General features: G+C 39.2%; 2 non-coding genes across 2 annotated transcripts; both read right to left on the bottom strand.

The window, feature by feature from the left end:
• Positions 1–41743: 41743 nt before the first annotated feature.
• Positions 41744–41816, bottom strand: TRNAK-UUU (transfer RNA lysine (anticodon UUU)). Its single transcript has one exon. It is a non-coding gene; the product is annotated as a tRNA-Lys (tRNA).
• Positions 41817–42659: 843 nt separating this feature from the next.
• TRNAK-UUU (transfer RNA lysine (anticodon UUU)) lies at positions 42660–42732 on the bottom strand. Its single transcript has one exon. It is a non-coding gene; the product is annotated as a tRNA-Lys (tRNA).
• Positions 42733–72089: the final 29357 nt, after the last annotated feature.

Genomic DNA, 72089 nt, shown 5'->3' on the forward strand with positions numbered 1-72089 from the left:
AAGCAAATTTCTAGAAATGTGACCTAGATTCTCTGCACAGACTTGACTTCAACAATCATAAAGGCCTGACCTTAGTTGATGAAATCTGTTTAAACCCTGCAAACAAGAACATATACAAAGGAGGAGAAATACGAAGGAGGCGTCACATAACTTGTCCAGTTACCAGATTTATGTTTGCAGTAGCTCAAAATGATTTATTCCCAGACATCTACAAATATTTCTAATCGCCTAGCCTGATTTTATTTTATTAGAAAAACAATATTTATGTCCCATAAGTTTACAAATTTTGTAGGCTCTCATCCCCAATAGCAAGAAGTCAACAAGCACCGGGCCTCATGACTATCCTGATTGTAGTTCATATGACCTCAAACCAGGTAGATCCTTTAGGGAAACCACAAATGGTCCCCAACTCAAAACACCAACTCTTTCCTGAGCAGTACTTGGTTCTCATAAGAGTTTATGTTGTTACTTTTTTTTAAAAAATACCAGCCAAATTATTTGCAGCTTCAGAAAAAATGAAGGTAATCTAGAACGTTTTATTGCTGTCTATTGCACCCAATGAGACCAGAAGAAAGCAAGAAACTCAAAGGATATTTGATTTTTTAAGGTGCTTTTCTTGCAACCAGTATCTTTGTGTCCATGGATCAATGTAGGCTAGATGTTGGCTTTCAATATGACCACATTTCCATTCAGCAGTTGTTTTAAGAAATTTAATTAAAAGGAATCTTCTGTCATTTTTTCCCTTGCCATATTAATCTATGAATTATCAAAAAATAACACAAGTATATGGTTTCACTTGTTGGCTTTAAAGCAAAGTTTGATTGAATTTTTGAGATTCATTATAATAGAAGAGAGTCTTCAAATACAATGGATTTCCATTAAGATGTTGGCCATTATCATTGTAATGTGTCAATTCTGAAAGCTAATTCACAACTCTGCAGGATATTCACATAAGGAAAATTGAATGTTTAGGCAATTGGGTTCTAAAACATTAGCTCATGTATACTTGTGCAGTGTGTATCTTTGGAAGGATCTGTTCTGAAAAGCTGTGATTCACCTATTTAATGTGGCAAAAGTTGAACAATGAACCATAAAAACTTACCATGTTGTGTTTCTATACAATGGCAGAATTCCCGATATGTATGAATGTTGGCAAATCATTTTGGAAAGCTTGAATGTTTTGGTAAATATTGACACTAAGCTTGGTTAATAAATCAAGTGAATGTCTTGTCTACAGAAGTGTGATAAGTGTGAAGGTCTGTACAAACTTTGGGGACTTTTTAGACCCACAGTAAGCCACAGGGATGTGATGTGTGCTCAACCACCGTCCCATCCAGAAAGGAAACCATTTTTTGCACATGGCTGCAGCAGATCGCCAAGTCGATTTTGGTTATGTTGAAGATTCACACCACTGGCAGCAGCCACATGTAAATCTGGTTACCTGTGGTGTGGTGTGGAAAAAGTAATTATTATATATACTGACTTGTTTGGTAAATCTTTGCCTACTGATGTTTCCTTTTTTGTAGAGAAAAGGGCAAGGGCAAATAGGAGAAGCTGTTTTTTTTTTAGGCAGTGAGTAGTTATATTGTTGTTAAAGTGATTAATATAGCAATACCCATTGGTGAAAGGTACTGTACATACAGTAGTTAAGAAATTTAATTTCCATTTCATTTTTAATGGGGTAGAGGACCAATCAACTGCTGGGGAAGTGGTCAAGTGAAGGTGGCAGCAAAAGACTTTTTAACAAGACAAGTCTTTTTCTGCCACCTTCACTAAGTCTTTTGCTGCCACCTTTATTTGACTACTTCCCCAGTAGCAGTTGTCCTAATCAAACCACCTTTGAATACCTGGGATCCCACCATCGTTTTAAAGAATTTTGTTCATGTAAGGACATAACCTGTATGGTTACTAATGTTCTCAGCAAATCCCCTGAGGAAGCCGTATGGTGAAACGCGTCGGTACATGGGATAGTAATCTGAATACTATCTGTTGAACAACTAGGGATTAGATTTGTTGATTGGTCCTCTACCCTATAAAATATTAATGGGGAAGACCATTTCCTAACTATTGTATGTACCTATCACCGATTGTGTTTGCTATATTTATCACTTTAACAACATCCTACTAATCTAATTGGGGTGGCAGTACTCATAACTAATTAGGAGAAAAACGACAAACCTTTCACATCTCGTGCACAGCTGTTTATCAGCAATACCAGATATAGTACCCTATACTCCAGGTTTGCAAGTATGGATGGGAAAATGACTGATCTTGGGGAACAATCTACATATTTAGGGCCCCCATTAGAGAAATATAACACATACAATATGCTGAGAAGAAGACGTGACCCTTGAGCCATGTGTTACAAAAACCCAGCGACTTGGGAGTTTTGGGCTGCAGTTCAGCAGCTGCTTGTCCTCAGATCAAGGTGTTATATGAGAACCTGGGAAGAGACTTCCAAAAACCGTGCTTCATTGTCAGGCAAGGAATGATTATATACAGATGTGACAGTCGTGTGCAGGAGGGGGTAGGACCTGGAACAAGGCCCTGTTGTCACGTTTACTCTCATCTGACTCCAGTTTAATAGTTGCCACGTCTGATAAGAATCTCTCCATGACATTCCAACCATTGCATCATGCCTCGATTCTCGATTTCCGATCCAAAAATGCATTTGCCATGGAATCAGCTGTGTGCAAGCCAAGATGGGGCTCTCTGATTTATCTAAACCTTAATTGCCTTCTAATTACCGAAAGTCATTTGTAGAAAACAACATGGCCTCTGTGGCTAGGCTCTGAGAATATCAGACATCTGGTTGGCTAATTGCAGAGGGGGAAAACTTGATAACCCTAAAGTTTTAGAAGTGTATCTGTAACCATTTAGGATGAAATATTGTTCCCTGCTCAGGAAGCATCTGCTGAACACATGAAGAGGGGCAATGCTGTGTATGTGCTGTGGCCTGCTTTGCCCTTTTGCAATTTATGTCCAGTAGTTAAAAAAAATTAGGAAAAGACCCATAAACATAAAACCGTATTTACAGGGTCAGGCCACACCTGAATAATATTTCATATTTTGGTGGATGTCAATGGGTTTTATCTCTCTGGAAATCCAGGGATGTGACATTACTGAATGTTCTTTTTATTTTCCATGGCCATTATCATGGTATTTCAGTCTTTTTTATGGCAGTTTGTAAAAAATATTTCATTGACTCACAATGGGTAGGGAACATAGACAGGGATTTCTAAATTGAGATCTCTTTACCAAGAGGGGTTGGTGCCCAGAAAAGACAGAGGGTGAGCCAACCAAAGGTGAGCTATTATTTCCCTTGCCGGGAATCCCCCTTACTGCTGTTTGGGTTTAGCACTCATTTTCTAGGGTTAAATTATTATTATTATTATTACACAGTATTTATATAGCACCATCATATTATGCAGCGCTGTACAAAGTCCTTAGTTGTGTCACTAACTGTCCTTCAAGGGGCTCACAATCTAATGTCCCTACCTTGTTCATACGTAATTTATAAGTCCAATTATAGAGGGAAGCCAATTAACCTCACTGCATGTTTTTGGGATGTGGGAGGAAACCGGAGTACCTGGAGGTAACCCACGCAGACACGGGGAGAACCTGCAAAAAGTTTAGCAAAAAATCAAACATATCTTGCCCTTTGCTCCCTCATCAGTCCCACAGCCCCCTAATAAAGCTGCGTACTCACGTCCAAATTTTATCGTTGGAAATGAACGACGAACGAACGACGAACGACCGATTGGCCAAAAATCGTTTGTAAAAAAAGTAACCAACGACGCCGACGAATGAGGATAGTCGTTGGAAATGAACGACCGGACCGGCGGATCGGATTGGACGACGATCGTTGACCATCTATCGTGTGTACGGTCGTTCAGTGATCATGCATGTTCTGAGCATGCGCGATGAACAAACGTTTGATCGATACAGGCTGTATTGTGTATGTGAGTGTGTCTGTATATATATATATATATATATATATATATATATATATATATATATATATATATATATATATATAAATATAATATATATATATATATATATATATCTAAATAAATATATATATATATACTGTGTATATATACGTGTGTCCAATATCTTTAAACGATCGTGTCGTTATCTGTATGTACAGGATCGGTGCTATACGATCGTTCGCAGATATCGTGCAGGATCGTTCGTTTACAAACGATAATAATTGGAAATGTGTACGCAGCTTTAGTCTAACTGTGCCACTGATCTGACTGTTGACATCATCACTTTCAAGTGAGGTCTCTTATCCAAGCCTTGAATGGGATAACGCCAAGGATCTGGACACAATTAGGAGCTTTCGGCAGTGCAGAACCACTTACTGTGAGAGTAGGAATGGATATGTTTTGTTTCTAATGGGCCTGATTTATTAATGCTCTCTAAGGCTGTAGAGGATACACTTTTATCAGTGAACCTGGGTGATCAAGCTCTCCAAGGCTGTAGAGGATACACTTTTATCAGTGAACCTGGGTGATCCATAAACTCTGTAATGGATCTGGTCCAAGATTGAAAACATTTGCTAACAAACAGCAAATGATTTTAACATTCCATGTTTGCTGGATCACCCTGGTTCACTGATGAAAGTGTGTCCTCTCCAGCCTTGGAGAGCTTTAATAAATCAGACCCAATGAATCTACCCCTAAACAAAATAAGGACTTAAAGCAGAATTAAACTCACCTCTTCCATTGCAGGCACTGATAGCTTCACCTGGTGTTTTTCTAGATTCAAGTCTTTGGCCTTTTTGATTGGTTGGAATGGCATAACACCTGTGTGCATTCAAATGATACCTGGGTATGCTGGGATTGTACAACTGAACTGTCCATGAAGTGTAAAGCCTACAGTCTACAAGCTGAAATTTTTCATAAAAATTTTGGAAAGCAAAATATTTGTGATAAAGAAATGTTTTTGAGGGGATGTGTCTTCCATTCACAATTCAGGTGGAAACATGGAATGGCATGCAAGTCAGTCTATGATAAAATGTTTGAGATTTTGTTGCTTGATAGGTAAGACCAAAGTTTTAAGAAAAATGAGACGGAATTATAACTTGCACAGTGGCTGCACCTGTGTATTTGAACATTGATTGTTCCATGTAGGGATGAGTGAATAATTTCACCCAACTTGTTTTTACAGTGAATACATCACTTTTGACCTTCTGAAATATTCCAATGCATCATACAATCATTGTGCGCAAAACAGATAATCACTGCAGGTTGGAAAACTGTTGTACACTATATAGGGAGTCCCCAGCAAACTTTTGACTAGACAGAAAAAAATTGGTGATGTGTATTTGCAAATATCTGCACTGCCACATCAAGGTACCTATATACCAACCCACATCAAAGAACTGGCCCACGTGGAGACAGTCCTCCCCTGCTGAAAAGTATAGCAAAACACTTTAGATGCCAAGACAGCTAAACGCTTCCAGTTTGTGTCTACACCAGCTGATCTGATCTGTTTGAACCCAGCTAATAGGTAAAGATATCCATTAGCAGACTAATATACAAATAAATTCAGAGGGGACCTTAGGGACCGCGCATATTAGATTTTTTTTAAGTAGTTAAACAGACTAGATTTTTTGTCTTTTGCAGACTAGTTTTGAAACTGATGTATTGTTCTGTTTTACTCATGTGCACCTTTCCTTTTTGCTATAATCAAACAAATCACAACTTTTCATTTTTGACTGCCATTGTTACCTGTTGATTGGAGCTCATCTGATGAAGTAGGTGACAAAGTAACTTTTATTTTGTTATTTTTATTCAATTAATAAGTTTAGATCTATATATAAAAAGCCAAAATATTTTCCTTTCCTTTCCATTTCTGTTTTGTTGACAAGACGAAAATTTGGATCTCCTATCGCTCCTTGACAATAGTCACAAGGATACATTGAAATGATAAATTTCCCCCGGGGGAGCAGAGAAAGGAACAACAACATGGGAGATTTGCTAACCCTTTGCTTTCCTATTCGATCCAAAACTACGAAAAAACAAAAAAACTTTGCCTTTAGATATTCTTTGTTTTCTGTTGTAAGTAATAATAGTTGCAAAGCAATCAAATAAACTATATACTGATTACAAAGTAATTTAGCTAAGTTGATATCAACCTTGCTGCAGCAAATAGGTGAATAATAATAATATATTGATCTGGGTTCTTTTATGTTCAGATTGGCGGTCAGGTTACCACCTCCTTATACCCCTGGACCCCTCCTTCCACGCATTTAGAATCTTACCTGTGGCAGCTGATACAGAATGTATCAGGAGCAATGAGAGGTTCAGTACTGCCCACTGTTGCCCACTGTACAATGTTCTTAAAGAACCAGCAGAGTGGAGCGAGGCCAGTCGGAAGCCACACGGGAATGTTCCCACCATGGTTGTAAATGAAGCCTTAGCGCCACTCACATGTAAAATGATAGAAATTGAAGGCCAAGCCACTTGGTCACATTATTCCTTTTGAAGGGGAAGATCAGCCCATGTGAACAAAGTACCCAGGCCTTCAAATATTCTCCCAGCAGGGAAAGAAAGGTGAGTTTATTGGACTTTTATTACTCACTAGCTGAATCCCCGGCGTTGCCTGGGTATTTATTATTGCAATCTTATACAGGAAAAGGAATGAAAAAAAAGCTAAAGTGTTAGGCAAAAGGCACACTGTCACTGAGCAATAGATACACACATACACACATACAAACATACATACATGCAAAATAGCTCTGACATATACCACAGCGCTGTACAAAGATCAGCGGTGCACTCACATGAGTCTGAGTGATATGTCTAGCAATTTTGGTTTAATGTGTCGATGTGTTTCCTAGTGATGATGGAACATGACAAGTTGGGTTGAAATGTCTCCATGCGTTTCCTAGTGATGACATACATACATACAAAATATAGCTCTGACATATAGCACAGCGTTGTATAAAGATGACTGGTGCACTCAGTCATATGTATAGCAAAATTTGGTTGAAATATCTCCATGCGTTCTCGAGTGATGGTGGAACATGCATACATATATACACACATACATCCAGTTTTATATATATAGATTACACATCGCAGCAATAGTGTTCATGAAAATTGTTTATGTTATCATCTGATTGTGTGTTACCAATTAAAAAATCCTACCAAATGCAAAAATTAAAAGCAGACCTTCTAAATAAATGAAAACTCTGCTTACAATTTAGCATTATACTTACCTTCCCCCTTCCACATCGCCGGTGGTGACGTCACTGCCCTTCCAGGAAGATGTCTTGGGGAACTCTCTGTAATATTTTTTGAGGAGAAACTCTTGTCCTGCTTTTCTCAGCTATTTTAAACTTGAGGAAGTTTTGTAATAATTTCAGGTCTTGATAAACCACCACTAAGACCATTTTTTTCTGGGGGGGGGGGGGGGGCAATGGGAAAAAAGCCTCTTATATTAGTGAGCAGTTGAAAGAATATTCCCTTACAGAAGTGGCTGGAATACCAACTCTATAGTCACCTAAAGACATCATTAGAGTCATGCAGCTGGCTCTACCAAGTGGTGTGGCCTTGGAACTATGAAGATATCATCAAATGGGAGGTCAAGCAGACACAGTTCCAGGAACCCCTAGCAATCTTTGGAGGAACCTTTGGTTTCCACAGAACCCTGGTTGAGAATGGCTGCCTTAGTTCATTCAAAGAGTGAGATTTGGGCTGTTCTGTGTTCCACAGGAATCATTCTGGAAAGACAGGGACATCACGCCCTCCGATGTAGAAGAGAAAGCTGCATATACACGTGCAAATATAATCGTTGGAAAGGATCTTTCATGATCCTTTCCAACCTTTCCAACGACTAAGGACTGCACGAGTGTACATACGACACCGTTCTGCTCTATGGGGGGGGGGGGGGGCGACAGAGCGCCACCCCGCTGTGCACTCTTCCCCTTCCCTTGCATTAGGATCGTTCGTAGACCATCGTCTGTGGATCCGCCAGGACGGTCGTTCAGACGATGGACCGCGTGCGCTATACACATGCCAGATTCTCTTCTGATATCAGCCCTGAGCTGAAATATCGGGCAAGAACCATTGGACTTGTGTACGTAGCTTAAGTAAACCTACATGAGTTGCACAGTTATAAACTTTGTTATCGTTTTTTTTTTTTGTATACTTCTCTAAACATCCATGACACCATCCAAAATAGCTGTGTGCTCTCAGCCAAATGGAATTGAATTTAGAGTTGGCTGCAGATCCTGGCCCTGGGCTAAGCCAATGCATGTTTTGGGCTGTCTGGTCTCATCAGGGACAAGGTCTATGATCGATGACTGGTACAAAATGGGCGGCTGGATGAGGGAGAAACTAAAGAACAGAAAAAACAGAGAGTGCAAACAATATCCATTGTGTGTGGATATAGGGAAGATATGAGAAGAAGCAGATGTTAATGAAACTGAGTGCAGAAGCTGAACAGATCCTTCTGGGATGACTGGAAGTTGTTTTTCGCTGACAGCTCTTGGGGAATAGGAGGGGGCAAAGTTTTGGCATTCACCCAAAACAATTTCCTCTGAACTGTGTGACTTCTCCAGGCAGGAGAATTTTACAATGCAGGGGCTCCTGGCTGTCTGTACGTAAACATAGAGAGTTCACAGATTAAAAAATCCTGCCGTGTATTGTGCTGCTTCTTTAAGATTCATTCAATCTTGTGATCATTAGTAAAGATAATATTAATAAAAAAGTATATTACAAAATATAAAAATCCCCCACCTTTGTAAGCCTGACTCACACAAGGAACACCAATTTATTTAAACAATAGGATATTGTTTTTATATATATTGGTGAATTATTTTGTTTTAAAAAGGAGAAACAAGAGTTATCTGTTTGTGTCTTACTGGGGAAATTTATTCTTTAGGTTTGTCCTGGTGATCATTGTCACTGAACAAAAAGTTATGGGAAATCCAAAATTTTACAGTGGTCAATGGACCAGACAGTGAGGTTAAATCATGCTCTGATGACAATGATCAAAGAATAGGTTTTTTTATCTCTCTTCGGAGAGATTTATTCTTTCTTCTTTACTCCGCTGGACAGGATTTCCAATTCTCTAACAAAACCCAATGCTCAAAGGCATATCCAGTAGTACTCCTTGGTGAAGGGCCGTGTACGTGTACCAGCTTCCACACATGAATAGATTTTCACCACCTACAGTCTCCTCATACACACACCGAACACCATCCCGTTCCACCCAAAATTTCAACTCAAATCTGCAAACATTCTCCCATGAAACCGGGCATGAGCTCGTCAGTTGACCACTTAATAGCCAGGCAATGCATTAGAAGGATGCAGCCCAGAGTATTTCTCATGGTTATTGGAGAAGGTCAAAGTGATGGGGAACAACTAGTTAAAAAGTAAATACATGATTTTAAAGATCCCCACTGTAAAGTAAATATTTTATATTGCCCAATATGGGTAAAGTACAGGTTCTTTTTTCAGGTTTCACCATGAACTAAGCAGAAAAATTAGTATAGGGGGCACCAATGACTCTAGACCGCTTCCTAAGGATGGATTGCTATCTGGCAAAGCAGATAGTGAATGATAGTCTTATAAGTTGTTTTTCATCATAATCATAATCTCTTTATACAGTTCAATTGTTTGTGTATGTTTCTATGCACAACCAAAAGAGACGAGTGCTGAGGATTCTATGAACAGGATGAGATGTGGTGAAAATTATCTTAACATGTATCAAAGTCAGCAGAGTTTAATGAAAGTAAAGACCAAGAAGAAGCACTTTGGTCAGATGAGAAGGCTGATGAAACTGTTGTAAGCACATTTCAGTTCTTAAAATATACTTATTTTTAGTGACTTTTGAAGAAAAGAGGAAGTTTGAAAGGATTATTTTAAATGATATTTAGCAGTTAAATCATGTTTCTAATATTTTGTCAGTAGAGAACACAGAGAGAATAAAAAACTAAGAACAAATTTAAGACAACAGTTGCCTGGTCTAGCCATTTTCTGCAGGAGATGGTGACATTCTCATGTCTTCCCACCAGCTTCAGTATGGGGAACAAGGGTCCAGTAAACCATTTGGTACTGGATATATTGTCATTCTTATGTCTTTCATTAGCTACTGTAAGGGGAACAAGGATCCAGTCGAGCCATTTAGTACTGGATATGTTGTCATTCTTATGACTTTCCACCAGCTTCAGTATGGGGAACAAGGATCCAGTCCAACCATTTAGTACTGGATATGGTGACAGTCTTATATCTTTCCACCATCTTCTGTAGAGGGAACAAGAATATAGTCCAGCCATTTTCTGTTGGATATGGTGACAATCTCCTGTTTTCCCATCAGCTTCTGTATGGGAATAAGGAACCCATGCAACCATTTTCCACTGGATATGGTGACATTCTCATATCTTCCCACCAGTTTATGTATGGGAACAAAAAAAACATTCCAGACAATTTCTACTTGATATAGTGACAATCTCATGTCTTCCCACTAGTTTCTGTACAGAGAATTAGGATCCAGTACAGCCACTTTCTAGCTTCCATCTTGAACTGTTGTCACCAGAACTGTCTCCATTAAGAAGATTATCATACCGCTTTATTTGGTGACATCTGATAAGGGTTTTATTCCTGTCTAGCCTACGAGAAACTAAAGAAAAAAAGTTTTGGCTTTACAAACATGCATATGATCATAATGTACTGCGCATAGCTAAGATTAGAACTGCTGCACTAAAAATGTTTTTTGCTGTTGAGCTGTCGTGATTAAGATGTGTGAAAAGGACATACAGTCATCTGATTTATGTTCACATTTTTTTTCTAACTTTTGTATAGTGTGATCATTCGTGTAACATGGGTGAGAAGAATAATTGGGCAATGTGTGTGGTCTGTACAAGTATCTACTTGTGGTAATGAATCATGCCATGCAACTTAATTAGTGTGTGCCAACCAGTTTAAGAATATCATGAACATAAGATATGAGAGAATAGGTCATTTAGGCAAAACATTTAGGCTTAATACTACACTCTTTAGAATCATGAAATTATTTTCACATATTTCCATTTGAGTATTCTCTATACCACTGATTGATCCATAAATGTTCTGTATAATCTGTGCAAGTGACAATTCTGAGCTACCATGTTTATATATCATCAGACTGAATCATTCCTCTCTACTTTTGAAGTCTCATGAGATATCACACATAGAGAAAGATTTTTGACCTGATGTTTTACATGCCGGGCAAACTAGGAAGTTTATGTGGAGTTAAGATCAGAGCTGGACTGGAAAAAAATATACTTTTAGAAAGGTCTGCTAGGATCCACCTAGAGTTATCTGATTGAGCTGGCCATTCTAGATTTCATGTTTGAGGTAACTGATTCTTTTACGGATGGAGGAGCTTCAGGCCTGTTGGGGGATTTACTACTAGCAGAGTCATTTGCAGGTCCACTTCTTCTTATTCATAAAAGTCAATGAAGTCAACTAGCACTGCTAAGGGAATAAATATGTTGCTGTCAAGTGAACCTATGCCAGGTTTACTCTACAGATTCGGCAAAATTCCTTTGGTTTTCTATCCAACCTTTTAGCCATTGGAACAGAGAAACTATACCTGATAGTATATGGATATGGGTATAGGAAGCCCATGATTTTTGACCTTCCTCCTGTCTAACACAGTAAATTCTTGGTGATGACCATTTGGGTACCCAACACTATACTTTGTGTCTTTGAGCCAACTCCAAGTAGATACTTGCATAGAGTATTCTCTCTTAACTCCCAATGTACAAATAGAGCTATGGGAAAGTTATGAGAATGTAAGTATTATCAGCTGGTTATGGCCATTATGGCAGGTTTCACACCCGTGTAGCACATTGCACACATGGTAATGTGCATTATGTCATGTGTTAACATGAACTGCACTAAGGCAGTCAAATTATTTTGTATGGGCTGCCAATCGACCCTATTATGGCCGCAGCTGACCCAGTCTTTGTACTTTAATATGCAGAAGTGTATCACCATGAGTTGTGCAGGTGGATTGTGTAGCTCTACTACACATGCCACGCAATGCACTAATGGTGGTGCACCATGAAATCTCACATTGCCCAGATGTAATCCTGTAATACAAGGAGTCTGTATTAAGCCTTGCAAGGAAAAAATAATTTGTTGTTTGTTAAAAGCAAAATTAAAAACTTTGTAGAATTGTCTAACATCACAGCAGTGGTGCTTGTTGATTGGCTGCTCAGGCACTCATCAATGTCACGTAGGAATGGCGGAGGCAAGAGTGTACCCTGAGTAAGATCCATGGCTTGCCTTGCAGCTTACATATAGTATAATAACTCTCTGCATCCAAACAGAACAGCAGAGGAGCACAGGGCTAAGTATTCTGTAAGTTTTTAGCAGGACGACTTTTATAATGAACCTAATTTTTTTGCAATGCCAACTGATTCACTTTGTACTTTTACCAAGACTTGCTGACTACCATCATTTCCATAGCCTAATAATGTTCTACTTCCTCTAAATTGAAAAAAAATGGAAAGATAAGCTCAAAGTTAAAAATGAAAATCAAACTAAACAAGTTTAGCTCCAGCTTAATGTTATTTTGTGGTTTCTCATTAATTTACTTAGGATGATGTTTTGTTCTTTGATCTGCTACTGTGCCTAGCAACAGCCGCAAATTATGTTTTTCCGTTTTTTAATCATTTCCCTAAGGCAGAAATCGTTCATTGATCTGATGACTCTACCCAGAGTTCTCTTTGCCTGGAACAACTTTTTCTGGAAGCAGAGCTGGATGAAATTTTCATTACTGGAAGAATAGTTGAATCTGATTATTAGAATTTACACCCAAAGGGGCCAGTCAACCAGAAGTATCTGGAAACTTAATTAAAATAATTGTATACCTATAGGAATTCCTGTTTTTTATGTACATTTATTTATATCTCCCCTCCTATTGTGTGTTAATTCCCCCACCTCCTAGATTGTAAGCTCTTCTGGGCAGGGTCCTCTCCTCCTCCTGTGTCACTGTCTGTATTCATCTGTCATTTGCAACCCCTATCTAATGTACAGCGCTGCGTAATATGTTGGCCCTATATAAATCCTGTTTATTAATAAGAATAATAATAATAAACCATGACAATATCTCATTACAGTGGCCCTGTCATTAAATACAAATCATCAAAGAAGTATATCTGTAAAGGAATACTGTAAATACTTACATTTCCTACTACCAGAAAGTCATAGGAAGTCATGAGTGTTAATCCCCCGTGTCTCCTGCTCTGGTTCCTGCTTCTGACCCACACACATTACAAGATATTATTGCCATGGAGGTCAATTGGAAATACCTCTAAGCATGGTTCCTTGTGCTGTGTGGCTCCCTCCAGCAGCTACACAAAAGGTTATGTAATAGGGTGATATCAAAGACAGTAATTATTCACTCCAAAAAAACAAAAAAAAATAAGGAACTATGGCTACTTACACATGTGCTGATATCGGACGAGAATCTTGCGTGTGTACAGAGTTCATTGTCCGCGTCGTCCCTGCCATGCACCGTCCTGGAGGATCCACAGATGATGGACAATGAACGATCGTAATGCAAGTGAAGGGGAGAGAGCGTTGTTCTCCCCTCTCCATACAGCAGAACGGCACTGTATGTACAACGCTCATTCATGCACCTTTAGTCTTTTGTTGTTGGAATGGATTGTGAAAGATCCTTTCCAATGACAATTATTGCATGTGTGTACGCAGCCTAAGCAAGGTATCTGAACATTGTGCAGGACTGTCCAGAATAAGGCCAACCTGTCCTACCTCTGTGTGTGTATCGCAATGGGTTGGTGCAGGAACACCCTTGAAATTATGTTATATACACAGCCCTTGGTGAGTTAGGGAAATAAGTTATTAATTTCATTTTAAATGCTTTTACATTATTCTGCTAATGCTCTAAATATAGTGATTTGCAGAGTACAGACTAAAGACAGAAAGACGAGTTGTGACTAAAATTAATAACTACAGTACAATTAGCTATTCATCAGCTGTTAAGATTAGATATTGTCATACAGGCTTGTGGGTCATGAGGGTTTATTGTTTTAGTTAGGCGAGTCATGGACTTGCATTGTGAAAAGAAGCAGTAAAGTATAACCATTGTGCAGCACTGCAAAAGCAGGAAGCAGAACCTGTGTGTGTAATAGGCAAAGATAGCTGGCTATAATTCTCATTATCGGCATTTATTCTGTATCTATGGACTCTGAACAGTAGCACTTTACTGGTTCTGTATGCTGGGTGTAGTTCTTAGTTTCTTCCCCAGTTTTGTATTGGAAACTCTGCACAGTACTATTCTCTTGTTCTTTGTGATGGGTGATTTTTTAGCATCTCTTCCTATTCCATATGTATAAATGGAGTATAGTGCCACTGCTTTGAATCTGTATTCTGGTTATAATTCTCAGTATAAGCTCTTATTCTGTAAAACTAATGCTCAGCAACAGTTCTTTTATCCTATATTCTATATGTATGTTAGTAGTCATGCTCAGTATTTTAGTATCTCCGTATACAAGGACTCTGTATAATACCCAGTACTTCCATTGTTCTGTATGTTAGGTGTATTTTCCAGTACTTGTTTTAATTCTGTAAATAGGCACACTATACAGAACCACTTCTCTTGTTTGTATGCTGGGTGTAAGGTCCAGTAGTTGTCCCCATTATATATAGATACCGTACAGTGATTATTCTTTTTTTTTTTGCAAGTGGGGTGTAGTTCTCAGAATATGTTCTTGCTTCATAGTTATGAACATTGGTATCACTTCTCTTGTAGTGTTCACTGGGTTCAAATTCTCAGTTTTTATTCCCTTAGGCTCATCAGCCACTTTATTTTTTATATACTCCTCTTAAACTGCCTGATAACCCAATACATGCCAATCACATGGCAGCAACTCAATGCATTTAGGTATGTAGACATTGCCAAGATGATCTGCTGAAGTTCAAATCAGGCATCAGAATGAGGAAGAATGGTTATTTATGTAAACATGGTATGGTTGTTAGTGCTAGGTGGACTGCTCTGGAATTTGGAGTATTGAAGATTCTGCTGATCTGCTGGGATTTTCATACACAACTATCTTCAGGGTTTACAGAAAAATATCTAGTGAGTTGCAGTTCTCTGGATAAAATTGCCTTATTTATGTCCAAAGTCAGCACGTTGGCTCAGGGGTTAGCACTCTGACCTTTGCAGTGCTAGGACCCAGGTTCGATTCCCAGCCAGGACATTAGCTGCATGCAGTTTGCAGGTTCTCCTTGTGTCTGCATGGGTTTCCTCCCAAAAACATGCAGTGAGGTTAATTGGCTTCTCCCTAAAAATTCACATTGGCCTACATTGTTGGCATATGACTATGTTAGGGACATTAGATTGTGAGCTCCTTTGAGGGACAGTTAGTGACATGACTATGGACCTTGTAATATGATGGTGCTATATAAATACTGTGTAATGATAAGGTTGGAAGAGAATGGCCAGATGGGTTCAAGCTAGTAAAAAGGAAACAATAACTCAAATAACCTATTGTTGGAACCAAGGTAGGCAGAAGTGCATCACTCAACACATCCAGCATTGAAGGCTACAGGAGCAAGAGACCACTCCTGTCAACACAGAACAAGCACATCAGGCTATAATTTTTACAGGCTCACCAAAATTGGACAACAAAAGATGTAACCTGGATTGATGATTCTGCATTTTGGATGCTGGGGTCATAATTTGGTCAACAAAATAAAAGCAAAGATCTTTCCTGCCTTACAGTATAATATGGTGGATTAGGTGTGGGCATAGGGAGGTGAATATTGTGCCACACAAGAGGCCTGGACCATTCTCAGTCAACAGGGAGCCAACTTATCCAACTGATAAATCTGCAGCAAACATATGATGCTATCATGTCAGTATGGACCAAAATCCCTGAGAAGTGTTTCCAGCACCTTGCTGAATGCATACTGTGAAGAATTACAGCACTGATGAAGGCAAAGGAGATTTAACCTGGTACAAGTAAAGTGTACCTAATAAAGTGGCGGGCATGGTGGCTTAGTTTAGCCATCTGGCCCTTGCAGTAGTAGCTTCCAGGTTTGACTCTCGGCCAGAGCACTATCTGCATGAAATTTGCAGGTTCTCCCCATGTTTGTATGGGTTTCTCCTCATGTCTGAATGACATATGACTATGGTTGGAGATTAGAGTGAGCTCCTTTGAGGGACAGCTAGTGGCATGACTATGGATTTTGTGAAGTGCTGCGTAATAGGTCAGCTGTATATAAATTTTAGTAATAATATTAAAGTGGCTGATGTGTATGTATACAATGTTATGTTTGAACACCCCACAGTACGTTTTCCTGGTGTTGTATGTTTTATATATATAAATTTGTTTAAAGTATATGTATAAACCTTGGTTAAACCTTTTAAAAAACTTTTTTTACTTACGTTTTGGAATTTATGTGAGCTGCTCCTTGTAAACCAAGTGGTGGCAATTATGTAATCTTACATCTGCGTCTGATGGGGGGGCCAACATTGTCCCATGATTGCGTGCCTCATACTTATATATTCCAAAATCTTAACACATCTTAAAAACTGGGTATCCCCACGCTTGAAATGAGCTCATTTCCACATTAGGTCATTGGCAGTAGGTAGGTGTTGTCTCTTGTCTCCCGCAGTGTGGCCACTATACGGAAGTCATGACAACTGTAAGGAAATCCATTGTGAATTACAAATCATAAAATAGCCGTTTTTTTTTCTTCTAATGTAGTGAACGCCCAGTCTCACATTTCCCCACACATCCTTTATTTCTAGAATACTTAATTTTGTACATTTTTGTTTGTAGAAAAGGGAGACATATAGTCATTTGTATATTGTCTTACGTAAGAAGATTAAAAAATCAACTGAAGTATATTATGTTCAGCTTCTCACAGTTTCTATAGTAAAACCAAACTCCAGTGGCATACAATTCTATAAGCAAATGTTTGATAAATCCCCACCCCCTTTGCATTAAGGACATGCCCCTCTACCCCATTCTTCAAATCTTACCTCTCGTGTAAATTTTGGAAGTGGCTCCATCAGTAAGCAGTACAACTAACTCCAACGGAAGGGCCATATTAGAGATGGTATCGGAACAAATCGGGACTGGCCTGGGGTTCCTACAGGCCCTCAGGAGCAAAGCACCCAGTCATAGGGTGATAAGACCTTTTGAGTATTGCCAACTAAAATATTGACATTTATGCACTGATCAGTCACCTCTAGATCTTAGAATAATTAGTGACTTTTAGGAGAAGTCCTTTCAGTCGTAGCTGTTCAGCCAGGGAAAGTCTGCACTGCTGGCAATATATCCAAAGGGATATTTTTGTTTCTGGATCCAACTGTAATAGTCTCAATCAGGAGTTAACGATAGTTTGTCTTTTGCTCGAATTTGCCCACAATAAAAGTGCAATCACATGGGATCCACAATTTATTCCATGGAGACCATTAATATATCTTGGATCTTGAGTAATGTGTAAAACAGACTAAATGGTGGAGTTTCTCTTTAATTTAGTAGGCTGCCAGTGACAGCTAGAACAGTAGATTTATTCAGCTGAAGGAAAGCTGGCTGATCTTGTGACCTTCTCTAAACACAGCCATGGACTAGCCTCGGCATAACCTCTCTACGAGGGCTATATTGTTCCAGACAGATTGATTGGAATAGATTTGAAAATGACCTTCACATGACAAAGATGTCCTCTGCCGGAGGCTTCACCCGTCCACTGTCAATAATCTCTGGGAAGAGCACAGAAGTTTCGCTAGTGAGCCAAAAATCCAATTTATTCTCATTGTATTAAACAGCCCACGGGGAGCGATAGAATGAGATGTTTAACAAACTCTGAACTGTCTACATGGCAATGAGAGATTAATCATGGAAAGGAACACATTTAACTTTCTACACTACACTGCAAATTCATTCATAGTCAATGTATATTACAATTAAAAAATTGTGGATGGCATTATAGACAGCGTTAAAAGAAGAACTTGACATCTTTGAGTTATATTTATAAAGCAGCCAATAGGACACTCAATAAACATTGCAGGTGAATCCTACTTCTGCATTTGTTTGACATTGGTGATTGAATGATGGTGAACACAAAAGGGATGTGTGGTCCTGCTTACAATAAACGCTTGGAAAAAGTAGAATAATTGATTACTTTGCAGAAGACTGGTTGTAAACATGGTCACCAAAGACTGTTGTAAATATTGTAGAAGAAGGAAACATCTAATGCCAAACTCAGAGGGTATCTGACAATATGAAATTTTTACCTTGAAAGGGAATTAAAGGGCCTGGATAGGGCCATATGTAATTGTGTTGCTTGGGATTTGTGGTTCTTTGGGACCAATAGAGAGAGCTGGGAGGCTAGATTTAATGGTATAATACTGATGAATGATGATAATTGTAAATTAGATGTGAAAAAAATTGATCAGGATACAACCAACTTAAGTTTATAGGTTAGCATATTCACCAAAAACAATGCTTTCCCCGTATAACTGATTTCATCTCAACACCTGTTGAGTGGTTTAGCAAAGTCCTTGTAGAAGATAATCCAGTTTCCGATCTCTATATTAAAAAAAGGAGGCATATGGATAGCCAAGCATCAAAAATGAGTCTGCCCCATCAAACCTTTGGAATTTTAGCTTTAGAAAATATTCTTAAAATTTATTGAAATACCTGCAAAAAACTGTATTACTCACATTATGCCAATCCTCTTCTTAGATAAATAGGGGCTGCTTTGTTCAACCCATTTCTGACAGTTAAGGTTGTCTCTGAGACCTCTCCAGCCCCTGGCATCAGGCCAGTCTGGGCATACAGAACAATGCTCCCACATACTAGACTCATGGCATTCTATGCTGGAACACATGACTGTGACATGGTAGAGCTCTCGCATTCAGTACCCACCCCCATCCCAACCTCCCCGTACCCCAAAGCACACCACACATTAACTTGGTTAAATGGCCTTACAGGCCCCTTTTATTAATCAAACCTATTTAAACATAAATATTCATAAATAGTCATAAAAAACAATAAATAACCAACAATAATTAACATATCAAATAACATATCAATGAAGTCCTCGAAAGCCCCCACTACCTACTCCAATACTATTGGGTCTGCACCGCTGTGATATGTTTGCTCCCAGCCGTAAACCACCAGCTCGGGAACGATACCATCAGCACCAACCAAACAATAGAACCTTCCCAATAACCACAACAACTCCAGAGACTACCAAACTGTAGATGGGTCTTGTACCCCCACTGAAACTATAAAGCCAAACACCACCCTCGAGGACCTCACTGCCTAACCCCCCCCCCCCCCCCTCAACAAATCTCCTAACCAGGGAGGGCAGGAAACTTTCTCCCCGCTCCTCTGTAAATAAACCACCCCTTCCGTTCCCACCCCCCCCCCCCCTTTTTCTCACCCCTCCTATCACCTACGTCATCCCCTTCTCTCCCCTAATGACCTCCCTTCCTATCCTCAGCACCTTAACCCTTGCACTGCCTGCTCCCTACCCCTCCCAGTCACGTGGGCCTTCCACTAGCCCTCGCTCCGTTCCCCGGCTCCAGGCCTCCCTTGAGAGAAAGAACCCCAAGAGTTCACAGGAAGAAACCGATTGCAGTTCTATAATATATATATATATATTTATATACCAAGAATTCAAGCAGAATACAGCAGCGAATGTGATATTCATCAAGCAGGTTTTTTGTTCCTTGTATTGAAAACACAGTGAATATAGTGAATGTTTGCTGAATGTCTTCATATCCTTGTTACAATCACACCAACATCTCCGTCTAGGGTCATCACAGCCTCAGGAAATAAGGGAAAATCTCCCCAATGTCATCCTAGGAATAAATAAACGTCCTGTAGAATTTTTAACTCTTTCACACACTTTCCAAAATCAAACCTAATTGAGCTTGACTTTTCCACAGACTCATCTTTGACGTTCATCAGAGAAAAGTTTTTTCCAAATTCAATGTGGAAAGAATGATAAATTTTGCAGACAGAGCCAGCAGTGGCAGCAATATTTGCCCTCTTATGGAAATGTCACTTTATCCCTGTGTAATGATATTAAGACCGTCCGTGCCTCTTCTAAGCACATGTAGTAAATATTACAGTTTAGCATGGATTTCTCAGAAATCCAAATATAACTCTTATTTATGAATTCTAATGCCATCATACTTTTGTTCTCGTTCTATACAAAGCTGAAAGCAGAGCTCTGCTTTTTTCCACCCATAGTTGTTTCCTGTGTTTGTAAGTATATACATATATATAATTTTTCTTTTATCCTTTGACTGGGGTTATAGGTCACTACAGGACATACATAAAGTCTAGGGGTAGCCCTAATGGTGGTCCAAGTACTGTAAAGGAGCATTTTTTCTTTCTTTGTTTAGTTCCTTGTTTTTACTTTTTTCCAGATTAAAATCCTTCTTATTCAACTTTACCAATCAAACAGTTTTTTTAGGCAACTTGTATTGTACAGATAATTGTACACAATGAACTCACAAATATCAATGTTAATTACACGCAAGTCTTGTATATGTCTCAAATTATTAGATGTCTAAATGTATTACTATATTACCATAATATTACTAAAATATTATATTACCACAAATTATTGATTTGTTATAAGACTGATTTTTCTTCATAACCAACCTTCTTATACAATACCATTGTATGTTTTATGCGTCTCACATTTTACCCTGAAGAACCCTAAGTGGAGGAAACGCATCGGTACTTTTATTACCATTTCTTTGGACATATCTCCTAGGTAAGGATTGATTATGTAAGTTTTATGTATAGTTGCGCTTTTTTCAAGTCCTTTCACTAAGTGGATTTGGGACACATACAAGGCTTGCATGTAAATACCATTGATATTTGTAAGTTTGTTGTGTACAATTATCTGTGCAATACAAGTTGCCAAAAAAAACTCTTTTCTCTATCTCTGTTCTACTATTTTCAGTTTAATATTTTATGGTGTTAATGGGGTTGGCATTGAATATTCAAGACACACAGAACCTATATATTGCCTCTGTATTACTCTACCACTGAATTATCAAAATTCTGCCTGGGTAACAGGTGGGATAACATAGAACAGGGCTCAGCATACTTTTTTGGCTACTAGGCCATTTTAGGAGGTCAAGAAGGCACACTAGGCCAGTCTCTCTCTTGAGTCCCGAGCTGATGGCTCTGCCCCCACCAGAAACGCCCCTGAAGGGAAATCTCTCTCCTCCACAATGCATATGGAGAAGAGGGAACGCCCCTGAAAGGAAATCTCTCTCCTCTGCAATGCATACGAAGGAAAGGAAATGTCCCCTTACCCCGCCAGCAGAAGTCTTAAGGCCGGCCGCGGTAAAAAGGCAAAGGAGGCATAACAAGGAGGCCCAAGAGCTGCATGCGACTCCAAAGCCGCGGGTTGCTGACCCTGGATTAGGCCGGATCAACCAGGGGGGCGTTAGGCCAGAACGGACTACTGGCTAGGCTGTATTTGGCCTAAAGGCCGGAGTTTGCCTACCCCTGACATAGAACATTGTAATCTCCCCTAATCACTCCATGCATTTTCTTGATTAGTGTAGGGTTAGCTGCAACAAACCTTGGAGTTTTTTGACTAGTTTTAGGTCTTGTAGTCTCCTAATTTAAGTTATTTACCTGTGCACAACACCACACTTGGATTCTTTAAAGGGAAACTTCTTCCTAAAGGTACAAGTTGCTGTACCCTCTGTAGATAATGCTAGTCATCTGTCAAAGACATTATTACTTTGGTGGATCTCCATTGTTGAATGCTGAAAAGTACTGGTAACTTCTTGGTTCAGGGTCTCTTTTCCTAGGTAGAGGCTTACTTTTTCATCAATGTTGATGGAACTGCAATCAGGCTTTTACTCCTGTGTTGGACACATCTCCAGAAGGGTAACCAGCGAAATGCAGTCAGACAACAATACTTCATAAATATTTGAGAATCACAAGGGTGGGACAAAGAGTGTCGCTATGGTGCTGGAGGAGTGGAATATCGGCAGCCTGACTATTTAAGTTGGTAGAGCCCAGATGGAGAGTAATCTTTTCACCAGGAAATCTTATACTAGGTTTTTTTGCAGTGGGGAAAGCTAGATGTGGACAGGTTTTTATCGGGACTAAAGATCCCTGTGTGTAGGTTAAATTAATGAAGTGGTGTCTCTGTGGGACCAGTAATATCTTATTTATGCTTTTTTTGGTGATGAAGCCTCTAACTATGAATTTTGTCATTTTAATGGTGTTGAAATGGCTTTGTTGGTCTTGGTTGATGGGCCTATTTCCTCTTATTATAGAAACTCTATGGGGTCTTTCTCCAGACTTTATGTGCAAAAACCCTACTTCCATCATGCTTACAGTTGCTTATTTTATTGGCCTGGCTATTTTAAAGCCATGTCCTGAAATATAAGGGTCTGCTGTCAACCATTTGCTAACAATTTCCTAAAAGATTACATTTTGGCTGGGAGGGTTTCCGAGCTGTTGAACCTGTTTTGTTAGCCTCCCCATTTTGTCTTGCAAAATTACCTTTGCCCAGGGCCTGATCATAAACCAGTACTTTATAAGAGATATCTCTATTTATGTTTATTTGTATGCTATGATATCTTTTCACCAGATAGATTCCCTCTTTGTGGTTATTGTTGGGTTACAGAAAGGCTAGGTAGACTCTGGCCACCATTTCGTTTTTGACCCAGTAGATGTTCTAACCATAACTGGGTGCTTCATTTCAGGTTACAACCCATTTAATAAGGCAACTATTTATTTGTAGACTTTTTAAAATTGCTCTATTAGGTTTTACATTGTTGCATCTCAGCAAGCTAATTTTAAAAGCAAATTCCTGCAGGCGGTGGTGTAATAGCCTCAGCTTTTGAAAATGTTCTTTGTACCTTACATGATTTCAGTCCCAAACATGTCAAAGGTTCTAATTCATCCCCTTTATCTACAATTTAAAGAACGAAAAACATTTTTTAAAAACATTTTGTAAGAGCTCTGTCTACCTGATCCCTCCTCTCCACATCAATGACACAACATTGTATTAGATAAAAATCCAGCTTATGTATCAGAGAAGGTTTATGGTTTAGCTAATTGTATTTAGACACATTCAACTGGACTATTGGTTTGTAATTTGCAACCCCTATTTAATGTACAGCGCTGTGTAATATGTTGGCGCTATATAAATCCTGTTTAATATTAATAATAATAATAATAATAATAATAATAATAATATTAATACTCACTAATAATCTAATATGTATAATGAGGGGGGTAATATTTATATTTTGCCACTGCTTTCTGTTACACTACACCAGGGGTGTCCAAACTTTTTGCAAGTAGGGCCAGATTTGGTGAGGTGAAAAAAAACAGGGTTAGTGTGGGCGTGGTCTGCTTGGCTCCGGCACAGCACACATTCACCAGGGTGACGTGAGGGATTCCCTGTGCACGTCTGAGTGGTGTCAGAGTGGGCGTGGTCTGTGCGGGTCCCACACAGCACACACCCACTATAATGACGTAGAGTATTCCCTGTGATGACTGAGGCTGCGGGCCGCTGTAAATCTGAACATGGGCCACAATTGGCCCCCGGGCCGGACTTTGGCCATGCCTGTGCTACACACTACTGCTAATCCAGGTCAGGTCAGCTCATATAAGTCAGGTTGTGGTCTACAGGCATTGAAGCTCCATCGTGTTCTTTTTACTGAAGGGAGCAGAAAGACTTTCAAAAACAGGAATAGTCACTGCTGTTCTAAATGCGGGGAATGAAGTACCTCCAGCATTGCCCCCACTTTATAAAAAAAAAAAAAAGTGCTGTCTATATAACCTTCCTTCATTCTTATTATTGCTGGACATTATCACTAAGAATCATGTTCTGAGACTATAGTACAGTATATGTACCCAACTTTAGCCTGAGTTCAGTTATTTACAAGATTACATTAGGCAAAAAAATGTAAAAAGACATTAAATATACCTGCGTGGGCTTGTTATTCATCAGGTTGTGTCAGGTAGTTGGACTTTTTTCTACCAGATTGCATGTTACTGTAACTGAATAACACAATTACTAGCTGACAGAGTATAAGCAGCATGACAGAGCTCTCCTTTCAGGTTACAAAAATGTTATATGAAAGTGTATCAATAGAGAAGATGACAGTCATTATCAGTCAAATAGTTTAAAAAAATATCTTGACTTCTCCAGTTCTTACACTAAAAGGAAGGTACAACAAGCCTTTCTACCTCCCACTACTCCTTAAGCTACGTACACACTTCCAATTATTATCGTTGGTAAACGAACGACGAACGATCCTGCACGATATCTGCGAACGATCGTATAGCACCGATCCTGTACATACAGATAACGACACGATCGTTCGCAGATATTGTACACACGATAGATGCGATCGTTTGAACGATACAGGAAGTGACGTGCACCACAGGAAGTAAGCGAACGTTCGTTCACCGCGCATGCTCAGACCATGGACGATCAATGAACGACCGTACACACGATAGATGGTAAACGATCGTGGTCCAATCCGATCCGCCGGTCCGGTCGTTCATTTCCAGCGACTATTCTCGTTCGTCGGCGTCGTTGGTTACTTTTTTTACGAACGATTTTTGCCCAATCAATCGTTCGTCGTTCGTTCGTCGTTCGTTTCCAACGATAAAAATTGGAAGTGTGTACGCAGCTTTACTCCCTTATCAGTTTAAATAAATGTGTTATTTTGACAGAGCAGAGATCTCTGGAGGCCACATTAGTACATCATGCATTATCATACATATGTCTTGTATTGCTTTCATACAGTTTTAGTTCTGCTCTCAAGCTAGAAAATTAACTGATCTCCACAGAGGTTGCCAGAGGTAGGCCTTCAGCTTCTTGGGGTAGAAGGGACCAGGAGTGGGATCCAAGGGACTGGTTCTTAGTGTAACTCTTCCTTGTCACCAGTTAATTTATCTGTGGCATGGTTTGGCCAAATCTTGATCTGTACTACACTGCCTAAAGCCCAACTCACATTTTTTGGTTCCAAAATAATGGTGCTTCAGTTAACATAAAGGGCAGGAATATGGGCAGAAAAGTGGTGTCTACATCACTTGGGATCACCATTTATGCCCATGAGTTTACCAAATGCATGATGTCATTGTGGAGCCTTTTGGTTTACTGCATAGATACCTTATTCCTTGCATAAAGGCCTAGTAGGCATCACAAGTGCATTTTCTATTGTCTGTTATTAACACAGGACCTTTAGAAAGGTCCACCAGGATCTAGATCTAGAGGAATAAGTCAACCAAGTTGTACTTTTTCAGTAGACCAGATCTTGATGTTTACTACTCTGTCTAATGGCCAACTCACATTTTAGTGGTGGTGGTGGTGGTTCAGTAAATACGGGAGAGCAGAGATACAGACGGGATTTCAAAGTGGGATCACTTGGGATCACCATTTTTGCCCATGAGATTACTAGGTGTATGATTTCACCATGGAGTCTTTGGATTTGCTGCATTTATACCTCATTCTGTGCATATTGTCCCATTAAGCATCACAAGTAATTTTGCTGTTGTTCTCTAATAAATTCTTTGGAAAAGTCCACCAGAATCTAGATCTAGAGGACAACCAAGCTGGTCTCCTAGGCTTTTTCAGTAGACCAAAAGAAAAACAAACACGTAATTATCTGTTTCAGTAACAGCAGCCAATCATCATTAAGGTCTCTACAAAACCGTGAGAACTGGTTGGTTATTCTGTCTATGCCCAGGATTATGTCTGATGAACCAACGAGACAAATTTTTTTGATTTATTTTCTGATAATTTTGGATTTGTTCTCATCTAGTTCTGTCAGACAGGTTAGTCATTTGACCTTCAGATCGCTCCCTGCGGCCACTCAGAAGGTTGTGTTTTCTGTGGCAGGCAGAAAAGATTAGGGTTATGAAAACATCCGTTTTTTTTCAGCAGCCCAATGATTACATGAGGACGAAGCCAATAATTATAGGGTAGCCTAATATAGAAAAATACTTAAAACAAGGCTGTTACATGAGCATTGTGAACAGTCTCCAAAAAATGGAGGGGTTCGGTTATAAAACAGAACTTGGCTATGACTCCTGGTATTTTTATAATCTGTGTGACCTTTTGCATGGGTGGACTGAGTTTAATTAGAAATAAATGAATTTAAAACATAACTTAAGAGCAAGTTTACAGAAATATTTGTGGAATAAATAAAATATCTTAATTTATTTGTTTATCTTATTTTCCAATCTGGATCTTTGTTAAGTTTCCACAATTTGCCACTTATGGTTAGAAAAGATTTTTGGCAAGGCAGATACCTTGGGGTTTGTAGGAGACAACAAATCGGTATTTGAATAATAACAAATCAACTAAGATAGCTCCAAAATCCAGGCAGTTAACACTGGAAATTTAGAAATTCAACCTGAACATTTCCCTATCCATCTTTCATACAACTGGGTAATAATACCGACAATCAGGATTTACAGAGGCGTTTTGGCCAGAGTTGGATTTCTCTTTAAAAATATATGAAAATAACCTGTGCACGTATTTTAAGCATTTTTATTTGCTTTCTTAGTTCACTGGACAAAAAGCTGGCAAATACAGGCCAGTGGGTTTAACTTCTATAGCAGTAAAATGTATCGAACCTTTCCTAAAAGGAAGATCAATAATCAATTAAAAATACAGCTTACTGGACACCCAAAGCATCATGGATTTTCTGAGGGCAGATCATGTCCAATTATTCTCATCAAATTTGTTGACTTTGATGTCACACGGGCTTTGACGCTTTGATATGGATTTTGCCAAACCAAACAATACAGTTCCACCTAACGATCTCAAAAAATTATTGTACAACCTAGGTCTAAACCTTTTGGGGATTTTTCGTCAATGTACAGTTGACTAAAGTTTGGATATCAAAATGTGGTTGTAAATATAGATCAATCAGAACAGAGACCAGTCACTAACATGATATCTTGAGGTTCTGTATTGGCTCCTATTCCATTTATTTGGTGGTAGGAAATATAATTTTTGGTTTGGTGTGAAAAGTATATATTTTTGCTGATGATATAATCCTGTGCAATGGGATTGGAATTCCTGGAGAAAGAACCATGATTTGGCATTGCCGAAAGAATGATCAAAGCAATGAAAATGGGAGGTTAGTATTTCTAAATGCAAAATAATCCATCTGAGAAATAGGTTTCTCTTGACGAAGTATAATATAGGCGGTTCATTGTTGCCCATAACTAAAGAGGAAAAAGATTGAGAGGAGCCCATTTCAGAAAATGCAAAATAAAAAAAGTTCGATTTGGGAACTGGGAAACTTATAGAATTCTGTGGTGCATCATTATTGGGATCATCAGCAGGAGAAATAAGGTCTCGATTCACCTATATCAATCTGCAGTTAGAACACATTTAGAATACCATGTCCAATTTTAAGACCTCACTTAGAAAACAATACCAATATAACAAAAACAGTCCAGAGATGGGCAACAAAGATTGTGAAAGGTCAATGAGAAGAAACATATCAGAAGTGTCTGCAGGAACGTACAATGTAAAGTCTTGCAAAAAAACCCGATTAACCATTTGGTCTTTTTCTACTGGCTCTTGGTTCACTACCAAAACTTTTCTGTGTCCTAATATACTTCCTGTCCTAGTTGTAGTTACCTAATAGTGGTAACCCTAGTAAAGGAGGTGGGTTACTGGTAGGCTTAGCAAATATAAAGAAAAAGCCTAAATATTAAGAACTAATATATCCACCACATCTAAAGAATTGTAATATTACCATATTTACATACATTGCAAGGCTCCATTGGCTCACTAGAAGACAACAAAAATATGTGCAGTACTTTTAGTGTCTGCATAACATTTCTGTTGGGGCCACCATCTTGAAAACCACATCCCATGTCTATCCCAGGCTCATCTGTGCTCTCTGCAAGTCAGGAACTATCAATGGCTAAGTCAGGGACCAAAAAATTCAAATAAAAAACAAATCATAAATATTTTAGGTGTCAAAAAGAGATTTTTGTCTAGGCACCAATACAGTCAGTATGTGTCTAGAAGCTGTCACTGTGCACTTGTTCATCCTAGAATTTATAGTCATTGAAACAGAATTTATGATTTTCTATGTAAGGCTTCACAATGATTTCACTTTGCATAAGAGCACTATGCACAGAAAACTTGTGTGGCATTTGTAAATCTTTCGACAAGGTTAGAGCACCGTTGTTGAAGCCCTCAAAGTTCCAAAGGAGGGGTAAAATTGGGAGCACAATTGGTGACTTTATATGATCTTCTAGCAGACTTCAGTATTCTGGTATTATGTAGATTCCATTTTAGCTGTTCCCAAGCAGCTAAAATGGAAATTAGCTGTTTGTAATTGCAGTGAATGCTTTTAAAAACCATCAAAACAATATAATAAATAACTAAGATTTTTATGGTTTTGGAGACAGGAGGCACAGATATAAGTTGCCTATAAAATGATGTTTTTATGATTCCATTTACACAATGGCCCTGATTCATCAATAAAATCCGCGCTCGCTGGAAGCGCGAAACTACGCGCGACCAGCGAGCGCGGTTTCCCGCGGTCCGGAGTCGAGTGCGCTCGTACACTCGCCTCCTCACTGCCAGCCGGATTCCTGGCTTGATAATAATGAGAAGCAATATGGTCCAAAAAGCCCTCTTTGCCTATTTCTTCTTGTAATTTCTCTTTTCTATGTATATGTACACACATCTAAATGCATACACACACGTTTGAAAGAAAAACCTGTGCTGGATTGTCTAGATTTTGCAGGGAAGCCACCCTAGGAAGAAGAAGTCTTTGGAATGTTGTTGCCATACCATGTAGTAGGCACTGGTGCCATCCCAAGATAGCCAGCATCCTCCATAGCAAACCGTGATGTTTCCACAGATGTATTGGCTTAATAATGGTGATGAGTACTAGTCTAAGGAGTATGAGAGCATAAGACTGCAACCCCTCAAGTTTCTCCTTTCTACAGTTTGACCTGCTTTCGTACTAGTCACAAAAGGCCCACCTTTGATGAGTTTTCTAAATATTGAGACCCTATTGGTGAAATCTTTATAAGAGCTCCCACTATCTCTTTTTTTATTTTATTTTATTCAAAATTAAATAGTAGTGTATGGAAAACACAAAGTATGGCAGAAATGCCTAAGGTGGAATAAAGGAAGGTTGAGCTTATTACTAGAGTACTAAGTACATATAGGACAATAAGGGATAACTCAGTCCACCAGATTCTGCTTCTACCTAAGACACCTTTTTTGGCATAACTCATTCTTCAAGCACATTGGCAGAGCTAGGAGGGTGATATTATATCCCCCTATTTACCAGATGTGTATGGAACCAATGAGAAAGAAGACTGTGAAGTTGTTGAATTTAGAAACAGTTTCCAGCTTGGCATGTGTATTCTAAATTCAGTTTCAAGTAAAGTTCTATAGTTTCCTATATTTTGTCCTCTCTGTTCACTTATCAAACCAATGATGGGCTCCAATCTTTATGGGTATGTATTTCACACATCATTTAATCTTCCTCCCCTGTTCTAAGCACCCCAGAAAACCCCATTTTGTCCTACTATTACTTTGTAACTCCAGTACTCTATGTGAGCACATCCACACATCTCAATGGTGTGTGTATTGCATAGCTCCAAACTGCCCCTTCTTTGGAATGCATCCCTCCATCCATCTTTCACCCTCACCTGTCCGCCCTTAGAGTTGACCACTAAAACTACAAACACTACTTGTCTTTAAAAAGTGTTTATATTTCATCTTTTTATCTATGTCCATCTGTCCCAGAAAGTTGGAATGTATGGCATTCCATTGTCAGAACACCAGCTAAGAAAGATGGTATTTGCCTATTGACTTTGGTAATAAATAAGCCCAAATCTTGGGTGCCCCTGAAGTGCTCAGCACAAGAGTTTAAGATTATATCTGATTTAATGTCAAGAACCCTTGTAGTATGTGCTATTAGCTAAGTGATAACTTATTTTCCTTTGCTAAATATTTAAGTTAGCCATCCTTTAACCCAACAGAACGGCACTAAAATTCCAAGCTGTGAGTTAATGGAGGACATCATAAGGGATAGAGTGAGTTTTAGCTGCTACTGCTGCCTCAGTTGTATTTTGTTGGTAAATGAAAAAGCTGTAATATGGCTTTAGGCTGGGACTATGTAGAAGAGGGCAGATGGCTATGTTGGCATCAATTGACCACCCTTATATGAGAGATATGTTTATAAATCTGAACAGTCACCTCTGAAGCAATGTAAGGTATGACACAGACAACTCTACCGCTGGCTTATCTGGACAAATTACTGAAAACTCAACCTGGATAAAACAACACCCCCCCACATTCCAAATCTCTCCCTGACATATTTCTGGTAATACCACTGTTATTCATGCCTCCCCTTAGGCATGTTGTCTTTTTGTCACCTTCAATTCTGCCCTTTCATTTCATATTCAGAACATTTCCAGGTCCTGTCACTTTCACCTACTCAACATCTCCAAAATCCGCCCCTACCTGTCCCCTGAGACCACAAAACTCCTTGTACATGCTCTTATCATCTCCCGTCTAGACTGCTGTAACTTCCTCCTCTCTGGTATTCCACTAACCCGACTCTCTCCTCTACAATCTATGATGAATGCTGCAGCCAGACTTGTCCATCCTTCCCACCGTTCCTCTTCTGCTGCATCTCTTTGTAGTTGTCTTCATTGGCTTCCATTTCACCTGAGGATCAAATTCAAGCTCCTGTGCTTTGCCTTCAAATCCCTACACAGTTCTTGTCCCACTTACCTTTCTGACCTGGTAAAACAATACTCCCCTAGCTGCTCTCTTCGCTCCTCCAATGACCTACTAGTGACTTCCTCACTCATAACCTCATCACACGCATGGCTCCAAGACTTTTCTAGAGCTGCCCTGACTCTTTGGAATTGTCTTGCATCCTTTCAAATCTGCCTGACCATCTTCTCCTGTCTCTTAAACCCCTACTACTTACCCATCAATCCATAGTTCCATAGTAAGTATGCCTGGATGCAGCAATACCATTGTTTTTTTGGGTTCCAACTGTTTTTTTCCCATTAGTCGATAGTTCAATGTGTTATGCAACTATTGCCGTCCAGACAGGATAGTGGTGGCTGTTGAATGTTAAGGACTCTTTCAGACTCATGGTGTAAAACTGGATGATCATCTGCTCCTGAGCACCCAGCAAACTGCTACAGAGAGGCAAACTACCCTGCATGCAACAGATTTGAACATGACTACAGCATAGATCCTAAAGCACCAAACGTGTGGCAAAAGCGGACATGTTGTTTTTGATAACTGTACCACAATCTGCAGACATGTACAAAAATCCCACATGATTTACAAACATCCCACATTCACTTGAATCAGAGAGTTTAGGACTGTGGTTGATCCTGCAACAGAATGCTCCAGTTTACCTTGGGTCTGAAATGGTTCTAAAGCTGCAAAGAAACTATTCACATTTACTGTACATAGACACTGCAATCCTGACCAGGGGGCTATAGCTCCATGCCACATTGAACTGTCAGCCAATATGCATAAAAATCTAGATAGAAGAGCTTATTTTACCATATCTAAATGGACTTGCTGTAGGCAGTCACACTTCTTCTCATCCACCTTCTTGCAGAACATGTTCACCATTTCACGGTCACTTGCTCATGTGTTTAGGCAAACATACTGTGCGTAGGAATTTTAACACTTCTTACACAGAGTTTTCACAGCAGCTACCCTTTAGAATTGCTCGAGATCTGTGACAGTCAGTAACGAGCTTATAAGTAACATTAGGCACAGGTACTGTTAGATGGGATGGCAGAAGGAATGGCCGGGGTCGCTATCAGGATAAAAAAACATAGGTTACAAACAACGATATATAGAATGACAAACAGGGGCCGACCCAAATCTTTTCTTCCCAGGGCTTTGTCTGGCTGGACTCCTTTTAACATTTACAAGAAAAGCTTATTTATTTAAATAGCTGCAATTAAAACTTACTGTATGGGTCTTGAGGATGTATAATGAAACAAGTCTTTACGGGAAATGAAACACTGAGAACAAAATCACTCAAGTAGTTGTGTTTTATGCTATGTGGTGGAGAGGAATGCCCACATACTGTAAATACTCTGCTGATATCATCAGGCAGACAGATTACATTTCTGACTGCTCCAATGCTTTTCTTTCACTTCTGATTTCTGACGGGGTCTCAGGTGATATAAAACTTACCTATATTTATTTATTTATATTATATTTCCCCAAAAACCCCCTATACATACACTTATGACTCACAGGGGGCTGGATGGTTCCTGTAAGTAGCCTTTCTGAATCTATACTAATTTTTGTGGTCCCCCTGGGGATATAGAGCCCAGCATACCCTTGTTACCCACTGGTTCTTGGAAAGGATTACAGAACCCATCCTGTTTATCTTATTTCCATTTACATAGGGAGCCGTGTTCTACATGTAATCGAGAAAAATGGATGATGCTGATATGAGTGTAACAGCACAGAAAGTTATCAGTTCACTAGAATTTTGACAGGTCAACATTTTTTTGCACATATTGAACAGATATAACAAAACACTTTCAGTGTAATATTTACCTAACCAAAAGATAACAAATCAGAGAATTATTTTAGGACTTTACATTTAAGCTATGGCCATTGCAGGTTTGTTTTTCAGCAGAACTCCCGTTTTATGTAATTTATTGAAAGGCTAAAAAAAGTAGCAGTTCCAGCATCAAAAAAGTAATAAAAAGTTCAAACAAATACCTATATGTTATACCCTGCATAAACAAGAGCAAAGAAACCAGGTAAAGAGATCATTTTCCAATTTTTATTTCCATTCTCCATGCTTTAGTCTTGTTTCTTGGCCTCCTACTTGGCCCCTGGGGTCCAAAATTCTTTTATTCTGCCCACTTCCTGTGATTTACATACCCATTTGGGACATATTATCCTAAAGTCCTTGTAGATGCCCACTCCTGATTTCCACCATAGAAAAAAGAAAGTGACCATGACATCACCAGACTGAACCAGAAGTGATATGACTATGGACTTTGTAAAGCGCTGCGTAATAGGTTGGTGCTATATAAATTCAAGGTAATGTTATTATTAATAAAAATAATATCAATAATAATAACAATGTATGGTAAAAAGTATGTAAAATTTAAAGAAAGAATACTTGGTGGGGACTAGGTGGGTGGCCAGAGTTCCACAGATTATTCTTAAAAATAAATAAATTGTATGTGTGTAAATTGCTTTTATAAAAAAAAAAGGGGGTCATCTATGGGTTTTTCAGCGTGGTGCTCAGACATCTTCAACCCACACTTTTTGTGTATACGTCAAACATCCCTGTTGCACGTTTCTGTCCAACAAAGGAAAGCGGTGACAAAAACACAGACATAGAAAAAAGTAAAAGGAAATAGAAACAGTGCCAATGGAGAAGTCATAGGGCACAGGATTAAAGAAAATAGAAAGTGATGATAGAAAGGGAAAGTATCACACAGGTGCAGGACATCTACTCGGGGGCCTAAAGCAACATCATCGTTTCAACACTGTGAGACCTTTCCATTTATTTTTGTGTAGTGCGAGACATGGGGACTTCATAAATATGAGGCTTTGTTGTGAATCAAGAATTGTTCTTTTTCTAATCTTGTAATGAAACCACACCATATAACAGAACCATATTAATAAATACCCTATGCAAATAAAGAAAAATATTACTGATATGGCAGTAGTAGGAAACAAATTACACGCAATGTTAAATTAATTAAACACACAATGGGTTTGATTTTTCCATTGATTTATTTTAAGGATCAGGCTGTTCACATAACAAAGTTAAATATACCCTGGCAACGGACATTTCACTTAGCTTAGCCAATGAGATGGAGCCCTGCTGACCTCAACCATGTGCAAGAAAACCCAATTTCTTTGCATCTGGCTGGTTAATCCTAAATTAAATATCTCTTGCATGCTGATAATTCACCTTAGTAATACTTTATATTCCTTTAGCAAATCAGCCCTATTGACTTGTATCAGTATGAAGGCAAGAAAAGACTGCAAATAGAGCTGCCCAGAAATTTACAGAGACCCAGCCTATGAATATTTAGGAAAGTTAAAGTCTAGGAGAGAGGAGAGAAAAAAAAAACAGGTTTTTGTAGGGCCAAGTGGTTTATCATGAAAAATTAAACTTTAATTGCATACCTAAAACCTAAAATCTAAACAAAGACCACCTATGCTAGTCCTAGTTCAACATAGGTGTGCTATTCTAGCATCAAAGATCAGTTACAATAAGTTTCAACAATAAAAATGTAGAATCATGGCTGGATTACCCGGATTGTGGGCCCACGGGGCGAAACGCGTTGGGCAGGGAGATTCAGCCATGATTCTACATTAATATTGTTGAAACTTATTGTAACTGATCTTTGATGGTAGAATAGCACACTTATGTTGAGCTAGGACTAGCATAGCACCGTAGGTTTCCTTTAAGTGAGACAACACAGATTTTAAAAAGCTTCTTTTGCCAAACAGACTCATTGGCATGTAAGCTTCATTACTTCAACAGAGATAAACTGAAATCTGCAAATATCCGTATACTATTACAGTAAACAAGTGCTTTAATCTGCAAAGTTTTGTCCCATGATACAAAGTATCCTACATCAGCCTATCATTCCATCAGAAGGAAAATCTTTCCTTCTGGAGAGCAGAACAAATATTCCTAGAATTGCTGAGACAGGATGTCGAATTTGGCAGTGTTATCCAAGACGTCGTAAATCCCAGCCAGAAAAAGACTTCTTGCAAAGTGGGGTCCGTTGCAGTCATATATTATCTTTTCAACCCCGTCTGGGAGGTATCCATTCAATAATCTAAAATTATGTATATGAAATAAAATGGAGAAATGTATTTGAGGTTTGTAATAAACAACATCAGCTTATGGGAGGTCTACAACATGTTTCAGAAAAGTATAAGACATATCCTGTTCCCTCCTCTTTACAGAAATTCTCACCGAGTCTCCAGTTACTTCCTGCCTTGAAACTGTAAAAGATTAACTCTAAAATATAGATTAAAAAGTTTAAATAAAAAGCCCAGCATTGAATAAAGTAAATAAGAAAAAACAATTTTTGCTTCAATGCTCAACTGTAACCTGGAGCTGCTTCCCGAAGTACTTCCTTCCTGCCACTAGTTGTCCTCAGTGTTCTGGATTGAATGATGGCTAGCATTACTGAATACACTTCATCTAAGCTGCCATGTACCACCTAGGATGGCACCATAATGGTGGCCAGAGCTCAGAATACAACACAACACAGGGCTCATGTGTCATTTTGTATGAACCAGTTCAGCAGTATGAATCATCCCCAGAGGACTGACCCTGTGCTTTTCCCATGCATTCACAATTGTACCTGGTCATGTTTCCCTTCTCCAAATTACCATTTGACTGGCATCAACTCAATGACATGGCCATCAAACAGTCCGGATCTCAATCCTATTAAAAAGTAATGGTGGAAATTGGTCCTTGTAAAGGCTTCATCCAGCAAAACCGATCCAAGAAAGAAAGCTGGAACCTGGTTGATAAAGAGTATTGTTTTTCATATATAAAGTCTAAGTTTTAAAGAATTCAAGCTGCCAATAAAGCCAGAGGTGGTACAACAAAGTACTAAGTGAAAATTTTGGGTTGATTTCATAATATTTTGCTCATCATTCAGTGATTCTATTAGTGTCCCCACTGGGGGAAGGATTAGGTTTCACTGTGACAACCATATAAGAAATGGTTAGGTATGGGGAAGGATTGTTGTCACTGGAATAGGAAAACAAAGACAGTGACAATATGAATACAATTTATTTATAATATTATTTCCCTTTATATTCTGTATAAGTCCTGACCAACTTTTTATTTTCTTAACAGTTACTTGTTTCTGTGTAATTCCCAACAAGCCTAATGAAATAAATTTTTAACATAGGCTCAAAATATTGTATGCATTGAAATATAAACTGATTCATATATAAACCCCGGTACTTACACATTGACATGAATATAAATCTTGGGCACAAAATGCAGCCATCACTGCTAACATTTAAAACAGTAATCAATAGAAATGCCAATAAAATAATGTAAATAAATACATCTATTGTGTGCTATTTTTAAAACATTTCAGTACAATTTGTCTGTTTATCTTTTTTTTTAATCTTTTTTTTTTTCAATATTAATGTATTCTGTACTTATGAGTTGGTCGGGATGGGTCACTTGCTCTCCAGTGATCTTGATTGTTGGCTTCCAGTAGATGGTGTTGTGCCCTCATATAAAGTGTGTAACAATAATGTCTCAGATATCATGAGTTTGTTATACACTCTACATGTGGACACAGCACCATCTACTGGTGTGACCAGAGTATAAACTGAAATTCTTTTTCTAACAGCATTTGCAAGTCAATCCTGGTTTACTTTTGAGAATATACAGTACTAGCCATTTGTCTTTATTCTGTATGTGTGATGTTGTCACCTACATCATACTAACTATGGGCCATTTCATGATAACAGTGTTGCAGACTGTGCCTAGGGTTTTTCAATTGAAGTCTTATGCTTTAGTTAACCATTATTTTTATTATCCATGCTCTATATTTGGTACAATATGGCCACGCCCTGAATACCCACTCCTTGTTCGTACACATAGAGCCAAACTGAATAAAGGTCAATTGTAGGCTCCATTTTTCAGTTATTAGTTTTAGAAGGGGGAAAATGTGTGTATCAGACTCTTATTCCAACCTCCCTGTATCTTGCAAGTCTGTGCCATGTAATCTGGTTAGTGTGATACTAAGGCTAGCCAGGCACCAAGGCAAGGGGAGAAAGAGAATAATATTCACCCCTGGCTGTTGATTGTATTGAGGGGGGGGGAAGCAATCATCACACAGCTTGGGACCACATTGTGAGTCTATTTGTTCAAGTATGATATGTTGACCTGTAAAAAACCCTGGCCCTAGAGGTGAAGTGATGAAAATCTCAATATAACCCGGTATCTGATTAGACCTGAACAGGAGAAGACTAAATTCTAACATATTTTATTAACAAGATTAAACTTTAGGGAAACATCCCAAAAAATCTTGATGGAACTCTTGTAAATTTCTACACATATAAAATCTGTTCTTCTGATTCTGCTGCTTTACTGGAGGCTCCTCAGGGTATATGTGTCTTCCTTTCAATTTATGGGGCACAGTTAGATCCCGTGAGTGTTAAACTCAACTGTTTCCAGATGTCTAGGTTAAAACATCTTCTTCCTCTCCAAAAGAGACTCCGTTCTTCTCTTAGCTTTGTGGCTGTGAAGCTTTATAGCCGGAAATAAACTCAATTTTCACCACATGTCTCTCCCAGAGTTGGGTCAGAAATCAGGTCATCAGAGACAAATCCCACCATATAGAAAAAAGGAGAACAATGCTGATTGTATGATGAATTCCATCTACAGGCTTTGGTGTTAAGTTACCCAGTTCACATTTTATTTTTTTATACGAGGTTTTATTTCAATTTGACAAACTCTTGTATATGATGTTTTGTGGTATTTAGGTGTCTATGGGAACTAGCAGCATCTGGGTTTACTAACATGTACGGTGTTCTTTTTACTCCTCTACAAAATGTTGTATGACACTTGTGAGCTTGTTATTTTCAATTCTCCTATTCCATGCTACTTGATCCATCATGGTAGAGCAACTCAGTGTTGCACCCAGTAAAGTCATATTAATATACCTGATGCCCAATGAGGTATACAATGGATGGACTTTATTACCTGTGAACTCCAGTAGGGATGAGCGAGCGAGTTTTTAAAACTGGATCTCGCAGCAAATTCAGCCATTCCCTCTTACTGAATTTTAGGCAAGAACGGACAGTTTATATTCTCAATGGCCGAGGCGTTAATTAACTTCTAGTGCCGGGGATCACACATCTTCTCAATGAATGCGGCCTAGGCGGCACTAGGGGGTAATTAACCTCTAGTGCCACGGGGATCGCAAACATGAGGATTCCCTGCGAATCCTCCTGTTAAATGTGCCTAGATCTTCCGATGGTTTCTCGAAATCGGCCGAAATTTCGCGAAAACAATCTGAAGTTCGAGGAAATTTTTGTGAGAATGCCAGAGGCATTCTTGCTTATCCCTGAAATCCAGGACTTTGTGTTTTAGATCAATAACAGTTATATAAAGCTGTATCTCCTTCCCTTGAACTATCCTTGTGCTTTGGTACTTTTTTTAAATAAACTTGAACCAGTGCTATGTTATTACAGTGGGTGCAATATATCTGTCTATGGGAGCTCGGAGGAGTCCAATGTCTCCGCCAGGAGAACTAGAGGTTAATTAACCTCTAGTGGCGAGGATCACACATCTTCTCAATGAATGTGGCCGGTGACGCATTCAGTGAGAATATCCCCGGCACTAGAGGTTAATTAATCTCTAGTACTGGGGATCACACATCTTCTCAATAAAAGCGGCGGGCAACACATTAATTGAGAATATTCCTGGCACTGGAGGTTAATTAACCTCTAGTGCCACAGATCATACATCTTCCTAATAAATATAGCCGCATTCATTGAGAAGAGTGTGCGATCCCCGGCACTAGAGGTTAATTAACCTCTAGTGCCGGGGATATTCTCACTGAATGCATAACCGGCCACATTCATTGAGAAGATGTGTGAACCTCTAGTGCCCCGGGGATCGCAAACAGGAGGATTCCCTGCGAGTCCTCCTGTTAAAATTTCCTATGGTTCGATGGTTTCTCGAAATCAGTTCGCCAAAATTTTGCTAAACCATCTGAAGTTCGAGGAATGCCTCTGATCAATATCAGTTATATAAAGCTTTATCTCCTTCCCTCCAACTATCCTTGTGCTTTGGTACTTTTTTTAAATAAACTTGAACCAGTGCTATGTTATTACAGTGGGTGCAATATATCTGTCTATGGGAGCTCAGAGGAGGAGTCCAATGTCTCTGCCAGGAGAAATGTGGTTCAAACACTGTACAGCAAGGAAAGTAAGAATGCACTAGGAGAATATATAGCTGTTGAATCTCTAAAAAGATTTCAGTGGTGCCGAGCCTTAACAAAAAGCATAGGCAAAGAAAATGGAGAAAAAAAATAAGGAAGGCTCTTTTTAAGGCACCCAAGTATTTGGATGGTAAAAGAAAATCTACACTTTATTTAATTCAACATATCATTAAATACATAAAAAGAGGTTACCGTTGAGCAATACACACAAAAATTAAAGCAAATAAAGCAACCCACAAAGGGCTTCATCAGGGGATCTATGAACAACACTTCAGGGAACGCGTCGGGAATAAAACAGAGTGTACCACCCTCCCTCAAACTATTTCAATAAGTGGGCCTCTTTTGTTGCTAACAACCTTCCTAAGTTGCTTTTATATTGTTGTATATTGCTTAACTGTAATCTATTTTTATCATGTTGGCTTTGGCTTATGTTTATGACACCACCATTGCACCAATCATTGGAGAAGAACCAATGGCTGTATGATTTTTTTCTACAAAGACCCTACATCTCTGTGACCAGTGACCAATAGGAGGTAGGTGATGTGCCAGTGCAGGAAAGGCAGGGAGAGGTCTCTCTACTGTGTCCATAGCTTGCCATCCTACATGGTGGTTATCACTTTCACCATGCAGCACTTGGGTTATCTGTTCAACTCTTGGCAATAACACTGTCCTTATAAAGTTTGTCCATTTACCCAAAAACATGCAAGTTAACTGATCTTGGACTATTTTAATGGCATTAGATTGTGAGCTCAATAGAGCTATGGGAGTCATGGACTTATTAAGGTGTTATAATGTTGATGTTAAATAAATAGAGAATACTAATATAATAATGTGTACAAGGCACCAGGAAGAGCAGGAGGAACCCCGCTACATCCTCCTCCAATAACACAGTTGTCCTCTCTTTGGCGTTTGGATCAGCCAGGAGGGATTAATGAACAATGTTGGGGAACAGCTGTACACATGCTAGGTTTTTGCTGAGATGATTGCGACCATTCTTCTTCTGTATTAATAAAGCACCAACATATTATGCAGCTCTGTGCAATAAATAGGGGTTGAAAATGGCAGACAGATACAATCAATGACACAGGAGGAGGGACCCTGCCAAAAAGAGCTTACAATCTAAGAGGAGGGGGAAGAAACACACAATAGAAGGGGGCATTCTAACTGCATTATTTCACCGCTCAGCCTGAATACATTTATTTTGCACAATGACACAGGAATTAGTGTGGGAAAACCTTCCATGCACACTTTATCTCATGCAGTGTGTAATCATTCAGCTTTGGAACGTAAAGCAGTCAGACAATCTGAAACTGCAGGGTTTTTATGCTACTTCTTTTTACGTTTTTCTAGTATCTGGTTTGACTAGTTTTTTGGTACAAACTGATAGTATCTATGGTAAAGGTAATTTGAATTTCAATGTTCAAAAAGCTGAACTTCAGGCAGCTAAGCACACAGATGAAATATAAGTAAACACAGGCTATGGAAATTGTTGATTGTTTTTTCCATGCATTTAAACAGGCAAATCCAATATTATATCGTTAATAAAACAGTGGCTCCAGGTGTCTTGTACAAATGACACATAAAATTAACATTGTGCTAATACTGTCATTATCTAAATAAAAAAAAATTGTCACCACTTCAAACCCATGAAACTAGAATCAGATGTTCCAAGTTGGTGCCAATGATTACATCGGCCATTCCCATCCAAGGTTTTGTGGATTCCTAGGATTTCTCCTTGAGTTCCTTGAGCCATGGCTGATTCACATCCCAGAAGATGGTGCCTGCATATTTCCACTTGGGTGGAATTCTGACCACTATCATACTGGAATCAAATGGAAAAAGCATTTTTCCCATTGATTGATTATAGCAGGGTTTATCCAAGACATGAAAATTATTTTAAGGGTTCCTCAGGTGTAAAATTATTGGGAATGGCTGGATCATCCATAAGAACCCAGTCTGTTGTTTTATATATTATTCTGTGTAGTATCATTATGCCAAGATCAAAAGAGTTCTCTAAATCCCTCACAAAGTAGTTAATAATGAATGATAGGTGGGTTTGCCTACAGTAACAATAGACAAGTTTGGCACACCCTAAAGGCACCACATACCAACTTCGAATATATTATTGATCCAACGTACTCTAACCAATTTATCAAGTAATGGCTTAAAAAAAAGAAATAGAAGGTCAGTGAGTCAGTGTCATATACTGATGTACAAAATGTCAATATGAAGTTCCATCTGCCAAAAGAGGCAATAGCAGCTTCTGAGGCTAGGAGTGTACTTACTTTTTCATTTGGTAATATTCCACAAATTAATACATACAGAGCTTCTTTGTGTCTTATTTGTGCTCATGTGGTGTTCATTTTTAAAGGCATATGTATATAAAAGTTATTTAGTTACAAAACCCATGACACTTTTTCTGACAATTTCTCTCTACCTATAGATATATATTTCTAAAGTTTCTATACATTTACTTAAAGGCTACTGAGTGTATCTGTTCAGTTGTAATGTATAAAAAGAGAACCAAGGAGTTTGTTTAGGGACCTTATGCGGAAGGCTTTCTAGATAGCTCAATTAAACTGGAATGGGTGCGAAGCCATGAACGTGGGTTGTCGTCTCTTAATGGTTACTAATTGGCTTCCCCCAACAGTAAGTAGGCATTTCAACAAATGTGCCTGAAGACTACCCTATCTACGGAACCAAGACCTTATATTTATGCAAAAAGAGCACCGCCCGAACAGGGACTTGAACCCTGGACCCTCAGATTAAAAGTCTGATGCTCTACCGACTGAGCTATCCGGGCCCTGTAAGGCTTGTGACTTGTAATAAGTTTGAATTTTTACATTTATGGTGGAAAAAGACCAAACAAGACAGATGGTTTGGTTTCTTGAATGTACAAATGTCTGAGTTGCCCATGCTAGCCAGTTATTTTCTGGGAATGATTGGAGAAAGAGAGCAAAAATGGAAAATGTCACCTAAAACCAAGGAAGCTCACCATGCAGAGAGGTTCCAGTCTGGTGGAGGTGGGAAACATCTCATGTTTCTGGCTCAGTTTTACCTACCGGTCAATGCTCTTTCATCAACACCAATAACCTTGCAAAATGAATTGGAGTGGTAGCTATATGTGGGTTTTGGGATACAATGTGCCAAGCTCAGCTAGTGTTCCCCTGAACATGCAATCACATTTAGACACTTTTTTTCTGGTGTTGATTTTCAAAATCAGAGTAAGGGAGAAAGTTAGTATCCCATATTGGTAACTAAGAAACTTCCTCTGTGAGTAAAGCTATGCACACATGCTGTTGTGTGATAATCTAGTGAAAATCTAACTTGTGTACAGTGGTCTCCTGACGTCATTCTTCCTTCAACCCTGGTGTATTGATGATCGATCAAGCATGGATAACCCCTGGACTTTCCTTTGCAAGGAGAGCGCAACAAAGATTTGCTCATGCTTCCCTCTACCCATTCCATAAAACCAAGCAGTACTGTGTGTACAGTTCTCATTGATTCTCCTGTCATTGGAAATTACCATGAAATGTAGTTTCCAGCAACAGAAATCTGATGTCTACACAGAGTGTGAGCAATCCAACAGATGTGCAAAGACTATTGCATTTAAAGCTCAGGGACGTCACATTTAACCAAAAGGCATCGCCCGAACAGGGACTTGAACCCTGGACCCTCAGATTAAAAGTCTGATGCTCTACCGACTGAGCTATCCGGGCTCTTGGAAAATGGTTATCTAAGCTGTATAAATCTTGACATCTCCGGTGGGGAAACACCATAAGAAACACATCCTACTGAATTGCCCATACTGGCATATTGATCTCTGCAGTTCATTTTTCTAGGATTTTTCATAGGAACAAGGCAAAAAGTTACCTGAAACCAAGACAACCCAGAGTGCAAATAGGGCCCAGTCTGGTATAGGTGGAAAATGCCCAATGCTTCTGGCATAGCTCTACCTAAAGATCAATGCTTTTTAAACAGTAACAAGAATCTTGCAAAAACACAGTGCCCAATTGGGTTTCTTAACCCTGAATCCTCATGCTTCCAGAATTATCAATAGGTACTAGGGTTTCAATTTAGGAAAGTCATCATGAGTCAAGTCTAGCAGGCAAAAAAATTGGGCTGAATCAACTCTGACATACGAGAGACGAATGAGCACCACGTGCCAAGCATTTATGCTGGAAGGCAGAGTTTATAAACCATGGTACCGTGGAACCCTGGGGTTCCTCCAGAGATTGGTAAGGGTTCATTGAGCAATCTGTGACTCTCAGGTCAGTGTAACATTAATGATCTTTTTGGCTATATGTAAGGGTAGATCTGACATTCTTCCCAAAGGCCGGCAATGTAAGAGGTATTCCCCTCTCTAACCACCACACTAATAAACTGTGAGCTGTGGATATAGTACTTATAGAAGGAGTTCCCTGAAGACCTGAAAGTTATTTCAATAGATCATCCATTTTAAAAAGGTGAAAAAAAACTGGAGTAAGGTATATGTAGTGCATCCTCATGCCTATGACATGCCCCTTCAACCCTAAAACATCTAAGCCCAGAACTTGGAAGCCAAACTTTATCATTGCTCAGACTCATTAAAGGCTCTCAAAAATGCCAATGGATTTTTATTGTACAATTTTGGATGTTGCTTCTTGCTATCAGACCACCATGTACACCTGGGGATCATATGGAAAATTGTGTACACAGAAAATGTTATGGATGTAAAGTGAATTATAAGAGTTTTATAGTCCTGCAGAGAATAATTCTGGTGGGTTGCCAACACTGATTGGGATTTCAATGCAGGAAAGCCAGATTTATTGGCTCATTACAGAAAGTTCATGAATCAATAAAGACTTTTCTGTACTGCAGCAGCAACAAAACATGGTGAAACTTGCATGTATTGACTGATTTTTTTACTACATATTCATACACTTAAATTATAAAAGTAGTTTAAAACATGAATAATACATATAAGTGCACTTGGTTGTGTGTAGGAGGTAGAAGAGTTTTTTTTGCGAGTTCTTCTCGGCCTTTCCTCTGTCCACACCCCAGACATGGCATCTAGGCTTTAGTCTAAAGTTAAGACATTCTTTTAATGCTTCTTTAAATGCATCACATTTGGCGTAGCGAAGCAGCTGTATGGTATAATAAGTGGTCTGTAATGCTGCGCTGTAGGAGGAATCTGGTGTATTAATTCTTGATCAATGGAAAGAATTGTGCTAGACAGACTTAGCTATTCATATTTAGCAAGGCAAACTGGATTAAGGCAATTCTGATGGGATAAAGAGCAGAACAGTAACAAAAAGTTCAACGAGAACCCTTTAACCTTACTTTCCATAACCCCCACTACTGCACTTTCCAAATTATTTCACTGTAAGACTGTGTTGCTGGTTTGCTGCACAGGCATAAAGAGTGTATTTGGAACCCCAGGAGTGAAGCCAATTAAATACAATGGCAATGCAGGAACCTTGATTTTTATCCATTGCAAGGTAATAGAGAATTAATGTTAAATAATGTGCTAACTAACTATACTAGAACTAAAAAAAATTGAGCAGGCAGGTCCTTCATTGCAAAGGAGACAGACTCCTGAAATAAAACAAACTTACCTGCCTGTGCTCAATCTTTTGCACATTCACAGCTCAGTGTACAATCTTCATGCACACAGGAGTTACGTCATGGCCACCTGGAACGGATAAAGAACTCGGAAGTGGATCGACTGAAAATAAAGGCATAGAAGCCAGGGAGGTGAGTTTAGAATAAAAAAATAGGCAGGTGACTTTATTTTGTTAGAAAAGAGGCATCGCATGTGACTTCTGCAATGAAGAAAATGCCTGCTAACAGTTTGAAATGTTTAGGTTTTGTTACGTTTATACCTTTCCTAGCCTGTGACAAGCCAATGAAAGTGGCAGACTGATGAGCGTATCTACCTGTGTGACCCTCCTCGCCTATCAGCATGTAACTTTTTATTACAAAAGAATGTTTTAACTCATATAGCACATAAGTACAAAACAAAGAGAATAGGGTTTTCTGACAAAAAAAGTGAATTTACTTATTTGTAAAATTTTCATAAGAACAATTAAAGATAAAGTAATAACTCTGCAAAATAAAAATAAAACATTCATGAGATGTTAACCGCACCTAAAGCGGAACTGTCAATAAAAGAAAACAATGACACTTACCTTTACATCTGCACAGCCCTCGATCCCTCCACAATTGGATTTCATTCGATCCTGCTCTGTCCTGGATTCTTTCTTTGTCCTTGTGCGGAGGAACCACTGGGCGCCACCATCTTATGCCTTTGTCTTCCGGCTTCTGCCTATGTCTTCAGATACAGGAGATTGGCACTTTTTTATACATTGTAGGGAAAAGCTCTTTCTGTACATGACCAAGATTGGGCATGATGCAGAAGGAGCAGCCGGAAGCCTCCTGAGGTGATGTATGTATTCCAGGAGGCTCTGGGCTTTGTATTCATTCTTTACCGCTGTGGCTCTAAAAACAGAAGTGGAGGGGCCTCCCCTTCTTTTTTAAAGAAAAAAATATTTTGAAAACAAAATCTACTAAATTATATAATTATTCAATTATCAACCTTTTATATAAAGTAAAAAATGTGGTAATAGGTCCACTTTAATGGAGGATAAATAGTCCATATAAAGAACAAAAGTTAAAACTTAATTACAGACGCGTTCCACCGGCTTCTTCTGGGGAAGTCGAGACTAACGACAATAATTTTTCCTGCCAGTGTTTAGGGGGCTTAGAATATAAATAGACAGCTTTAGAACAGGGGACAGCAAACTCCCGCCTTTAGGCCAGATACGGCCCAGCCAGTAGTCCATTCTGGCCTAAGGCCCCCCTGGTCGATCCGGCCTAATCCCGGCAGGGGTCGGCAACCCGTGGCTCTGGAGCCTCATGCGGGGGTAAGGGGACATTTCCTCTCCTCTATATGCATTGCGTTCCTGGTGGGGGCGGTGCCATCAGCACGGGACTCAAGAGGGAGTCCGGCCTATTGTGCCTTCTTGGCCTCCTAAAATGGCCTAGTAGCCAAAAAAGTTTGCTGACCCCTGCTTTAGAAGATATCCCAGGGTTTCAAAAATCATCCTAGAATGTTTGGGGGGGAATATCAATTTCAATCAAGGCATGAAGGAGTTAATCCCCGGACTAGGCTGAATATAGCTTGTAGCTAAATCACATTTGGTGCATTTGGCTCTTTTTGTATAATTGCCCTTCAAAATTGTTATAATTTGGTCTCTTTTTTTTTTGTTATATGACAACAGTAGCGCCGTCTGCTATACAGGATGATACTCTGCGGTCATGTTAATGTGTGAGGACTGACAGCTTTATTGCTCTTTTGCAGGAAATGTCTGATAGTATTACCAGGTACAGCTAACAGCAGACTGGTTACACCAGCTTTGTGTTTGGCAGAGGTGAAGATAACAAACCCTGAGTATCTTTGGCAGCAGAAGTGATGTTTGATGCAATAGTGTCATAGCAATATTATTTACATACACAAAGCACCAGGGCTTAGAGAAGTGACATCATTTCCAGGAGTTACTCTCGGTATGACTTCTGGCCAGCAATCTGTAGAATGGTATGGCTTGGCACCAGATACAGAAGTGCAAGTAAAAATTTTCCCCCGTACATCCTCTCCACTCCTCTACGAATACATAAGAAGCTGGCCCTAATTTGTTTTTTAAATAATACAAATTATTGCAGTATAGAAAAAGGTGAAATATAGCACAAAATAAACATAAAATTAACCAGAAGTAGTAAGAAAATGCAATAGATTCTGGCTAGGGGAAAGAGGACCACAGATGTAAAATAACAAATGATTGAAACACAGGAGCTATGAAATTACCATAGTATGGTTACCCCTATATTTTCTTTCAGCTGGGTGGGGGGAAGCTGTAACCGGGTGGTCAAAAAGTTGGTAGGTAATATGCAAAAAATGTTTAAGGTTATTTACGCCATAGCTATCCCATAACCCCTAAAACTGTGGCTGGGTCTTTTGGGAAACGAAAAAAGTTACCTCTAAAATGAGCCAACTTTTTTTAATCCATTTTGTTGTGTTTAAATGCACACACTGGTTCTATTTTCTGCAATGCATGGTAAAACACAATTAAAAGAAGGTAACTAAATAGCACTTAACAATGTATGTGTCTTTTAGTGCATCACATGGCACATATTACAGATATTTGCCACAAATACAGCAACAGCACTAACAGAAGCAGAGTCTGGTTCACTATACCCAAACCCTCAAGATTAGAACAATTTATTTTTATCTTCTTCAATTCTCATGCTACACCCAGCTCTTTTAGAGCAACATGTCCTGGTACGTCGGCCTTGTTGAAACATGAAAGACCGGTGTCCCAAATGGCAAGTATCTTTCTGGTGGGCAGTAGATCTCTCTTGCTTGGGTACAACAGCTTCCCCAAAGCTCTTTCTGAATTTATGCCAGCACAGAAGTTTATCAAAATGCTCCCAGTTATAGTATTTAGCTGTTTTTAAGTCTGGCCATGGCATTCTGAACTTTCTGTCTTTGGGCTGACTCAAGTGACTCAAAAGGATATTCTACTGTTGTAACAAATTTGCCTGAATGTTCAGCATGTTATGCATTCTGAGAGGGTTTTATGTTACTTGCTAGTTATGTGGTTATCTGAGGCTTTCTGTGACCCTGAACCAGTATGGACATTTTCCTCTGACCTCTGTCCATTGACCTCTCTTATCATGGTGAGTCCATCCACAGAACTTACACTAACTGGATGTTCTTTTTGCCGCAGGTACAGGAATACTCAAACCAGACCATCTGGCACCAACAATCATGCCACAGTCAAAGTCAAATTGATATTTTTTTCCCAGTATGGTTTTTGGTGAGAACATTTACTGAAGTCATAACCTGAAGACCTGAATTATTTTCTGCTTTGTCCTGCTGATCTTTATTTGTCCAAAGTCATAAAACAATTCAAAACACTTGAAAGGTTTTTCTTGGCTGTAATTTAAAATGTGTCATGTAAAACATGTTTTGTTGTAACAACTAAACTACTGTACCTGTGGTTTTCATCTTCATGGGTCAGTATTGATCTCTTGGCAAAGGGTTCTTAAAAGAACTTAATGACTTTTTCCACCAATGCTGAATCATCTGCCACCACTACAACCCAGACAACCTCATGTTACTACTTCTTCTTCCCCTAAACTGCTCTTCCATCTATGCTCTCCACAGCACCCCACCTCCACCACTGCTCACGTTTCCAACCACTGCTCCTCTCTGCACTCCTCTTCCACAACTGCTCACCTCTTCCACCACTTTGCTCTTTTGCATCTCTTTTCCATTTCTTTCACATTCACTCTTCCATCATGGCTTTCCTCTGCACCCCTTGTTCATTACTGCATACTCCTGAACCCACTATCCACCATTTCTCACCTTTGCACCTCCATTCCACCACTGCTCAACTTCTCCCCCATGGCTTTCCTCTGCATCCCACTATCATTACTGCTCCTTTCCGCACCCCTCCTCTACCACTACCCACCTCTGTACCCCTCTTCCACCACTGACCACTTCTTCCCCCATGGCTTTCCTCTGCACCCCCCTTCCACCACTGCTTACCTCTGCACCCCGCAAAACAATGCGCTAATTGGCATCATTGTATATATGGACAATGCAAGAATGGCAACATTGTCCACTAGTAATATGGTGGGCAGGGGGTCGCACTGCAGTAGTGGCTGGCAAATAAGTCAGGTGGTAGGGATCATATGCAGACCAATTGCAAACACATCTGTAACCCAAATAAATTGTCTCACAATCAATTCCTAAGAAACACAAACCAGATGGGCTATCGGTAGTTCCGCATGTGTTGTTATGATATAGACAAATTGTGCACCCCAGGAGAAATCCCCCACACTGCAGAGATTAGGTAATCATGGGTGCTTTATTTTTTATTAAATTAATTTATTTTTAATGAACAAGGATAATGCTTTGCAGCAAAACTTGCAATGAACATCCTTTTTTACTGCAGCACTGCAAGTGCTTTGTTCCACATTTGTTCCAAGTTGTGTTATTGAAGCTTAAAAAAAGCTTTTATTCTGAAAGAAGTTGTTAAAAAATGTTTATTTCCATCCAGAATGATGCAATTAAAGCATACATAAACTATAACAGTTACCTTCTTCTATCATCTCCATTTTGGTCTATTTATTATACCATTGAAAGGGTTTTGTTTTAGAATGCTGATCTACAGAAATCTAGAACATCCTGTAAACTCTTTAGTGCAAACTCAAGCAGTTTTTGGGAGGGCACAGCTGGGACAGAAGTCACTTCTGTCTCTGCATCACCCATTCTTGTCCTGGACTGTGCAGAACTCAGCTGTCAATCTGACAGTTTAGGCCTGCAGATTACACTGGAAGACCACAGCTCTCCTTGTGTTCACAAGGGATTTCTGGTGTTATATTTGTCCAGCCCTGCACTTCCAATAAACAGAACAGATGTTCTGAAAATCACCCATGTAGGCCCTTATTTTTCCTATGTAATATGCATGACTGAGCCATCAATTTGACAGCTGGGGTTATTCTTTGCATTACTTTATGAATGAAAACTACTATTACAGCCTATTGTTATGTGTATGTATCCCTAGTTGTCCCTCAAAGGAGCTCACAATCTAATGTCTCTACCATAGTCATACGTCAGTAATACAGTCAAAGGTTAATTTTGGGGGAAGCCAATTAACCTAACTGTATGTTTTTGAAATGTGGGAGAAAACCCATGCAAACACCGTGCAGATAGTGTACTGGTTGAGGTTCAAACCCAGAACCCTACACTGTTAAAGACCAGAGGGCTAACCTCTAATCTGCTATGGGGGGCAGTGTTATGACCTGAGTTGGCTTTAATTGGTCAGGTTTAGGATCAGCAATGTTATGTGCCCAAAAAATGAAGTCAGCTGACTACCTAAATATACTGATTGGTGTTTTTACTACCTTTATGGCTCAGACACATTTCAGGATGCCAGGATTCACTGGACACAAATTGTGAAAGAGTGGTTTAAATAAAATGATTCACACGTGGATTGGAAGCCCTATCCCCATTGGGAATCTTTGGGATGCTGGAGAAGCCTTTACACAGCGGTCCAACTCTCCCATCATTAATATTTAAGATCTTGATAAAAAAATGAATGTACCTCTGGATGGAAATAAATGTTTTGACATTGCTAAAGCTTATCAAAACGATACCACGGTGAATGTGCAATTAAAGCCAAAGACAGTCCAACAAAATATTGGAGTGACTACTTTTTTTTGGCCAGGCAGTGTGTATTCCAGTTCTCCATGGTTGCAGGGTCACACAGTGCGGTCTTATGTGATTTAAAACCTTCCTTCCTTCTTATTACTGAGAAGAGATTACACATTCTGTCCCCCTCTATGTCCTTAACTTATGGTTAACATATTCCTTCCTTCCTCATTTCAAGTAGGAAGGCTTGACCTGGTTTTACATGTATTTTCCAACAATACTTGTTGCTAATGTGCAAAATGTTGAAGTGATACCCTTTATTTGCTAACTTTAGTTTTTCAAGTTGAATTTAGGTAAATACCATCCTGGTGCATCAAAGCAAAAGTGTGCAATGTCCTAGGGCAGGGGTGCCCAACAGGTGGATCGTGATCTACCGGGATAGCGGAGCCCTGCCTTTCAAAATAAACTCTACTACGTTTATTGAGTCCAAGTTTCATTGTTGGTAGATCATTTTGACTTGGTCATTTTATAGTTGCTTGCAAGCCAAGAAAGTGTGGGCGCCCCTGTCCTAGGCTAATACTACATGGGAGAGTCATATACAAACTCTATGATAAATTGCCAATAACAGAGTCATGCAGGAGTGTTTCCCAATAACCTCTGTGGATTTTGTCCATTGATGGCCAGCAACCCTGCAGAATCTCAGTCATTAGCAATGGAGGGGCAATAACACCGGCCTGACTACCAAGGGAGTGATTCAATAAAGAATGGAGTGTGGTCTCATGGCAAACCTGGTTCACCTAACAAGTCACCACCATCTGCGTGACAAGGCCATTACAGAAAACCTGCCTCCCACCAGCATAATGTAGAGAAGGACCCTTCCTTTATGTGAATGCAGTGGTCTTTTCGCTTTGGGTTCTATTATCATTAATATTACACAGTATTTATGTAACGTGGACATATTACACAGCGCTTTACAAAGTCCATAGTCATGTCACCAACTATCTCTCAAAGGAGCTCACAATCTAATTTCCCTACCATAGTCATGTGTCTTTAATACAGTCTAAGGTCAATTTGGAGGGAACCTAATTAAACTCACCGCATGTAGAACTTTGTCTCAGCATTACTGTGGGTGCTACAAAAAACTACAAAAAACAATGGCTGTAGTTGTGGCTGAGCATGGCAAATATATCTATGATCAGGTCATTTTGTTTCTTCATTTACATGACCCTGGTTAATGTCCTTCGTGACACAGTACCAAATAAGGTAGAGAACCGCTATGCCCTGTCCTTTGTCTGCTAGAGAAATTCCTGTAATGAGTCAAGTGCTTTATCTCTAGTCCTACACAGTGATAGATTACAGCTTAGACCTCTAGGTATACATTATAACCAGCACGTATGTATTCATCCAAGTACATGGACCTAAATGATATATAGGGATATAGTACTGCATGAAAAGCCTTTACATTCTCTAACGTTACACTTTTCCCTCTAATCTCCTTCCTGGAAAAATGAACTTATTCCACTACTACTTCTATTCTACTCTATTTTACAACTGACCCAATAGAAGCCATTGTTAATGCCCAACTCTATTGGCTTTGGTGTCTCCATTGGGAAGATTAACACTGTACATCCACAAACCATGGTCAATATAACTAACACTGAACCCATACATTATCCCCAGACATTTCTGATCTCTGGCAAAGAGGGTCGAGTTTGCTCCTTCTCCCCCAGTTCTATTGCCTTTCATGTACCATCTTCAATATTTCATTTTATTTTGAAATAAACTTTTTTTGCACTTCAAAGCTTGCAGTATGGTGCTTCAATCTCATTTTCACTTCTTAACAAAGACAACCTGATAAATTTATAACCCTCAACCACTCTATTATTAAAAAGCTTTTTTATTGAATATATTCTCATACAATTAATTTCCCCTCACTTCCTTTTTTTGGTAACCACTGTTGCTCTGGTGAGAAGCTACCCTACAATGGCCAATAAAACGAACCAAGTTGTAAGACTTTCCCAATCAATCTAAAAATAAAAATGTTTTGGCCAGAATTATATGTAAAGCTGATTACATTAGAAGTTGTTTTCAAATTGGATTACAATTGCTTAGGGGTTGCATGTGTAACTGAGACATTTATAAAAACAAAATATAAAATACAAAATATGGAGCCTCAAAGGTAGTGGGGTTGGGGGCCACATACCGAGTTTAAGATATATCTAAAGCCTTAACTTCTGAGTTTTTTTAAGAGGTGACACCTACCCTGTCATTGTTTTTGCTATTGGTATCAAATAAGGGAGTGTGAAAATGAAAGAAAAAAAAAATCAAATTCTATTAGTCAAGTGAGGCTACATACCCTGATACAAAATCAGTGTAAAACGTAAGAAAGAAGGAGAATGCTGACATTTTCACCTCCAGCATCGTTCCATGAACACATCTTAATTGACACAAGGTATCATACCCCATCACGCAAAAATAAAAATACTTTCCCAAGCAACCAACTTACTGCCTGCATTGGACTATCTTCTAACTGACCAGCATTAATATGTCTCTGTTAAAGTTCTTATTAATGCATATCACAAGTCCCCTGAGGAAGCCTTGTCAGGCGAAACCCGTTGTGACATTTTGTTCCAATGCTTTGCATCATTTAGAAAATAGTGTATAGCTAATAAGCAAAGAAACCCCTGTCTTGGAGAACACAACGTGTTTGCTTGTAAAGTAATTTTATTGTTTGTATGTTATACACTTGCAATTCCAAGTTTTGTATATTCCAAAACTTAGGACAAATTTGTATATTGTTTTCAATATATTGCCAAACCAAGCAAATACCCTGGCTTTTCTCTTTCTTTCTTTCTTTCTTACATTTTACTCCAATAGGGAAGGAGGCTTGAAACCAACATAATCAGTCTGATTTAGCAAAGTTCTCCAAGATGGGAGAAGATAGATTAACATCATAGATTATCAAACTCGGAATGTATCTGATCCAGCATTAAAAACATTCACTGACACATAGCAGTGAATTTTAAGAAATCCATTCCAGGGTTGTTGGCTCACCCAGGATCTCCCCTCATAGTCTATCTTCTCCAGTCTTGGGGTGCTTTAAAAAATGAGGTCCATATTGTGAAGTGAGAGATAAGCTTTCACTCAAGGTGTCAAACTGTCACTAGAACAAATTTTTTTTTATCCTTTATTCCTATTTCATAGTTTACCCACAATTTTGTTTTTTTTTCAAAAATGTATTTGAAATAGACACTTTAATATGCAACACCAATTAGCAAATACGTCTATGATTTTCTAATGCTTCAAATGTTTTTTCCATGGGTCTTTTCTTTTTTCTAGTAATGAAGAATGGGAGCTTTTTAGTGCCAATCTACGATGATGAAGCACCACCTAGAGGGTGGGTCTACACCAATCAGGGCCTGGAGAAAGTGGATTGAATAACATTGGTTGTCATTGAACCTACTAGCTAACACTAGCAGCATCTACTAGTGGAAAAGAATGTAGGGACAGTTCCTAATTTACAAGGGACCTAGATTATCAAAGCTCTCCAAGAGTGTAGAAGATAGACAACCATGGGAAATCTGGTTGATCCACCAAACCTTGAATAGATTTGGTCCTGGATAAAAAACTTTAGCCAACTAATAATAAAATATTTTTAAGAAATATATTCCTGCTTTAATGGTTCACCCAGATTCTCCCATGATAGTCTATCATCTCCAGTCTTGGAGAGCTTTAATAAATCAGATTCAATGAGTACCACAGCTGCTTCCCTTTTTATTTTACTTTCAATAGGCTAATAATTTTAATTAAATTTCTGCATTAAAATTGGTTAGTATCCAAGAGCCAGAGAACAGCAGTAAAATAGTTTATGGGCCATGTGAATCTGTCTTCCAAAAACCCACCAAACTATAGGACTCCTAAATCTCAGATGGCAACAGAAAATGTCTAAGCAAAATTACTTCCATGACTTCTGGAATCTATCCAACCCTGAAATAGTAAAGACGCATAAGTCTGTGAATGACTTTCTTGGAGTAGTCCATGTCTACTCAGTGACACAATTCTGGAATGTGATCAATATGGACCACTTAATGTCACAGTCCACTGATTAAGCAATGATAAATGATGGCTTGAAATGACCAGGTTGTGTTTATAGAGTAAGGTGATCCCTGTTCAAAGAATGCCAATCACAGAGTTGGTTAGTTTATTATGTGCCCTCAGTTCTTGTTGGAAAAAATGTCACTGAAGATAGATGGACACCAACTGACCCTCCATAAATGAGACATTTAGCAATCAGTTTCCAACTACTTTACCTGAAAGGACTACCAGCAGGTGTACACATGGACCTGTACACAAAGACATTCATTATAGATAAGAGAGATGGTAAAAGACAACATAGAAATCAGTTTCAGAAACCACAAGGTCTGTATTGAGGAGATGAGATGGAGAATTTCCAGGTGTTTGTTTTTCAGCAGTAAAAACTATGTGAGTTTGTTTATCAGTGGCTAAAAGTCAACCAAACCAGCCTGTGCAGCTCATACCGGGGCTTAGACGTGAGAGTACCTAGAGGGCTTCTTGCTGAAGACAGACTGGCTAATCTTTTTCTTGGAATATCTAGTCATAAAAATAAGCAAGTCATCAGTTGATAAGCAGTGAGTCATTTTGACCCATTTAATTAAGAAGCTATAATAATTACAATGATCACCTATTCTGATCTCTAACAGTAATGAGGATGGGTTCACCTACCAAAATTTTAGATAAAGATGACAAAAAAAAGGAAAAACAATTTTCTAAAACTTGTCAGCTGTTTACAATACACAGTGCTTTTGAAAATGGAATGTAGACATACATCAGCCTAGCCATTCTTTACCAAGGTTCAATGGAATCCTAGGTTTCCTCCACAGGTTTCCATGGGTTCCTTGTGGTGTAGATGACTGACCTTTCAATTGCTGGTGCCTCCATAGTTCTTGAGACAAAACCACTTGGCAGAACCAGCAGTATTATACCAGAGATCACTTTAGCTATATTTAAGGGCTGGATTGAGTCTGCCACTGTAAAAAAAATATTTTTTCAAATCATTAGTGATGTGAGGGGCATTTTTCCAACTCTGACCCAACTTATTGGTTTCAGCAGAGGTTCCCCAACACCTGGAAATTATTTTAGTAGTTCCTCTGGGGTAAAAAGTTAGGAAGCTGCACTAGCCTAAAGGTGTACAACCATTGTAAATGATTACTATCTTCTTGATTGGTTACCAACATGCACCCACTGACCAGCAGAGCTGACAATCAGCCAGGAGCCATGTCTGACAATCACCTGCCAATGGGAGCACTCTTTGACGTTCACACAAACCAGCAGAGTGTATGTAAAATATTGAGCACCCTGCAGTGTTTGGTGGTTGTTGGGGAGCATTGCCAGCTGTAAGCAAAATGCACATCCATCGATCCATTCCAGATTAAAATTCAATATATAGTATCTATATATATATATATATATATATATATATATATATATATATATATATATTCATTTTTAAAAAAATCTATAGAAATCTATGTTAATATGAAATCAAAAATTTAATATAGCCTTTCTCAACCATTTTTATCATGGGGGAACGCATGAAATAACTTCCGGGTCGAACAGGAACCCCTGCTATAATTATTATATCCATAGTTCACAGTATATTAGCATGGTGGTCGGTAGGAACAATGACTCTTACATTGCTGGCTAGTAGGAAAATGTCATCCTTACATATAGCCAAAAAGATCATTGGTGTCACTTAAACTGACCTAAGAGGCACAAATTGCTTATTGCTCAAGGAACCCCCAGCAACCTCTGGAGGAACATAAGGGTTCCACAGAACCCTGGCTGGGAAACATTAAACTATCTTAGATCTTGTATTTTTTAATTTTAATATTTTCTTAACTCAACACATAATTTTACTTTGAATCAATACAAGATCGAAAAACTTTCTTACAGCACTTTTTATGTCATCCGGATAGAACTAAAATCCAAATGTTTCATTTTGATTGTAGTGAACCATTTAAGGACATGCAAGCTGCATCACTCGACTTAAGAAGAAGTCTGAGTTCATCCACCTCTACTCAGAGAGTCCCAATTAGTTAATGTTCTCTTCTAAATACTTAAAATTCTGCTATCTCAGAAGTATTTGACATGTCTGACTCTGTGGGAGATATTCTGAACTATTAGTTCTGGAACAGTAAATTCTGTAAAGCTGACAACATGTAGTAAAAAGAAACAGTGAACCCTATGAAAAATTCTATATAACCCAACAGAGAAGGACTTGTCATCAGCACATGCTGGAAAATTCAAGGTAAAAGAAGACACAAAGACGCAGTCAAATGATTAGTTCCACATTCTGTTTACGGAACTTAGCTTGAGCTGTCAGTGGTATAGCGGCTTCCCTGGTACTGAATCAACCCTGTGTATATCAAGGCAGAAGAAAAAAAGCAAAATAAACTAATTTCCTCAGAAACCGGGAACTGACCTCATGTAGAAGTAAAGTTAGTTAACTATTTATAAATTGTATTTGAGATTATAAAGAATTCTAAAAGGGAAGTCAAAACATTCTCTAAGACATCCTGTGCTGGCCGTTATACATTATTAAGTTTACCAATTTCTGACCAGTATTGGTGCATAGAGTGGAATTATTAAAGTGCATGTAAAGCCCAAACTGATGTTCTTTATTTCCAGTTGTGGATAGAACTTGGATGGGTTAGGACTATTGGGGGTTGGCTAATCGGAGTTGATGTGGACTCGGACTGGAACTCTCTTAGTAATCTTTCCAATCTGACCTTACTATACCTGTCATTGACTGAATGGGTGGGCAACATGTACCACTACATGAAGGCCCTGTACTCGCTCCAGCCAACAAGGACTCTCACAGCAAAACTGTCTCCCCCTGATTTCTCTTTGTGCCGTGTCTCAGCCCAGCTCACTGAGTTGGAGGAGTGGACCAGAAGCTCTGTGGGGGGAGATTTGCCATGAGGAAGGTACTGAAGGCCTATAGAGGAATGGCGTGTGGTAAGGGACCTCCAGTGCTGGCTATTTTATATATACATAATAAATATATATATATAGATATACATTAGTAATAGAGGAATAGTGTATGGTAAGGGAGATTTTGCATGCTTAAGGCTGTAGAAGAATTCAGGCAGTTGTACCCTGCTCTGACTAGCATTGGGGAGTTGGCCTCAGTTCTTCACAGAACTTCCACTTTTGGCTATGTCCACCATTGTTTAGTAGACTGCTGAATGATCATTGATATCATCCACCAATCCAGCCAGTTGACTAGGACAGTCAATGACGGGTAAAGTATGGCCAATTAAAAAAATTAGACAGTAGGGATTTCCGTTGACTAGAGGAGGGGTAACATCTGATATAGAGGAAATACAATTGTCAAGCCTATTTGTCTTGATGAGAAAAAAATTAGAAGAAAAAGCGTCTTTTTATGGCAAAAGGAGTCAGTGTGTTATTAATACCAAAACAATATTTTACAGTGGTAACTTAACATAGTTCTCCTATGCTAGACGGTGTTTTATGATGTCAAATATAGAATCTTGTCTCAGTTCCCGGCCTGTTTCGCCTGTAAGGCTTCCTCAGGGGATTTGGGATACATGTACTGGTTTAATTTGTCAGTATGCTTCATGCGATGATGTTTAGTAGAAAACATATGCAATGGTCCACTCCAGAGTGATGAAATGTTGTTTTTTATACTTGTTAGCAGCAAATTCCTGAGGACTAATAGTGGGAGGAGGGCCTGAAATTGATAACCTCCCCCACTGAATATGGCCAAAGTAGGATCTGGATTAAATTTTATTGTGGAAGGTAGATTAGGTGCAGAGTTTATACTTAGGCACATCTGGGTGATACTATATTGGAAGTAATAAAATTTGTATTCAAAATATATATGTGTTATAACAAAGTGTAGAAAGTCCATGTAGGAATTTCCGCTCTTTTAGGAAGAGGAGTTTACTCTCCAGAGAACAGTGTTCGTGGACCAAAACTATAGGATTGGTAAAAATGTTGAAGAGATGCCCTACACCACCAACGTTTTTACCAATCCTGGGAAAGAGGACCTGGGAATTTAGGTGTATTTGACTTTCACCCAATATGTAAAATATTACTAAAATCTAAAATGTTCAAACTTGGTTATATAGGCTTACCACTCAATTTACCTGATTATTGTTCTCATTGTTTTTCTACTCAATAGCTCAATCAAGCTAAACTCTCATGTTTATGCATCTGCATTAGATTGTGAGCACCTTTGAGAGACAACTAATGATATGACTGTTGACTTTGTAAGGCACTGCCTAATATGTTGGCGCTATATAAACACTGTATAATAATAATAATCTGCTGGTCCCAAAAATAAAAGAAAAAACTCCTGTTGAAGGGAATGCTTGTAATTTGACTTCTTGCACCATACAAATAACTGGGAAAAAAAACAGAAGCCATCACACAAGCACGAAGAGGTTGGTATTGGGTACACAAATAGGCTCAGCTGAAGTAGATCCACAGTGCACTCCTGACCCCGTTGGGGGGGCACCGGCCACAGCCGCGGACCATGTTCCCTGTACAAATGCTGGGCTCGGTGAAGTTTTTCCTGGGTTATGCCACCATGCGGTCATTTTCAGTGACACCCCTCTTGGTGCTCCATCCATCTGATCCTGGCCTGGCCCCTCTGCCAAATATTAGAACCCATTGTGGCCCCTGAGACAAAAAGTTTGTAACTTTTTTATGTAACTGTGACAGTATAATAAATATAGCGTTTACTCAAACCATATAAAACCATTTTCCAAGAAACTACAGTGATTGGCTCACCCGAGTCTGATGTCCTGGAGTGTCCATCAATGGAAAAGTATGGACATCTGCATTTTCTCAAGTTTATTACCTACCTGTCAATAGCATGTATATGTAGACCGTTTCTATTAGGATCCCTCCTATAAGGATGTCTGCAGAAACTCACAGAGTGTCTTAATTTTAGGGGTTCTATTGTAAGTTCAACCAGTGGCTGTTTGAGCCAACAGTGGGCCCCTATTTAAAACAGATTAGTGGGACCCCTGTTCAGATCTGACTGTGCACCCCCAGATACCCCACTGTGGTGAGCAGCAAAGCAAAAGCCCACAAACTTGAACAGTCCTTTGAGGAAGAAGCGGCCAGATTGCTGGGAGAATTTAATCCCCTGCCATGAACTAGGGGCTCACACATCGCTTACCTAGCTGAACGTCAAGGGATGGAAATCTAGGTTGCATGAACAGGGCTCTGAGAAGAAGGTCAAGCATGCAGGTGGATTTAGGACCATGCAAGCTGCTGAGGGATGTGGAGTGTCTGGGGCCCTCATGTAGAGAGAAACACTTTGCACACTGCTACCGGTATGTCTACCCTGGAATCCAACACATACATGGAGAAAGGCAACATAGCGTCATTAGGGTAAAGACCACTTCCAAGCAGTAAAATGTATAGCAGAATTAATCACATTTACGCCTTACATCTGGTCCCAAAGGATGTCTTCTCCATAACAAAATTAATTTGTTCCACAAAGTCTTAGTCTGGAATGTGAGAACCAGCAGGATCCTGTCCTTTGGGTTCCTCTCATCTAGGTTCAACTTTTAGGCTTGCCAAGCTTCAGAGGCCATTGGGGCCACCTACCCTGTACTCCAACTCTGCAAGCATCCCATGGTTAAAGGTTCTCATTCATTCAATTTTCTAATATTTACATTTCTGACAACTGCCCGCCTAAAAGGCGCCAAATTATGACATAGTCCCAAAAAGTGATGCATCAGCGTAATGACTGGCCATTAAACTCGAACAGATACCTCCTCTGCAAGCAATAGCCAACCAATCATCAATCCCAGTTCTAAAGCTTTCCAGAACTCAATAAGATTAAATTCTAAAAAGAACCTTGCTACAATTAAAGGTTTGCTACATATTTACCTACCTTTAGCCAGCTTAGCCAGTATTCGAAATTGTGAATTTGCCAATGGAGAAGCATGGGCAGATTAGCTTTGTTTTAATGGGCAGGTGGGAGTTTTGTTAATTTTATTTTCCAAACACTGGGGTCATTGTTTTACAGGATTATGGGATTGGTGCATAGAAAACACTACATGCTATTTATCCAGGTAATAGAGAGGCCATAAAGCTTGTTTCCAAAAGTCCAAACTTTGCCCTCATCACTTACCACCCCATTATCCAATGAGACCTACAAACATATACACACAGCGAGGAACTCAAAGGGTAAACAATGACCAATCTAGCAGCATTCTTGGGTGCAGTCCTGAAAGTAAATCAGGTTATAGACATGCTGTAGAATCACACGTGTGCTGTCATATGGCTCTGCCCTGCAATGACGTGATACTTCTCCGGATAAATTCATTTTCTGGCAGCTAAGCTCAGCTATGATGGTCATCAGGAGGAGTGGTAGGAATATGAGCATGACAGCAGCTTGAATAGTGGCCAGTGGAGAGTCCAGATGTAGAATAAACTCACCTTATTCTTCTTAGGAAAAGTGGTTTTTGGACAATTTAATATATAATTTAAAGTTTATAAAATTGATCATTTCTTCTTTCATCATTTATGTAAAATTGTTCAGGATCCATCCAAGAAATTCTATCCACAAAGCTTGCTGGATTGCCTATTGGCAGCCTGTGTATGGAGGTCAGCAGAAGGATAGAAGAAAGGAGGGGGTGTCCTTAAATCATTCAGCAACCTCTGTAATCTGATCACTCCTATCACAGAGAACAACTGGAGAAAGAACCCTCATAAATCTCCTGCTCTACCTTGGAGCAGGGCACCGGTGGGCCACCATTGATAAATACAAAATTACATATAAAACAGTTATTTTTCCCTTAAAAAAAACAATTAAAAATAAATATAAAATATATAAATTTATATATAAAATATACAATAGAATCCTAGTAATACCTGCTGTGTTTACAGAACAAAAAGGAATATATTCTGAATAATATACTTTATAAAATTAAAGCCCAAACACAGCCCAAAAAAATAACCCAACTTTCCCACTGACCCAAATGACTTGTATCTTTCCTTGTGATGCAATATATACTTACCCAAATCCATCACCCAGATCCCTTGCCAGCAAGGTTTTCAGGGACAGAGAACCACTAATGTATTGCTGCAGATGGCACCTAACTGGCAGGACCCTTACAGCTCCCTTGCACTGACGTTACTGCTTTGTGTCCTCTATTGAATCCTAAGGGGAACCCAACACCTGAGGACATGATGTAGACAGTGACATGGGCACCGATCTCCGGTTACCAGAAGAAGATAAATTTGGCATTGATGCCCCATGTGACGGTCACTTAAAGCGGAACTAAAGTTCTGGATTTCAAAATTGGGAACAGGCAGGATTTTTTTTTGCAGAAGGGACAGATGATGTTTCTTGTGCAATAAAACATACCTTCCCAATACATTGTGCACATATGTGTGTTCACATGTACAACTCAGTGTAGGATTTCGGATATTCTGGGTATCCTGGCATTCCCCTGGGGAGCTGGGTCTGAATGAATTCCTGCACACATGTGTAAGAGTTTTGTAACCCCAGCCTGACCAATCAAGGTGGTTAAGATTCAACACCTGGAGGAAAATAGGAGGAAGATGATGGCACTCAAGGACAGGTGAGTGTAAAAAAAAATTGCAACCAGACAAATATGTTTTATTTGTTGCAGTAGGGGCATCGTCTGTCCCTTCTGCAACAAAGAACCTGGCTGGTTGAAATGTCTTTTTTTCACTTTAGGGTAACCAAAAAAAGGGCATTTAGATATATTTATCTTATTATAGTATTTTTTATTGTATGTCATAAAAATCACCTAAATCTAGAAAAAGAATTAAAACCATATAAATACTTTCACCCATTTACTTTTTTAAATTATTATATGTTCCTATTCAATTCAATTACACGTTCACAATTCAATTAGAAAATGAGTGTGATTAAACGTGTTGAAACTTGAAAATGTATTCCAAAATATGAACAGACATGGATGTTTATCCATTGTAATTGTATTTGACAATATGTACGTGATTCTTGCAAATGTAACATACTGTACACTGTTATTTGCTATTTCAATAAAGCTTTATTGTGTGAATTAACTTTTGTCATGTTTTTTTATTATTATTATTATTTATTATCATTAATTTATTATTATCATTAAACAATGTTTATATAGCCCCAAACTATGCATTTTCCAATTGAATTTATTGTGAACAATGACAGAATTTTAGGAAAAAGTTGGGTGAAAAAAATTAAAAAGAACTTCTTAAACATTATAAACATTTTGAAGTTTGACCAAGAAGTTGGGATGAGATTTTAGGGAATGGGACTTACTTTCAGGTAGGTATAATATAAATATATAAAAGCTTGATACGGAGAGAGGAGCGGATATAGGAAGAGACCAGTGGGAGGGGAGTGTGGAACCTGGAGTGGAGGTTTAAACTTTACCAGTTTTGTGTGAAATAATGCTATGAATAACATAGAATCTTCTTGCAGAGGATTAAAGTTTTTTCCCAAGCCACTGGGAGGACAGGTAAGCCGCTGTACCAGTGACTCCTCTCCGAGCTATTAAAAGAATGCCAACAATGTCACCTGAAGAGGCACCTCGGGCTGGGTGAAGTGACGTGATATTTGCAAAACCTGAAGGGGAAACATGAAGAACCAAATCTTGCTAGGCCTGCCAGCTCCTGGGTCACATGTCTGCTGGGAAACGTATTTATATTTACAGTCACGGTCCCCGGTGACTTTGTGGTTTCAGGTGTTACGCTCCTCAGGTCACCCACTCTGCAGGAAGCCGCACTGCCTCAGCACTTTTATATCTGCCATTTCAAAAGTTTATCAACTCTTTATCTTTATTTGCCGCCCACTTACTTAATCATCCTTCTTCTGAACTAGTCTGGAAGTTCTCACTAAATTAAATATCTCCCACCTATTTCCTTTTAAGCGTGATTTCCAGCTTCATAACCTCAGAATGCAACCCGGAAAGATTGGTGCTTGAGCTTTAAGCTACCTGCACTTGCTAGATAATTGCGTTATCTTCCATAGGAAATGACAGTGGTTATCACTACTGAAGTGGTCTGCCATGGTTGATTGTTAAATGATGTCAAGGGACCACTCATCTTCAGCAAAAACCTAGTATGTGTACAGTGCTCTTCTAATGTTGTTTAGTGATCCACTGTGCAGACCACTAAACGACGAGCAGTGATGATAACTGCCATTTGCTATTTTTTTTCCAAAATGTTGTGATCATTCTCAGCAACAATAGAATGAATGAGCCCTGTACACACCCCTCTGTTCAGTTCTATGGAAAGGAGAATGGGGAGGACACAGCAAGGAGTCTTCTCCTCATCCTCCCCACTCTCCTTTCTATAGAACTGAACAGTGATGTGTGTACAGTGTTTATATGTTCTACTGTCTCTGGAATGAACCATAAAGTTTTGCCATTTTTAGGTGACGCAGAATGAGAACAAAATATCATTTCCAGCAACAGATGTGTGTGCATATGGCATCTGTATGTATTTATAAGCTACATGACCCTGCTTGTTAAATTAATTATCAACGATCAACAAGACAACAACAATCCCAAATGAAAAGACATTCACAAAGAACAACACACAAGCCCATAGTGCTATACATACAAGAATGAAACAAACTTTTATAGAACTCAACCATATTGCACATGCATGGCAGCATTCAAGATCATTCCTTGTCTAACGACATCTGATAACAGATGACAGACGATCTCCAGAACTAACCAATCCTAGTTATTCTCTCACAGCTGAGAATAAACAATCGTCATTTTTTATATTAATGATTATCCAATGATATGTCCTGATCAATCATTTCACATGACAGTTATCTAGCATTGCGTATTTAAGAGCCAAGCTACACCGGCAAGTTTAATATTTATTTTTTACCCAACCACCCAGTTACCCATCGATGAAGTATGATACATTCAGAGGCATTAAAATCAGCATACATCTTCATATTTTCCATTCAGAGATATGATACAGACTAATAGGTGACCAAAGGTCTCTATGAGGTCTGCTTATAAACAGTGAATTGGACATTCACTGACACACTCCCTGGTGGAAAATCAATCCCCTATCAAACTCCCATTGAAAAAGATGGACCTCGAAAATTCTCCAATGATTTAGTGAATGGCAGATTCACTGTTTTATGACTAGACCAGACATGTAATGATGAGTTTGACCTAAAGCTCCAACTAAGAGCTCTGACTTACTAGACATGCATGTCACACTTCTGCAGAGAGATCGTTACCTCTCCATAGAGAGCAAGGGTCCTACTCTGGCATGATGATGACGGATGATGGAGACCACTGCTTACACAGCAAAACCAAATGCGCTTGGCAGGATCATGGTAGGGGACAGGTTTTTCTATTCCAGCTCTGTCTGTCAAATATCTTTGTATTAATGACTTTGGAAGGGATTTAAACTGAAAGGATACGTACACACATCCAATAATCCCTTGATAATCGGCTCCAGGACGATATTGGATGAGAATCTGGCCTGTGTACAACGCCCGTCGACCATCATCCAAACGACCGCCCTGGCCGATGCACGGACGATGGACGAGGAACGATCCTAATGGAAGTGAAGGGGGAGAGAGCGCAGCAGGGTGCCGCTCCGTCGTTTTCCCTCTTCCCTTTCCATAGATCAGAACGGTGCTGTATGTACAGCACTCGTTAATGCATTGTGCAGTAGTTTGTCAATGGAAAGGATTGTGAAAGATACTTTCCAATGACAAGTATTGCATGTGTGTATGCAGCCAAAGAGTAGTTTGACTTCCATTAAAGGCCTCTGCTTCCATATAGAAGACAACCGTCCTTATCTGCACTGTGCTGGCAGGTGGCAAGCCTTAGCATTCATGCTGTGGCTACTTTATCAAGAAAATTAATTTACCACCTTGCACACCTTTCTATTGATCCCCTTGGAATAGATTTAACCTAAAATTTTGTTGGGCTTCCATTGGCTTCCACATAGAAGGTCCTTCTCTGCGGCATGCTAGCAGGCCACAGGATTTTCTACTCCAGTTGTTTCTGCTTTAGAATGGTAACAGTTTTCATATCTTTTCCTATGAGACACGTGGATTATCTTTTATATATTGTGTTTAAACTGAAAGTCAAATCTGTATCTTTCCCAGAAATGTGGACTTGTTTAAACGTGAATTACAGTTCTCCATTCTATAAAACTGTAATATTATCCAGGAGCTAGCTGGTTACCCCACCCGCCTTTATTTTCCATTTACCACCTACATACAAGCTGTTGAATATATTCATAGTTTGGCAGTGATCTGTGAATCTGGCAATTGATGTGAAATGAGACGGCACATTCATGGCACATATTCCAAGACTGGATTTACTTACTAGAATAAACGCTGCTGTAATATCGGGAAAACCAGCCAAGTTTACATGATACTGAGACTCAGGATCACTGGGAGCTGACGTGTATGTTTTCCAGATGGAGCATGGGATTATTCCGGGGCTCTGCTCATTTTCAGTAAAGAATTAGCACCGTGACTCTGTGGTGCTTTAATAATATATTTATTCTCCCAAAAGTTGACATGGGAGAGAGCAATACGGCATGGAGTCTGTCCCTCCTACTACAGGGTGACACAGACTGGAAATTCTATGTGGCATGGAGTCTATCCCTTCTACCTCTGGGTATCACGGGCAAACATTTTATGTGACAGTAGTCTGTCCCTATTACCATAGTATGACATGGACAAGAGGAGCTGAGTGACCTAGAATCTGTCCCTACTGTGGATAGGAGAGGCTATGGGACATGGAGTCTGTCCCTACTACCAGGGGGTGACATATTCAGGAGGGGCTATGGGACATGGAGTTTGTTCCTATTACCATGGGGTGACATGGACAAGAGGGACTATGGAATATGGAGTCTGTCCCTACTATGGATAGAAGAGGCTATAGGACATGGAGTCTGTCCCTATTACCAAGGGGTGACATGGGCAGGAGGGACTATGGGACATGGAGTCTGTCCCTACTACCAGGGGGTGACATGGACAGGAGGGGCTATGGGACATGAAATCTGTTCCTACTACCAGGGGGTGACATTAACAGAAGGGGCTATGGGACACGGCTATGAGACATGGAGTCTATCTTTACTATCACAGGGTGACATAGAAATAAATCGTTATGTCCCTCCCTCTACCAGTTCACACAGACATAAGGTCCTATGGAACATGGAGTCTGTCCTTATTGCCATAAGGTGGCATGGACAAGAGAAAATATGTGATCTAGATTCTGTCCCTACTACCATAGTTTGACACCGACAGGAGGACCTATTTTACAAGGACTGTCTCTCACAACTCAAGGTGACACAGACTAAGGTAATACATGACATGAAGGCTTCCCTGCTTTCCACAGGGTGGCATGGACAAGAGCAACTATGGACATAGATTCTGTCCCTACTACCACAGGGTGACATATACAGAAGGAACTATGTCTATTCCCCTATTACAGGGCTCTATGTGTATTTGCATATATATGCAACAAAAAAAAACCCTGATTTAAAAAATTTTGAAAAACCTTTTTACAAATAATATTTTTTTTTCTGTTGCCTTACTGAAGATAGTGCTGGGGAATGTTTACCCCACCCCTGAGAGCTAATAAACAAAAAAAAAAGCTGTCTGAATTTAGTTAGAACTAAAGATGAGTGAAATTGGAAGTTTTTCTTTTATCAAAAGCTGGCCAAAAAAAAATTATCTATCTATCTATCTATCTGAATACCTATCTATCTATCTGACTACCTATCTATCTAGCATTATCTTATTTTACTTATGTAACAACCCTATCTCCAATACTTCTCTGTTCTAAACTATTTTTTTAAAGTAGTTAATTTTTTTTTTAGTTCTGCATTTACTATAAACACTCTTAGTCCTCTCAGACGTTGGCACTCCTTGTAAGTACCTCATTATATGGTGAACTCTAATGCAGTAAATTTTTCCTTTCTATGAAATCCCCCCAGCTGTGCCTTTTTTCTACATACGTTTGTCCTTCAAGCCTTGCTGTAGTGTTCCAGCCATTCCAATTCCAGTCAGTATTCTGGTGATCTGAGAACCCCTGGACTGTTGACTCCTTTCAGGCTTGAAAGCCTAATATGTCAAAGTGTAGGAGTTTGAGTGTTCATAAGAATTTGGCAGTTTGAACCGTTAATGGTTTGTCGCATAGATTGTCATTGGCAAGGTGTTAAGATCCCACTTATTGTCAGTAGAAGCTGGATAACCTAAGAAGCATTCTAAGTGACACCTGGTCTTCTCCATGGCCCCTACAAGAGTTGATCGGGTGACCACCTGAGTGGCTGCTGGGCTGCTTTCCTGCAAGATATCACCAGGTCATGTTCCTTGGGTTCTCGCCACAAATAGATGAGAAAAAACAGAGGCTTCAACGCAGTGGTGGTGGCCAGAAGACATGGTCAAGACAGTTTACAGATAATACAATATAACGGCTCTGGATTCTGATAATTAAACCCAGGCATGCAGAGAATTTGGAATACCTATCAGCCTGAAGAAGATCAATGCCAGGTGTAGAGGCGCCTCCAGCCATCTTCACTGACAACCATGAGCTGGATGTTGGATGTCCAACCGTTCTCATACCTTGGCACTTGCATCACAGACAACCTCTCTCTAGATAAAATCACCAAGCAGATTGGAAGTGCTGGAACAACTTTTGCCCATCCCATCACCCATAATCTGGAGGAACCCCTAGTTTTCAGTGAAGACCATGATGGTGGTGTACAGTGATTGCAATATCAGTACATTACCTAATGGGGTTGAGACTTAAATCTGCCTAAAAGTAGAAGAGGCTCAACATCTTTCTCATGGTTTTGTCTTTTCTAAACATGACCTTAAGCAATGTTTTTAAACCAGGGTTTCTCCAGAGGTTGATAGGGGTTTTTGAGCAATGAGCAATTTATGCTTCTCAGGTCAGTTTAGGTGGCACCAATGATCTTTTTGGCTATCTGTATGGGTTACATTCTTCCCACTGGCCAGCAAAATAAAAGGCATTCCTCCCACTGACCGCCATGCTAATGTACTGTGAGATATGGATATAGTAATTATAGTAGAGGATGCCTAAAGACCTGAAAGGTTCAAAGGTTCTCCTACGTTAGAAAAGGTTGATAAACACTGTCTCAAAAAACAAAGGGTTGAAAACTGAAGGTCTCCCCCTCCAGCATGTATACACTGCATACTGTGAATTCTGCCCTGGTTGAAGCACGTCTGGAAAATGAAGGATGTCCATATTTCAAAGGATATCATTTTGGTGAGCTGGCCATTCTCATCTCCCTGGATTTCTGTAAGCAAGACATAAAGGCAATGGATATTGGCTATAATGACTCTTGGTAGTTAACCACAGCCAAGTAGACCAAATAGAGAACTGTCTTGCAGCAACACCCAATGGAGGACAATGAAAGACATCACAATGTGACAATGTTGGTTGTCTTATGGGAGAACCTTGAGGAAATGCTGGGTGCTCTATATTCATTTCAGCAGACTGCAAATATTCAGACTTAGGTATACGTCTGTACTGTGACAAAAGAAAAGAGGCTTTTAGAGGACATTACCTTCCACCAATTTCCAATAAGCTTTCTTTTGCTACACTTTAAACAATAAAGGATTATGCCAACCATTTAAGTAAGTGCCAGTCCTTTTGGGTAATTTATCTCATCCACCACATGTAAAAATTCAGCTCTCAAATCCATTGCTTTGAAGTCATTATTGTATAAGGGAGTTTCCACAACTTTCACATAAAATAGACTCTTTCATTCGTAATTAAAGCCGCTCGTTAGCCTAAGAGCAATGAACGTATTTTTATAGAACACGCCCGGTGCAGTAAGTAACCCCTTCAGGGCTAGATTATAATTGCCCCCAGTTCTCAATGTTTGGAAACTGTACTGTTTGTATTTTCTGGATCATGCTAGTTAAAGTCTATGTACTTATTTTATATCCCCAGAACAATGGGCAGCTTCGTCGTCAACCTGTATAATCCAGTACACAGCAGGTGGGTAATTATCAGTGATAGAGCACAAGGCTGGCACTCATGGTAACATCTGTTGTACTTTCATAACAGTAATGCAGCTGACATGATATAAAAAGAGATTAGGAATAATAAATTATTGTATGGGGGAGAACAAAAATTGTATTAGGAAAGGTTTATTGTGCAGAGTAATGGTGGACCAATATGGTGCCAGTTGTGTATTTATATATATATATATATATATATATATATTTATATATATATACAGTATATAGTGAAACTGATATCATAAGGGGAAGGGCTCTGTAAAGAATGTGATATCAGAGCACAGCTGCTCAATAAAGAAGTAGGAGCAGTTTTGTGCCGTTCATCTAATCTCTTGGGTTTAGTAACAGCTGCATCCCCTGCACCCCCTGTAGTTATATCAAGGTTACCAAGGGTTTTGCAGGATGTGAGATTGGATTGTTAGACCCCAAATATTGGCACAGAGGTCTAACTTGGATGGTGATTTGACAAATGCAGACTATTACACTTCCAAAAGATGTATTTTTATAGTTTTTACCATTATCATGCATGCTCGGATCACTCAGCAAGTATTCATTATTGAAAGTTTTGTGTAGGCATAACCAAATTTTTCCTTAAACCTCCCTTTCTATACATCATGTTCCAGCATTTTTATATTACGGGATTATTCACTGTAAGGTCCGGTAATATAATGTGTAATGGACTCCATTAGGAAGTAGTTTTAGCACAATCTATAGATTGCTTTAAGAAGATGCTAGATGTGGTTCTAGAAGCACAGAATATAACTGGGTGATGAAGTTTAAAAGGAATGACACCAGAGACTGTTGATATAGGGAACTTCCAATTGCCTTAGAGAATCAGAACAGATTTTTTCTCCTGTTGAAATAAATTGAACCAAGCTTAATAAGTTTTTTGCCTTCCTCTTGATCAACTTTGCTTATAGTTTTCTATCTGGAACAGCCTTTCTCAACATTTTTGCCCCTGAAGAACCCCTAAAACAATTTTTAGATTTAGATTAGAGGGAACCCCTGGTAAAACCAATTTATTAGTGATTAGTTGGAATAAACTCCTAAATTGGTGGCCAATGGAAAGTGGTGGTCTCTCTTATAGTGGTAGCTGGAATAATTTTTGCATTGGCCACAACTATCACCAAACCGGATCATTAACCATAGTTTGAGGAACCCCTAGAAATCTCTGGAGGAACCTTAGGGTTACCCAGACAATGGCTGATCTAAAATATAAAGGTTTTCAGTTATTTGTTTATTCCTCTGGTGGTTGAACTCGATGGCTTTGTGTCTTTTTTCAACTTAGCTATGTAAGAGATTAACGATTTAAAGAGATTTATATGTAACTATGTATTTTTTTTATTTCTGGGAAATAGATAAATGTGTATTTGTATATCATAGCAAAAGCTCTCATGTATGAATTTGCATTATTTTTACCAGGACTAATTTTACTCATGGCAGTTCCGAACAATCAACACCTACTAAAACCACAAAGAGCAGACGGGGAGAAGAGGATTCTTCATCCAACAAAGCTCTGCAGCAAAGTAAGAATCAGCAGTCTGGGTGGCAGAACAAGTTGTAATTCTTTTTTTTACCAGGAGGCCATTTTTAACTTGTATTAATCTGGATATGCTTTAGAGATGAACTGTAGCCATCCATGTAAGGCAGCTGTAGCAGCAGCTGTTGCATTATTTAAAGTGTAAAATGTAAACGCTAACAATGAACTTCTCGTATTTGCTCACTTTTGGTTTGTGAAATGCAGCCTTCCCATGTCATAGGCTAGGTACACACGTGCAATTGTTCTCGTAGAATAATCAGCTCAAGGCCGATATCGGATGAGAATCTTGCATGTGTATAGCGCTCGTCGTCCATCATCCCAACGACCGTCCTGGAGGATCCATGGACGATGGACGACGAACGATCATAATGGAAGTGAAGCGGGGGACACAGCTCAGCGAGTGTCACGCTGTCGTTCTCCCCCTCTTCTCTCCATAGAGCAGAACAGTGCTGTATGTACAACACTCCACGCATCTTGCAGTCATTAGTCGTTGGAAAGGATCGTGAAAGATCCTTTCCAGCGATGATGATTGTATACATAGATTTACCTGCTATGGAGAAAAGGAGGGGATGACATTCTGTAGTTCAACAGAAGACAAAGGGACAGAGTTGATACTAGTCCATATTTTAATGCAGTAAAGGCACTGGGCCTGATTTAATAAAGCCCCCCAAGACTGGGAAAGATAGACTGTCATGGGGAACCTGGGAAAATGATATTTAGAAATTCATTCTGGATTTGCTGGATCACCCAGGTCTTCCCCAGGTTCTCCCACATAGTGCCATTCAAAGCCCATATTCATGTGAATAGCTGTCCCTGGGGCTCACACGCTAATGTTCCTATTATAATCGAAGGTCATTACCAAAGTCCAGGTTCTGGGGAGCAGCCATTTAATCTGCATGTTTTTCTGGAGGAACTGGAGTGTTCAGAGTCCATACAAACACTGGAGTTCAATGCAGAAAGTATGTTAGCCATATGTTAGTGCTGCAAAGCCAAGGCTGTGTACCACTAAGCCACTGTGCCACCCACTTTACTTTATACTATTACAAACTGTTCATGAATTTTTTTATATATATAACCACACTGATTAGGGATTATCTACACAAAGATGGCTTCTTTCCCATGTATGTCTAAAACATAATAAATGTAATAAATTTCCTTTTTAGGTGAAGCGAGGAGACATTTGATAGCTGTAGGAGGTCATTTATTGATGGCTCCCATTGACTGGGTTTGTTCTTGAAATTTCATATTGAAG

The sequence above is a fragment of the Pyxicephalus adspersus genome, chromosome 2 (assembly GCF_032062135.1).
Source record: "Pyxicephalus adspersus chromosome 2, UCB_Pads_2.0, whole genome shotgun sequence".
NCBI classification, from domain to species: Eukaryota; Metazoa; Chordata; class Amphibia; order Anura; family Pyxicephalidae; genus Pyxicephalus; species Pyxicephalus adspersus.